Here is a 60,948-nt window from a genome sequence, read left to right as displayed (position 1 = left end):
TGTTGGTTTGTCTGCTTGCCAGTCTGAATGTCATTTCGTTACAGGTTTTGTTGGTCGTACTGTCGTCGATCAGTTCGTTGGTCGGTCCTGTTCCATACTTCAGACAGCAAAAATGCTTTCTCAGGTTCGACGAATCCTTCCGGAGCCTCCCTTTGTTCCGAACGGGTAGAAGAAGTTTGGTGCGTCGTCCTCTGAACGGCGCTTCGCCGCACACTATAGCACGTTGACCGGATAATTCTCTCTACGGTTTTCAGGATATTCGTCCATGTACGGATCGCGATCACACCAATCGTCTTGCTCCATTGCGTAGCCCCGGCTAGGCGCCGGAGGGTAACCGCGAGAGTCCCTCTGGTGCGAGCTGTGACCGTGCCCTCTGGGAGGCGGTTCTCGTTCTGGGGGGCTCATCGGAGGACTGTCGTATCCCTGCGAGTGATAGGTCGGAATCGGCGGAGGTGGTCCTCGCTGTTCGTGTTGACTTCGTCCTGTAGAATGTGGTTGCTGTTGTTGGGAGTAGTATTGATTATAATCGTCACTTCCCGGCGATGAAATCTGCGAAAGGTACGGCAAGGGTTAGAGACTGCAGCCCGGTCGAGACCGTGAGGCTCCGTGTCGAACAATGGCGGGAAGTCTGGCAAATGCACGATGATTCGTTATCTCTCTCGTTCGTTCCATGGTTTCGGGTAGGATCCAAGGAAGGTATTCTAGCTAAGTTCTCGAGGAAGGTTCGTTGCTGAGGAAGGAGGAACTCCAGGGTAATTACCTCAAGGCGTGGGGCGTGTCTTTGGTTGAGGTGGTGGTGGGAATGGTGGTTTGGGTGGTTAGGGGGACTTTGAGGCCTTACCATGTGCGCCCCGGAGCTTGTGTGGTGGTCTATCGGAGATTGAATCGTCGTATGGCGAGTTGGTACGTGACTACTGCTGGCTTGAGGCTGTTGAAGCGATTGCACGATGATGGGCGGATGCGTGGCTCGCCAGTACGCATCAAGGAATTCGGCCAAGTGCTCACATGCCTCGTCTAATTGATTTTCGTCTAATATCACGTCGAAAAGCTCCTGCAACAACAATACCTCGCTTTAGCCTCTCCCGAGAGCATCTCACCGTCGGGGCGATGATAAACACTTGTGTGATGAATGGACGGCGATTTGCCAATTCTGATCACGACGGCTCTCCGAGCTCATAGTCGAAGTCTCGTACCGGAGTGCACTGTGCTAACTTCTCAGCGGCGACCATCTGTACGTTTAGATTGCGACTTTGTGACTTTCCTCGAGACTTGATTAATCGTTGAAGCACTTTTGGCGAGGAGATTTTGACATAAACCATGATAGGCGCCAACGATGTTTTCGCGAGTTGAGATGGGTGGTTAATGGTGTCGCAGTCTAAGACCTGGTGAACGAGAGGAACCGCGTTAGGAATCTGTTGTCTCTCCTTCGGAAACGTCGGCAAAGTCATCTACGAATGCCTCGGTCAATGTCAAGGGTACATCGACAGAAATTCTCAGGTAGATCATCATGATGGATACTGAGGGGATCGTAGAGTCATATCCGGGGGCTGTAGTCCAGAGGAGCCATCGCGAGTCGCTTCGCAACTTACCACAAGCTGCAAGGTTCTGGATAGTTCGAATATACGTTCAATCTCGCTCTGCACTTCAGCTAGACATGAAGATCTGGAGTTGGATCTTTCCATAATGGCTCGTTTGCTAGGGTTATTCAGTAATGACCGCTTCGCCAACGAGATGTCCGCTGTTACTCGAGTAATGATAATTCTGGAATGAGTCAGAGCTCGTGAGGGGAATCGTTTCTCAAGAATAACTGGAAGGAAGAGACGCTCGAGTCTACGGACGTGATCGAATGAAGATTTTGAAGGCTTAGAGCGCGCGAACTCCACGTTACGTACTTCCCTTCGAAGCGGTGCTTGAGGAAATCGAAAAGCGCTTTTTGCATCATATCGGTGACTTCGTAGCCTTTGAGAGATGGCCCAACCAACACGACGGGTCGCATCGATGGAACGACGTCGTACGGAGGAATGTTTTCAGCTTTCTTGAAGAAAGGTTTTCTCTTCTCCTTATTCGGCGGTGGCGTCGTAAGCGACGCACCGACTTTCCCTCCGCCGCGTGCACTATCGCTGTCATCCGCTCCCATCTGGTTGTCAAGGCCATTCTGGTCGGGTGTCGGAGGTGTTGAACCTCTGCAATCATCGAACATTCAGTCGTCGTCTTCATGGAACTCGATGCGGCAGTTCCGGTGCGGGACATATATATTGCATATCGCATATCGAACCCTTGTCCCTCATGTCGTGCACGAATATATTTCGTTGCCCTACGAACCTAGAATAGAGCTTAGTGTTTCTCGTTTGGGTTTGTTGCAGTCGAAGATTTTCTAATTTAACTGGGCTAGGTATAAAACCTATATCACACCCTTCTTTAACTAGACGTCCGATCCACCATTCATTATTGTACTTTTCCTTGATGTGGAGGAAGTCCTTGACGCCTGAAAGACAAGATCGCTAACCTTGAAGGCGTACGACGTCGATTCTCATCGGCGTACATTGGCTCAATCCGATCGTTCGATCCCGATCCATGGTCGCTTCTCAGGCCCACTCGGCTTACCGAAAGAGATGGCGCATCCGTGCACTGGTGAGTCGTCGTCGGCGTTCCCATCATAAGCGACGTTGGTTCTAACCGCAAATGCTACCGCCTTACTTTTGGCTTTCTCGAGTTGCTGTAACGCTTGCCTTTCAGTCTCCCGCCTCAGCGCCTCCCGTTCTTCGTCGAGACTCAAATCTGACGACGGCTGACTGTAATTCGATTCTGCAGAGCCCTGTGGTTCGGGGGAACGATTGTACTCATTAGCGAATCCCCCTCTCATCGAGTTTGGCTATAGGACCGATAATTTATGAACAACCTCATCGTCGAAGGAAACGGAAACGCATGCAAACATTCTTCAGAAGACGGAAGGCAGTGGAAGAAACAGTGAGGAAGGGACGAAGAGCGAATGCAGGTCTAGAAGCGTAAGACACCACAGCTAGACTACTTATAATATACGGGATATCTAAGACATCGAGCACGTTCTCTCGGGTCACAGCAATGCGAAGCGGAACTTTCGAACCTAATCGTGAGTACATAGCTTGAGGATCAACAACCCGACAAGCAGCTGCTGATTCCGCTGCCATAGAGCATGAACGTCGGTCGAAGTGTGTGTGGTGAGTTTTTCGATCCGCTCATGATTTCGAGTTCATTCCTAAATGAAGCCGATTTCATGCGATGATGCACGGTGTTCCCTCGAAACCAGGCTGCCATCCTACGATGGTAGGTGTCCGAACGGCGCCGACCGCCGGATCAGCGCTCAGTAAAGACTCTTCTCGAGCTACTCTTCGACCGAATTTTTGCGAGGGCATCATTCCGTGTCCATTCTGAAGCTTCCAAGTCCGCGGTCACTACCGATCCACTAAACACTCAGCGTGTCGATCAAATTCCTCTCGAGCCGTTTTCTCGTACGGTCGAACGAGTCCGTCAGCGTTCTCCTCAAGTTTATCTCCTCTCTCTCTCGCTCTCGTTTCCGTATTAGTCACAATTCGCATGTCATCACGCAAAACAACAAACAACCCTCGGCCTTCGTTTAGATTTTCCTTCTCGAGTGTTGGGCCGTGTCTCACCTTTGTAAGCAGAGGTGCCCGGTGGCTCCTGTCGTAGGGTTCCCGTCGCATTCTGGCTTCTGAATTGACTTGAGTTGGTCTCAATGTGCGTGCTCGATTCTCGTGGATTCCTTGATTTACTTATTGCTTGATTCGCGCAGATACTAAATAGGAATATCGTCGATAGGATCGCTGATGATGATGGATGGTCGTTTGTTCGGATGCTTTCGAGAGTTTTCGAGAGTAGGCGATTTTCGAGCAAGTCCGCCAGAACGGTCGGGATCCAGCAGGGCGCACCTGCACAACCGGCTCGAGTCTACGTTGAGTTCAAGATTTTTGAGCCGGAGTAGATGATCGACTCGCTGCCGGTTGTCCACTTGCGTCGCGTGCGACAGTGATTCGCTGTCGCTCGATCGAACGATCCAATCGGTGTTCAATGAATTGATTCGATTCAGACGTCGGGGAGGGCACAGGCGAAAGGAATGCAAAGCAAGTTTTATGCTGCTGAGGCTGCCGCTAAGGATTGGGTAGTGTCCTGATGAAATGAGTTCCGGTGTTTTATGAGGGATTTTTGTCCAGGTTAACTTAAACCGTATACCAGCAACTGCAAAAGTCAACAAAGAAATCCCTCACTCAACCTACGAAACTGACAGATAGACAGGTGTATAGACAGAACGCTCTTTTAAACGATACGTCGATACGCGCCGGCCTTCGCGAGTAGGTGATTCGTCGTAGGGAAACATCGAGCGCTTCCTCACCAGCGCCAGCGCTCCTCTATACCGGTGAAAAAGACGGTTTTCCGAGCTTTCGGGCTAACGAACTATGATAGGATAGTCTCATCGACAACACGAGGAGGACACCGTGAACTTAACGGACGTAACGGACACGTCGACGGAACCCAGTACGCTGAAGAGTGTGACGCCGGTGAGGAAACGTGCATATCGTGCGACACAGTCTAGCGAGACGTAGAATCGTCATCACAACTTTCGGACTCGATCGAGCTCCGAGCTGTGATTGGTTCGAGCACGAGCTTTCAACATTCAGTACCGCTACACAAAACGCTGGTACCCGACACCGATTCGAAATGATCAATCATCCCGATTCGGTCTCGAGTTCCCTTTACCTAGAAACTTCGACTCGGGAGGAACCGCGGATCACATAAGCGATGTGAACACTGAAATCCCACTCAAGAACTGACTGCCGCAGCCGTAACGGAAACCGCGCGCTCTCTCATCAATTCATTCCACTACCATCAGGGCATGACGGCGGTTTCGACCGTCGGCATTGTCGAGGAATAATAATGTGAAGAAACATTTTCTCTATAATAATAATGATAATTATCATCATCCTCCTGACCGAGAGTATCGGAACGAGAGTACAATAGCCGGCCGCATTAGTAGGGGGAAAAGAGACAAACGGGGGGCATCCCGAAAAAGAGTGGGGATCAGAGACTGGGTCGGTGAGTAGGTGGCTTGAAAATTTCTAGGATGGATAGCTGATCGGTCGATCGATCGGAAGATTGGATGATAGATACATCGATAGATTGATCGCTCGAACGTCTCATCAGAGGATGGATGACAGTGATAGAGAGAAAGATTTAAGAAAGGAGAAGCATCCCTTATCCGATGTTGTTCATTCGAATGACGATGATCACAGCTGAAGGGTAGGTACTCACCTGCCTAACGAAACTGCTTGAACTATCGGATAGGTTCCCATCCAGCCTTCTTGAACGTTCTCGTCGCCTCGGTGGTAGGTGCGAATACTGTGAATTCAAAACGAATCAGCACTGTTCGGCAACCTTCTCAAGTTCATCCACGATCCGGTGTCTGCCACATTCATTTTCCACGAGGAGCCCTCAATTTTTTCTCTGTCTAAATCAGGCACATCTATCACAGGTCTCGAATGCGAGGAGCCTCGCTTCCCTCGAGCCGCGGATGTCGTCGAACGCTTTCTTCTCAGTCAATGGAAACGAGCTGGTGGCCGAGAGGGAGAACAGGCTTCGGAGACACACAGCTTGCGGGTTCCGACGAGGAGGAAACAAACCAGCCAGCCATCTATCCGGCGGGCTCACGGGCAGGCCGACCAGCCAGATTCTATGAGAAAAAGAAGAGCAACTCACAGCCCAACTGAGAGTGTGGTAGCAGCGCGCACGAGATTCGGGCGCACAGTGAATGCGAATCGCCGCGGTGGTCCGCGGCTGCTTGACTGCTACTCGCAGCTCATAATAATCTTCCCACATGTGCAATGGGACGACGGCAGCGGTTTTTGCTGCACAATTGCGTTCGGTTCTCCGGCAATGCGGAGTGGACAGAGGGATCATGTGGAATCGCCTGTCCCATATTCAGTTTCATTCCGCTCGCTCGTGGTTCTCGCGCACTAGCTGCTGATCACGGTTTTTGTCAGGGAGCTGTCCAGGACACGCCTGGCTCCAGGAAGCTTCAGCCTGGAGTCGAATTTTTCGACTTCGTAGATGCGTCATTGGTGGTCTCCCCGGAAAAAAATCACCGTCGCGCCCATCTCAGATCCAGAGACGTCGAAACCGCACTGGATGACTGACCCGAGCCTCCTCGTCTCGGCCGGTAGCTCACGCGCATTGGGTATGGATTACTGTGAAAATCATCTTCCCCGGGCCCGCGTCGAAAGGATTCCTCAGCGCGCGTAAGAAGCGTGGTCGTTTGATGCAATTTCTCCCCAATCGCACCCCCTCGAGAACTCACCTGCGGTCGGTTCCGAAATGTTCCCGCCTGCGGAATTTCGTCAAGGGGAAGATTCTGTTCGCCAAAAGCGTCGGTGGCCATTCAGACGGGCCGTGACTGGGTGTTGTTAGGCTGAGTGCGGCAAATGGTGCCGAAGTTGACGGGTGCTCAATGTGCCCCCGGGCTCATCGTGTGTGCTCAGGCGATTCCGCCCGTCTGTCAGTCTGCCAGTCTGTCTACCGGTCCTTCGGAGACTCCGGCCACCAGAGTAGCCTGAGTCGGGTCCGAAAACGACAGATCGGAAGCCTCTGTTCGATGTGAAGAGGACGACGACGCCGGTCGACACGTTCTGAGGGCTCGGGGGCCGAGCTCGTTGTCTATTCACTCTGGAACACTCATGCGGACCCACCTCACTTCGGTGGGTTGGGTGTCTCAGCTCGCACTTGACGGCGGCCCGTCCGCAGCGATCACGGGCCACGGGGCCCTAGGGCCTCGCCGGGGGCTGAGTCTGCCGTGCGATCGCCTGCTTGGGCACGGCCAGCCTGGCGAAATGACGGGGTGGTGAGTTCCTGACGCAATGATGCAGTCCGCTGTCGCGAAGTCCTCGGCTGGCTTCCGTTCTTGTGTTCGTTAGGGGGGGTTTCGCTCCGATTCGTAGCAGAAGAACTAAGCACCCGATGGGCTCGCGAGCCACGAGCTCGACGGCTCCCTTCCTCTCTGGCTCGCTCGCTCGTTCTCGCTTTCTATTTTCCGAGCTCACTTCTCGTTGTTGTTGTCATACGTTTTGCTATTCGCTGGCAGCGCTGGATCCTTGTTGGCTTCCAGCTCGGCTCTGGGACACTTTACCAGGGGTGTGTGTGTGTTCAAGTAGCTGAGTGGCACATGGTGTTGCTCTCGGAGACACACTCTGCTCTTTACAGTTCTCATCTGACAACCGAGCACACTGAAAAGCCTGGTAGCGTTATCGCAAGAGAAATGCTGTAGTAATGGCGGTATGTGGTTGAATGGTTCGCAGTCTACACTAACGGGGTCACGGAGGACCCCGATTCCGGTCGCCTTTCGGGCTCTCGTCGCACTTGAACAACATTTGATTTCGAAACGCAAGGCAACAGAGCGACCGATTGTGGAATAAAATTTCAATATGGCGTCCTAGTGGTTTCCTGATGGCCGAACTCTGCTCCTGGCCTGAGCCATCTCTCCTCCACGGCCCTTGCCTGTTCTGCCTCGAGTGTGACGCATGCGCATGCGGCGGCGACGGCACGACCACCGCCACAAGCAGCGATGAGGGCCCGAGACTCGAAAACGGCTGTAGAATGGGGCGAAAGGCCATTCGAGTATTCGAAGCCTGTCAGAGCGAGCACCGACTCCGTGGGCCACTCCGTCCATCTGACCGAACGACGGACCCGAGGATGAGCGGACGACCGCCCGACTGCCTGACTCCTTCGCCTGCTCGCTTGGCCGCTTGCTTGCAGGCACGCATGCATGCATCCGAGCGTTCGGTCCACCGCTCGCTCAATTCGTCTCCCCCTTCACCTAAACAAGTTTGCCAGGACAAATCAATTAGGTCCTCAGGGTTGCGACATTCCAACAACTCTCGCGGGCTGACTTTCGGTCTCTGGTGGGAGCTCCTGTTTTGCGAGCGAAACCTCTCAGGGCTTCTGCTACGCGAAACGCTGTACAAGATTCTTCATCGAACAATCATACCCACCACGATTTAGTCGATCAACTCATCGTGGAACTTCACCTCCACCACAAGGAGCCAGGACGCGACTTCGATGGATTCGACGGTGTCACTAGCAACAGAGATCGTCATTTCTCACTCAGATCGAAATCATGTCAGGGAGAAATCATTCGCGGAACATTCATGTGATGGTCACGAGGCAGGGAATCATGCTGGGACCATCTAATGGACCCTCCGGAGATCAGAGCGCTCCGCGTCCCTCTGAAAAAAAGCAAAGACTCATGTTGCTCCACTCGGTACCCGCTTCTGCTGCACAGGGAGGGCGAACAACATCTAGCGTGCACGCTGGCTCTCGGTGTGCAATACGAAGACCGATCGAGACGCATTGAAGTTTCGCCGTAGAGCGAGAGCTGGGTCTCCTTTATTGCAAGCCGAGCTTATCAAAATTATTCTTCAGATCGAGCATCCCATCGTAAACGTAGACTTCATGTCTTCGTTCTGCTTTAGTATGGTGTGTCTATTGCATTGCAGCCATACGCTCTTTGGGCACGCTCGGAGTGTGAGGACCACCAGCCGATAGGCGCGAAAAGTAATGTGGTCCAACTCCCCCACAGCTCACGGCCTCCATTACGCTCGTCGGTTCTATGCGATTTTATCCGGAGAAGTCACTTGTGGTAGTCGGCGATCGTTAGAGCTCTGCTGCATCCTGGGGGAATTCCCCTTATGAATAAAAGTCTCATGGAAGTATCCAGAGCTTCGGAGCTCCAGCGAATCGATCATCTGCTGTATCGCATAGTAGTATAGCACCTACGCTCCTTCAAACGGGAGGCGCAGCCTGATGCCTTAACCTGCTCACGAGATCGAGGGGGAAATCCAGATGAGTCACAGTCCTCGTCGATATCTAGCTCCGAGAAAAAGTCTCTCCGATCTTTTTCGAATGGTGCAATAAGATCGTTGATGGGCTGATGGGAGCTTGTTCGAAGTCTGGAGAAGGTGCTACATGTATTGATCCGAGGGGAGCCGATCCGGCAGTACTAAGGATCTCGGAGCTAAGAATATCGTCGACCTAAGTATATCTTACGGTAGACCAAACCATTTCAGAGCAAGTAAGGCATTTAACCTTCCGCTTCCAAATCGTGGATAATTCAGGCATGGTAATTCAAACGGTGAAGTGCCGGCAATGAGAGATCAAGTTTCTATCACAAAAGTTCTTTATTTTGTCGTAGATACATCTGATGTTTACAAAGTTAATGCAACTCAGCACTGGCCATGCGGGGTCCGATTCATTTCGGAATGAGGGGCTTCGGAAACGCTGTGCAGCCAATTCAAGTTTCACCCTTTTTTCTTTCACTCCCAAACGAGCTCGAGTCGGAGAGTTCCAGCAACACTGACGTGATCGGCCCTCATTTCCCGGAGGATGGATTCACCCGTCATGTTTCCGAAAACCTCGATACACTCTCAGGTGCCAAGCTTCCTCTTGCAAGCCTCGCCGTTTCCGCTCTACATGGTCGTTCTCCGTCAGAGCTCTGAGTGATCGATATTAGAGGGGAATATTCGGAGTAAAATAGGATAAGGAGAGTTATAATATCTATAATACTGCCCTCGCAGCGCAAATCTGCGCTACATAATTTTAGGAATCTTTCAAACCAAGTCTCGCTATTCAGAATCATCAAACAGGGTCTAAACATAAATCGTTTATATTAGAAACACACTCTCCTCTCTGTGAATACGTTTCGTCGATCAGGCTACAAACTTCCGAAACTGAAACTCCGTGCTTACGCATGTCGTTCGGTCTCTCGAAAGGAAGCGACTCGACCCTCCATTCAAATCATGCTGCGAGTACTCATGCCGGAACGCATTCGATTGGTAGAAAATCCTCAATAAATTATTTACAATATCATTATTGAACCTTATCGGCTTTAGGCACTTCAGCTCCTCGTTTCTCCCGAGAGGATATAAGAAGAGAATCACGCTATATATTCGAGGGGTGCAGAAAAAAAAATGAGGAACAGCGTAAAGGTCCGGTGACAGTGCGTACTTCCGAGGCGTACATTCGAGGAGCGGTATCCGGCAGCCAAACATGCAAAAGTGTCGTGTGTATTCTTCATCTACTCCCTGAGATTGGGAACGATCTCAAGTTCTCAACGACGTGCAGCAACAGACTCGGTGAAAAACAGAATCGGATCTCGTCGCGAATCCTGCACGAGGATATTCAAGTTCAATTTGAAAATAATTCACGAAGGATTGGACCTCGATTCATTCTAAACAGCCAACTTCTCTAAAGTTATAATTACTAATCACGGTACTTATGATAAAATTGAAAAAAATCTTAATAGAGGATAGGTGCCACGTGCTAACGGGTGGCGAACCCGACCAGCAATCGCGATCGTCGATGGCGGTCACAATGATTGGATCGTCGTTGATACATTGTATTTTACACTTGTATGTACAACTAATTGATAGATTCCAAGAAGAGAGAAACGCTTCATCGACCGTGTGGACATCAACCTGTGAGTGCTTGAGATAAATCTTGATAGCGACAGCTACGGCAAAATCTATGCAGTGCGGATGATCGACGTGTACGGAGCGATTCCGATCTGTGCTCAAAATGTACAGTCGACCAGGGACCGGGTGGAAGGTTTGACAATGATCTCTGTCGTCTATAGAATTCTCTTTCGATCTCTTCTCTCCTTCCCGACCGTCTCTCCTCCAATCCGGTGCTTTGGTATTTTTGCTTCAGATTGTCCTCCGAAATTAGCGCTTTCCTTCTGAGTGCGCTCCAGCTGACGGGCAGGGACCCTCGCTCACACAAGACCCCGCTGTTGGCTACGAATAAATAACACTAGGAACGTCATGTGACTCATAACAACGACCGGGCGAGTCGGGGAAAATCAGAGAGAGGCGGACTCTCGATTCCCCTTCCAGAGAGGATAATCCAGACATAAGATCTAATTACTCTTGATAGGCCCAGTCAGATCAAGCGGAGTGGACGGTACGATCGTTTCCTGCGTCATCGTAGCGCAATCTGATGCTTCTTCAGAAGTCGGAGTCAGAACTCCGCTATTCGATTTACGCTCGTCGTCGACATCGATGTCGCTCTCGCAGCTGGATGCGTTGTCCATCGAGGTGTTGTCTTTCTTCAGACTCAGGTCGATCGGGGTGTCCTGTTCCGGGACATCTCCTGCGAACTCTTCATCAGAGCTATTCATCATCAAAGGCTGCGAGGGCACGCCGAATAAAGGATAAATGTCCGACGGTCTCGGCTGTTTCAGACCGCCGGCCGCTTGAGGGAATACCGAGGGCAGATGCAGGAGACCGTTGGCGGCAGCAGCCGCGGCAGCCGCTGCGGCGGCTGCTTGATAACGGGAGGCCAGGGAGTAGGGAAAATCCGAGATTTTGTGCTTTCCACCGAGAAGCGCGGCCGATTGGAAGAGGAATTTCGAAGGAGTCATGGCGGACACGGGCGATACTGGCGAGCTGGGATGAAAAAGAAGGTTCTCTGGAGTCTGTTGCAATTTTTTTGAGACTGGAGACGCTTCCGAAGGGGTTGGACTCCGAGCGGCGTTCGATGTCGTTGTTCCAGCCGAGGAGCTCGGTGGAGGATAAGTCACCGGTGAGAGACTGGGACGCTCGAAGTTCGGTGACGATGGCGATTGTCGACGAGTGAGAGCGTCCACTTGTTGTTCGTATAGAGCTTGCTGCTCGCCGAGCCTGGAGCTCATTTCGGCCTGGTCCTGGATCAGACAATGGATCTTGAACCAGTTCGATCTTCGTCCGTAGCGGGAGCCTGGAAAATAGAAATTTGAGACTTGAGCACTGTGTAAAGAGGAGCTGTCAAGTCTGAAGCATCAAGGTCAATTTATTGAAAAGCGGCCACGAAAAGCAGACACGACACAGAAATAAAGCACCGACGATCGCCGATCCGTCGGTCGGCCGGTCGGGCGTCCGTCCGTCCGAGAGATGGAAACTCGACCTCGGCGAATCAAATGGGATGACTTTTCTCTCGAAGTTCTGCTCACTGCTGCCACGGATTCGCGGATGCCAAAGCTGCTTGCGCGAACCGGCTCAGTCAGACGGTACGCCCAACGCGTACATTACGCGATCGTCGGTTCCGGGATGACCTCACAGTTCGTGACTACCATCCAACCAGACGATGTTCGCCGAACACAGCCAAAATCGCTGACGAATATTCTGTCCATCGAATCACTGATTCATAGTCACTTGCTGGCTGGCTGCTCTGGCGGCCAGCCGTCAGTCTTGCTCTCCAGCATGATTTACCCGAGATTCTGATATGCCATATCTAATTGCGCTGTCCACTCACCACTCTTCGACATTCCGACCAGAAGACATTTCTTCAGTCGACAACTTTTACAGGACGTCCGATTTTTCTTATTGATGATGCACTGACCATTGTTTTTGCATTCGCCTAGTGCCGAGAGGTTGTTGTAGGTCCGACCGAAGAATGACTGAAATAGACGAAAGAAGGGGTCATTCAGAGTGCCGCGGGGAAAGCGAGAGAAACCAGCGGAGACCCGCAGATCCTCCCCTTAATGGAATCTGTCGCCTCGTCGCGGACTTCCTCATTCACAGGGTATTCCAGGCGGGACTGTGTCATCTGGGAGCCTCGGAAGCGATATGGATATCAAAGGGGAGGAGGTGGGAGGATAGTCGACGCTCTCTTTTCTGAGGAGAGTGTCATCCCGATTTCATCCATATTCTTAATGCATGGCTCTGAAACACGAGCTTAATGCCTTCGAACAGGAAGCCTCCGTGGAACGCTCTTGCGCTTCTGAAAGTTGTTCGAGTACTTCCACCTCATTCTTAAGAGCATCAACGGTGGTGAGAGGAGCCATCGACGTGCCAAGTCAGGCCCTCATTTCATCACTGAACGATGATCACCACAGCCGACGCAAAGGTAGATGAATTAAGGGGAAGGCACCTATGACGAAACTTTTCGGAGGGGAGTCTGGTTTTGACTGGTACGGAATTAATCTTTGGCGTTCGACTCGATCTAGTCATCGGCAGTTGCTCGCCGGAGACAATCAAACGAACAGGGATTGCGGCGAAATTTTCTTCTCTTGATCGACAAAGCGAGCTTATGACGTAAACATTCAAAAAAGCCTGCGCGCAGTCGCACGAAGACGATTCTGTAAAAGTGCACTCACAACTCCCACCAGAGCAGAAGCAGAAAATTTGAGCAAACGACATCGAGATGGTTTCGTGGCGGGCGAATCGGCTTCTGCCTCATTCTATGCCTACCTGCCTGCCAGCCAGCCACACGTCCATCTGTCGGTCCTGTGGAGCGATCGCCCGCCCGCCCGCTCGCTTTCTCTTCGCCCGGAGTTGGAAAAAAGAAGCGGCAGACAAAAAGTATTCCGGACGACTTTCTCCCACTCCCTCCGCGACGCGTAATCCAAGGCCGTCATAGCAGCCGATTCTTCATCGACGTAAAACGGCAGATTTGCGGGGTTCGCAATGATTCTGTTTGACAAGTCGCCAACACACAGCATTGTTCCACAGACGGCAGCGGTCACAGTCGTACAAGTGGCGAATCAAGCAACGGATGACGAACGGATGACTGCTCGGACGAATTCCAGAACAGCCTTAGAACCACAGCGGGGACCATAGTTTTATTTCAATTGTAGACTTCCTCTGCCAAAACTCAGCTGCGTGGGCACTCCTCTCCGTCTACGTGCGTTAACTATCAGAGTTTTGAGTCGGATCAAAATTCAGAGAGCAGCGGAGAAGAGTTCCGCTCCGAGCTTTACACTCAGCTTGGTGTCATCATCCGCGTTGGGCTTTTAGTGATTCAGTCATTTCTTACAAAGGTACTGAATGGGTGAAATCATCGGGAATTCCATTTCACTGCTCGAGGACCCTCAAAGGCATTAGAAATCTGTTCGAGTCGAGCACTTAATAGTTTTGCATTTAATAATGCTAAAATGAGTCGTCATATAGGGAGGCTCCGGCGGTGGCCTTCCCTAGTCCACACATTCGTTCCGGTTGCTCTCTGGAAAGGCTATCATGAACTTCCACGATTCGGGAAACACGGCGGGGTGAGCGGGGGCCAGGCCATCGAGGGCAGTTTTTGGAATTTGGGGCTCGGCTGAGAGAGGTCGCGCGCTTCCGCCATTGGGACTCCCATCGAGAGAATCGAGAATCCGGAGCTTCGAGTCGCCTAGCTCTCAGTGGGTCTCACAGTTCGCCTAGTGGGCGCATTCGCCGACGAGGAAGCAAGGAAACTCGGTTTCCGAGCCTGGAACGCTAAACCGATCAAGTACCTAATTCTCGTTGGCACGCCGCAGCGCTACCCCAGTCCTCAGCAACCCTCGGACACCAGGAAGGCACATCTAATGTAAGAGACTTCCCTGAGGTATAGCATCTGCTCGGACCAGTAGAGAATGGAGCCGCCTGCCCGCGACGTGGTCAGTGCTGGCGGTAGCCCATCGGCAAAGACCAAAAGGTCCGCTCAAGAACAAACGGTCCAACGGACTTTGATTCCGCCCGGTTCCGAATCATTATGGTCAGTCTCCACTTCAGAAACTTTCGAACATTGAATGGGAATTCCGTAGGCTGACTTCGACGTTGAGGCGGCGACAACCGCTAGTGGGACTGCTGATGTCATCACGATTCCAGGACTCTGCCCCAAAGAGTTCTGTTTTCAGCATCGCGCGGAGTGTCGCGCCCATCTCGAAGGTCACCCGGCGACGGCGATTCATCGCTGCGTTCCAGCTCCTCTGCTCGCTTAGCGACTCATCGGCCGGCAAGTTGTCCGATCCGTCGACGGTCGCTCTGACTGACTGACTGACTGACTCGCTAACACAATACAGGGTGGATCTTCACTCTGATGACCTTGTCGTTCCCCCGCATCTAACCGCTGGAAGCGCAGAATCAACGGAACCAGTCAAATGGACACAGAGACGTACGTGGACACACATCGAGAATAGTTCTCTGGCGTACGCAATGATCTGATCGCTCATTGAAGTTAGTTCATTTCGATCTTCCGCCGCTCCGCCGTCATATCTCGCCCGCCGTTGTCCCCTCACGACAGAATCGGGAAGCTCGAGGACTTTAGCCATCTGTGGTTCACCAGACGCAGTCTTAAATCGCCGTGTCTTCCATCGAAGGCTGATCTCGGGGTCGGAAACCATCAGAGACTTTCGTTTCCAGGTGTCAGTATGATCATCGCTAATGATCAGCTGATCGGCCGTATCAGCTGATTGAAACGCAAACCCTCGGCTTTGAAAGAGGGACCCTTGCGACTATTCGTGATCACGGGGCTGCGTAAGTGTGGTGCTCATTGAGAGCGATCAAAAACGTCATACGACACCGAGCAGGAGAAAGACTTCCAAAAAACATTCCCAATAGACCTTCATATCAAGTGTCGACGGGAGCTCGCGCGAGAACTTGAAGTAAAGTACGGAAGAAAATCAAACTGATGATGCAGAGAGGGTGGCAACGAACAAATGTAGATTGGGTAAAGAAAGCTAAGAGGAAAACTGTCGACATTTTTTCGTTTTTCTCCCTCGACGGTTTTGTGCGAGATAGTGAGTGTGTGTGGGTAAATATATCTGACCCCGTTGGCTCCCGCTCCCGCTGGCTGAAATGAAGATGTTAGCGTATGAGAAAGTTTCGCGAATATCAGGCAGATATCCGCTCGGTGGAAGGATGCCGCATGCGCAACACACAAAACTCCCCCAACCACCAACCGTCCGAATGTTGATCTTTGCTCCCCGACTGCAGAGTTGACATTTTTGTCTGTTGTCATCAGGATCTGCGCTAGGAAATGTCATCGACAAAATATTTGGCTCCTTCTGGCTCGACTGATCGATGCAAGGGTAAGGATAGAGCCGAGGAAAATTCGGTCGAAGGACCTAAATCTTCGAATCGGATCATTGAGAAGCCTCGATTGAGGATTGATGAATACTGAAGAACCGATGAATGGATTTCAAATTTCGTCGGTGTCCAACATGACCATTCAGCGAAACTGATCCGGGGCCGTGACAGGATTGTGGGATCGTAGGCTCCCGCTTACGGATTAACTCAGCGATTAGCTAGGATCCCGACCGCGGTTGCACATTGGGGCTCGCTCGCTCATCGCAATCGAATCAGAAGTGTTTCAGGTTCGTGATGACTCTTCGGAACGGGAAATATGATCGAGCAGAGCACCAATAACAGCAACATCAACGGCGATACGGCCCTGAAATCGTCATCAACGCACGGCGGTTTTTCCCTCCAAGGATGTGATGCCGCTAAGTGCTTTGTGAACCCAATGAGTTGCGGAAGTAAGTGAAAACTCGCTTCTCTGTTACCCAGACTTTCGGTGATTTTGTCGGTGCTTCTTGACGTCAAGCGGATCAGCAATGAACGAGTGTTTACACCCCCATCAAGGGGCATGACGGATCGTCAGGAACTCTGGATGAGTTTTCCATCGACCTGTCACTCAGCCTGTAATTTGTTCCTTCAATCGATTATGAGTCTTCGTGATTCACACGCGGAATCAGAAGACGAGCCCCTTCGAGATCATCGAACGCCATATCTGCTCGCAGAGGAAAATCGCCCTACTGTGGCGAACGGCTTCTTTTCGCCGAAATATAAGTAACAATAAATTGTTGTTGTGTTCCGTGGCCCTGACATCGCAGCCAGTTCGACCTCTCCGTGTCTGCGCATAACAAACGATCGGCGCGTCACGATCTGCTTTTGAGCGGAAAAAAATCAGTATCAATCCCGTCTGCCTATTTCCCTTCCTCTTGAACTCCTCCATTTTCATTATTGTCGTCTCTGTTTCCGCTCGTCTGCGGGCTCGTATTCCGTTTCAGCCTAGTTCAGAGAAGACGAGCCGCCACGCTTCACTCGTCTCGTGACGCCGCCGTCTGGAATCCTCGCGCTTGACGCTCGAAATCGCCGGCACGATGTTGAGATCGGAGGAAGCTCCTTCTCGTTTCCTCCTTGAACCCCTTGAAGGAAGTCGAGCGGTAGATCAGTCGCGCATCTTCGGCGAATGTTACGAATCATCCTCTGGCGCGAACTAGATGTACCCAACGGTCAAAAAGAAAAGCCGGAGCTGGATGACACCAAGGTTTTCTGATCAAGCAGAAGCCAGCGTGCCCAGCCACCGCGATCGCCACGTGATCGAATGAAGCGCAACAAATGCCAAATCATAGTTCTTGTATCAGGCTTTTGAATGCAAAAAATATTGTGGCCAGATCTTTCGACTTGGAACGACCTTCGTGCCACTTCGTCAATTCGGATATTGCGGTTGCTTCGGACTGATCTTCTCTTTTTTTCTGAAAGGGCCCACTCTTCCTCTTTTCGTGGCTCCTCGTAGTCCTGATATATTTCTCGTTCCATCCACATTATTTAGCCTCGTCGCGGAAAATTCTCACCGACGGCTTCAGTTCCCTGTCCGTTTTTTGATAATTCTCGACTCCCTTGAAGTAATCAGACACTCTCAAAGGGAATCGAGCCTCGAGCCACAGTCGATGCGCCTTCCTAAGCGATTCCTAGATGTCATTCCAAAAAACCCTTCTTCAATAAATGAATAGCACCGATGATGATCACAACGATGGTAACCTTCTGCCCCCGTTGGTCCGTGACAGCTTTCGTTGAGCAGGAACGAGTTGCGTTTTCGAACCGGATGAGCACCTAATCACACACAATCGTTTTGTTCGTCGGAATCAGAAATCTGCGATCGAAGATTCAGCACAATTCATGCGAACCATAGCTGCCCCTTCGCAGTTCCGGCGACCTTGCCTCAGTCGCTAGCGTCGTTTTCGGCGGCGCAGCGGCGGCAAGAACGGCCGCGAATCGCAGTCGGGGGAGGTTTTGGCGGAGTGCATTTGACCAAATCTGTTTTCGTCCAGGCATGGGATCTCCGGCCGGCCGCTCGCGCGAACTTCACCGAAACCAACACGCGAACCTTTCACTGTCGAGGTCTAGCTTAGTCAGACAGTCCGTCCGTCCGTCTGTATCTGTCTATCTATCTATCAAGCCTCTGCTCCAGAAACACCGAATCCCAGCTCGGAAACGCAGGTTTCCATTGGAACTTCTCGCCCAGAATCCATACGTCAGATTACGGACTAGAACTGAGCCTGATGCGTCTCGTCCTCTTACGACGGGGACGACAAGGGCCACGTCGCAGCATTTCCCCGAGCTCCTTCTCCCACTCTGGCTCTCTTCCCGGGATTCACCTCGAGTCTGAATTCTTCAAGGAGCACTGATGCTGATAAGTGATCGGTTCAGAGTTCGGAGTCACCCAATCGGCCACGGATCACGGGCTGATCTGAGAGTATCGAATCGAAGAGGAGTTGCCCCTCAACGAAATGGCCGTCCGCCGAGGTCGCCTCTGTGCCGAAAATTCTCTCTGACTCGAATTCCTCAGGAGGTCAAATATGCGGTCGGCCAGGAGTATCACGCAGCAGATCGAGTCGATTTGGCTGAAGCGATCGTTCATTAAAACATCACTGGCTTAAATGAAAACATGGCACCATGTATTCGGCAATTGCGGTGGCGAAAAAGGCAGAAGCAGCGGCGACTTCGGCGGTGGCGGACGCAGCAGATTCTGGGCCCGATTTCTTCTGGACGAAGGTATCCATCCATCGAAGCATAATCAACTTAATCAGTTACGTGTTCCCAGTTCGTTCCAGAAGTGCTGGCCCCCGATCCGGTCTACCTTGACCGATGCCCTGTACAATTGGGCAGCCACGTCGGATGTTGGCCATCCGCAATACGCGTCTCGTACGAGCACAGAAACATTGAAATTTTGAGGAGAACCACCAACGGCATGAACAATATTCTCGCGTATGGAACACTGGGAACATCGCTATCGATCCTGTTGTACGTCAATCATGCGATTTCTGGAAGTGAGCGAGCGAGTGACTTTCGGAACAATCTCACGGAAATTGCGTCGCGAATGGTTATGAAGCTTCCGAATCCTCGACGGAGAATCAGCGATCGCGTTCGTTCCAATAGTCTCCATGACGCGAGAGAATTTCCAGAGTATGGCGAGAAAAATTTGTACCACGACGAGTTCGGTGAATCATTTCAATTGATGGACGGGAGATGACTTCACCCGCTCCCCATCTGCCCGACCAGAAGCCCTTTTGTTTTGTCGCCTTTTGACTATGTGTCGGCAACGGGAAGCGTTTAACCATCATTGGACATTGTATCGGCGACAGAGGCAGCGACTGCCGAGCACAATATGTCGGCGAGTTTGGGTTGCCAGAAAAAATCCAACAGTCATCGTTCTCTTGGTGAACATTCCTATTCTCATCATTCTATTACTTAAGAAGTGTAACAAAGACCGCGAAGGACCTTGGAGTCTCCAAGGCGCGTAGACACCCTCCTTTATGTCAGTCAGGTCCGGATGATACGAATGGAACTACTGCACACTCGCAGCACACCCGAACCGACTTTTAGTGAAAGGTATCGGCTGGGCTGGCCGGCCGGCCGACCGACTGGCTGGCTGGCTGGCCGACTGCCTGCCTAGAAACACCCAAGGCGAGATTTTCCCCGGGCTTTATTATTTCACCCTACACAATGCGAAGTTCGGGTGACACCTAACAACAATAAGCGGAACTTACACATCAAGTTATGCTTGTCACTCTCCGTTTTTCTTCATGTCGCTCTCCTGCTCGTTTGCTCACTTCGTCGGCCGCTGCCGTTTGTCCCCAATAGAAGCAAGGTAGCGGCGATGCTACGGCGGCGGCTATGCCGTCGCTCTGCTGGGACGACCTTGCGAGCGACGGAAACGCGCGAATTATGGTTTCTCAAAAAGGAAATCTTTTTTAAACGACAATGGAACCAAAGCACCCCGACGAAATTTCTCAAAAAGCACACACGATTCACTTCTGAAATCGACAAGAGCACGTCTGCAGTGGTGTTGGTGGCGGCGGCGACGCGACAGGCGTCTCGAATCGCCCGGAATCCAGAGAACAGCGTTCGTTCCCTGTCGGAGGAGGTCGCCCCTCCACACCCGTGTCGGAATCGAAACCTCACTCAGACAAGTCGCTGCAGCCGCTTATCAGGACCTCGTGGCGGTATCGAGTCCCGGGGCAGAGGTCCTGCCGCCCGGAAGAAATAAAGCGGTGACAAATAAGAAACGGTATGAATAACCGATCTTCCTACGCCGACCGTTCGGTGGAAAAACTGGGCTCGCTCCAAGTGATAGACTTTCTCATTCGCGGCCGATGTGATTTATTTGCCTGTTCTGGGAGTTTGCTGCTCGCTCTCCCGCTCCAGCTGGGGAACAATCAGTGGGTTTCGTCGTTCATGATTTGGATTTTCGTGCCGCGGAATGTTCGAACACGAAAGGATCCTGACTTCCGCCGTTTCAGAAAATTCTACGTCTAAAAATATAACCGAATAATCTCTGGTTTGCTGAGGTTTGTTGATGTTGATGCCGGTGTTGTTGGCGTCGCGGCCGCTGTGCTGTGGCTCCGTTTCAATGGACGCACGGCCTTACTCTATCGTTGGAGTCACGCACATCACGCTCGGTTGGATATTGAAGATCGCACCCATATTTCCCCACCGCACCAGGAACCAAGTCCAAGGCCGCGCGTTCAATGGGCGCTCACAACTACAAAACGATTCGCTATGTGATGCCTGATTTTCCGACTTCTGAGACATAGGGTCTTTCTTCGCCGCAGAATTCGGCTCGCTCCGATTTGTTCCTTTCTCGGGAGAGCTCTGGAAAGCATTCGAGAATTTCCTCAGACTGAGACCAGACCGGCCGCTTCGTCTGCGGCAATCAACGTCGCCTTGCGGGAACAAACGTCTTAAAAGACTTTGTTCGGCGGGTAGTCTCCGTCGAGCGTGGGCGTTTTCGTGCAGCGGAACTTCTCACGATCGATAAAGGCGATAATTTGGCATATCGACACGTTTCAAACCTCGCGAAAATCCAGCTGACTCGGCCTGATTCAAATCTGAACCAGAAATGAATGAATCGAGACCGACGGAATCGAAAGAGATATTCGGGATGTACCTCGTCCTCAAGAATGGAGACACCGACGCAACGCAATGACAATTGCGAGGATGTCAACGTCCGGAATCAATAGACGTCCCGAGAATCAGGGAACTCCTCGACCATCGGGACCAAGATGTGGTGACTATTCACAGATCCTACGGTTCCAGCAGATCCTACGATTGGGTCGGGATAATATCGTGTTACTCTGGGATTTCGAAGAGCGTAAGATGGACCCGACTAAACACGGCTTGTGACTTGTGAGTCTCTACGCTGAATCATTCGGCCTGCGTCCATGATGGACGAGAGCTGTCTAAATGAGCTGGATTTCTGACTGTGTGACTGCTCACTTTGCTCGACGTCGCCGTCTTGTAGCTTTTGCCTCCATTGCACTTGAATGGATAGACTTCATTGTTACAGAAGTTGACCCGATGCCGGGTTATATAAGCAGTTGTGTCCGCAGACACATACGGACACACACAGGACATTCGGGTGACTTCCGGCCCAGAAACTGAAGAAACGTTTTGCTGACCGCTAGAATAGGATATGCTGTACATCCATCCATCGCAAACGAGCGAATGCCGTTGCTTTCTGATGACGTTGCCTGCTCGCTGGTCCGTCCGCGGCTCGGTCGGCTGCCTTGCTCTATCGCCCGCTCTTCGGCTCGAACGAGTAAGGAAGCAATGTTGAGTGACTGGAAATCGTCGTTTTTGAACTAGGAAGAAGTAGATGGTGTGCAAGGGAAACCGAATGTCATAACGACCGACCGTTCGTGCCTCTTGCGGTGGTCCGCGATTCTGATGACTCTGATTGCGTAAAGCGAGGGTGGATTCTCAAAGGCCGCGCACTGTCTCGGGGGCAAGCGAAAGCAAGAGATTTTTCTTCCGATGGACGCACGTACTTCACTCTGATTCTGTCCAAACTTTATTGAGCTCCTCAACGGTTTCTGGGCCGACGCGCTAGCAGTCAGTCGACAACGAGGTGGACGACGAGTACTTGCGGATGGAATCTATGGCGGCAGTGATGACGAAGACGACGACGACCGTGAATATCAAAAAAAAAAGTCATTGCTAGACTCCCACTTGGCTCGTCAATACCGCGCTGCCGCTACTGTTGCTGCCGCTAGTAGTAGACGATATATCGCTCGCCACGAATCGAAAGTTTCAACCCGTTCCCCGAGCGGGAACAGCCGGTTGTACGGACAGCGCGATTCTCGATCCGACGGTCGGAGTTCATCTCGAACGCGTCCGAGATCATTCGATGAGGCCGCAGCCGTCTCTGCGGATCGCCGAGAAGATCTCCCAACGCAATGCCCCGGTCAGTTTCGGCCGAACGCAGGGACGATCTCTCGAAAGTGAACCGACGAGATCGCGGAACTGCTCTCTCCTGGCAAAATGGTGCTGTTGCCGAATGTGGTGCTGGAGCCGCCGCCGACGACGTCGACGAACGAAATACGACGGAAACCATAACACTCGGTACGGACGCTAAGTAAAAGCAAGCCGCTTCTGACACCACCATGACGGATTTCGAGAATTCGCCGAATACCACGTCTTTGAATTTTCCGAACAAAACAGCGGTTGGTGCTGCTGTTTGAGACAGCGTTCATCAGGGTGAAGTTGTCGTCAAACCGATGCTGGTTGCCACCACCGCCGTTGCTGTCTCCGGGTTTGTGCTTCGGGTCTACGTTCGTAAACGGGCGTCGCCAGCGGGGCGAATTCATGTCAATAACGCGAGTGCCGCGGCAGAAGAAGTTTCGCAAGTTGCCGATGACACCCGACTGCCGCCGCTGCTGCCGAAGACGAAGTCGGTGGCATCCGCGGCGACATTTGCGGTGGCATTTGCGGTAGAATTTACGGTGGCATTTGCGGCAGCAAAGGAGATCCGCCGAAGAATGATTCGTCCCGATCAGCTGAGTGAGTCGAATACTTTCGCGAGGATAAGTTCCGTCTAGATGGTCTTCTTCTTGCATTCACTAACACCGCGATCGCCGACGACAAAGACAAAGACGACAACGCAGTCGTTCGCTGTTGCGGGGACCGTTACTGTCGCTGCTGCCGACGTCGTCGCTGCCGCCGCATCGGCCAGACAGCTCGGAATTTGAGCAGAGCTGTTCCTTATTCTGCCTCCCACAATAAGGGGCAAGGTCGCTTTTTTCCGACTCAACAAGATTTCTTTGTCACTGCGATGATATCGAATCCTCGTCGACGCGGACGGCGACGCGGTAGATGTGAGCACGTTTTTCTGAGGGTCAGCCGAAGGGTGACCGCGAAAACCGTTGTGAATTCTCCCCCACGTCGCGCGTCATGTCCTCACGCCCTCCGATCCCTCGGATCTTCGGATTTTCTGCGCTGAGCTTTCATCCGTCTGAACTCTCACGCAATCGTTCCCTTGAGGAATTAATTCGGACATTCGCCGACCGCGAAAGCGACTCCGGAGAATCGCGGAAAATATCCCGTACGGGTCAAGATCGGCGGTATCGGCAGCAGAAGGTGCTCATCGCCCGATGTGTGAAGTGCTATTCGGATGTTTTCGGTGTTTTTTCCTCTTCTTCTGTTGCTATTAGTTTCTGAAGTCTTTTCTGCGGCCGAAGTTGCGGAGGAGGGTTGTGGCCGATGAACAAAATCGTGACTCCAGCAAAAAGTAGATTACCACCGTCGAACAAACCGGCTGTTAGATAATACATTATCTCCACTCGGTCGTTTTTGTCTTGATAAGCGTTGCCGCTGCCTCGGATGTTATGCGGTGCACGACGCATTCATCCATTTTAATTTCGCGCCGCGCAGGACGACTGCCAAGCGCTGACCAACGAGGGCCAACGGTCGATCGCCGGAGTCGACAGACGGAAGGTGCTCGGAGAAGGTTTCCGAAACTCCAGAGGGGCCGCGTGAGCAGACTCGAAAGTTAAACTTGGAATAAAAATCATGGAACGCCCTCGAATTGATCGACTGATTGATTCATACTTCTGATCCCTCGCTCAACAGATACTCTGGAGTTTTTGAAGATTCGGTGCTGTGTGCCTCTGCTCGAAGCCATTGAGAACTCATCGGAGAAAATTCTCTGAGCGCTTGATTCCGCTTGCGGCGACATGCGGAGACTTGAGTATCGCCAGACCGAAGTGAGGACTTGAAGACGCGGAAAGCGAACGACAGAAAGACCTTGGATTGATTGCTTCTCCGTTAGTGGGTGACTACCGACTCTCAACATCCGGTTGACAAAGCTTTCTTTGACTTCTCCCCTCTCTTCTCTCCTCTTCTATTTCCCTGGTGGTATTTGTGTTCCGACAGCACCGGCAGCGATGATCTGAAGTGTCACTCGCTCACCGAGAAATGTGGAAGTCTTGATTCGCTCTTCCTCCGATCTTGAGTTTTCTTCCCCCGGTTTTCCTGCTACTTCGATTCGGCCTGAACTCCCCGAAGAGAGGAATAGGGAAAATTCGCTATACAGTAAAATAGTATCATGTGGTTCCTCGCCGAAAGAACGAGAGCGATAAAAATTATCCTCCTAAACATTCAACATGATCGATGCACGGGAGATACGTTGTCGGGAAACGTATCAAAAATATTGACAGTGGTCAACGCTTTATCCGTCGCTCTTTCCGCTGATGACCGACGTTCATTTTGGTCAGCGGCGAGTTCGTTACTTCGATATTTTTTTGCTCGCTTCAAAATGAAGTTAGACCGTGTTGTGGGCAGGGAGAGCACCTTTGACCTCTCCGTTGCTGCTGCTGCTGCTGCCCATAGAGCTCCGCGGTTTCTTCGACGTCGTCGTCGACGTCGTCGGTGGAGCCGGTCGCCATTACAGAAATACAGCACTTCACGCTTCTCTTCAAGTCGCTGTGCTGACCTCTCGATCGCTGCCTGCCTGCCTGCCCGTCTGCCTGGCTGACTGACTGACTGGGCCTACTAGCAAGTGAGCGAACGAGCGAGCGAGTCGGCGGGCGAACCGACCGACCAGCAACCAGTCAGGATTCTAGACAGCATCCAATGAAGAGCACACGAGGTGGCAAACCGAACAAAGTGACACCGGCGGCAAGCTCAGCTGCTGAAAAACTGTTCACAGAACAGATTCATCGCTCGCTCGCTCAATCATTCGAAGTTCAGTTCCGCAGAAGACGTTGCAAGCGACATGAGCTCTCCTGTTGGCTCAAAGGACCCGACCCCGGTCATCTCGGTGTTTTTCTCCAAAGAGTTTACGGACGACCCGACCCGAGTACAGTGAGGCAGGGAGGCTGTACCGATGGCTTAGAACGGAACTGGAGTCTGGGATGATTACCCAAACATCTATCGATTTTCCCAGATTTGACCTCTCGCGATACAAGATCTCGATCTGGTTCTGATAGGTAGCCGGGACGGGGTCTCCGTATCGGAGTTCGTCCTGCCGTCGTAAGGATGAAGACGATTTCAATTTCACGTTCACCCACTGAATGCGGGTGTTTCCCTCCACTCCCACGACTTGTCCCCTGCGCTTGTGTGCGTATGTGACTGGCTTCCTCCAAATTTGCCACTTGACGTCGCGTTGTCGTCTTCTCTGCCGTTGTCGTTGTTGTTGTCCTTGTGCTTGTTCTTTATTTGTCGTGCTGGAATGACTTCTCACATTGCTCAATCACAGGGCGTTCCTCTAACCCACAACGGATCACTCAGCCCACAGAGAAGCCCAGACTTGATTTCAGTCGATCTGTAGGTCTGTACTTGTAGTAGGATGTTGGAAACAATGAATCCACCTCGCGTTGCCCCCCTCTCGGATCGACGATCATCCGTTTCCGCCGAACAAGGCTTCAACCAGATACTGAAGGGCGTGCGCAACAATCCTCTTGGTCGCGTGGCTTGGGTCGACTTGATCCATTCAAACTTCGCGAATTTCTCGCGAAGCTCAATCGAAAGCAAAGATTGATAAATAAAATGTTCGATGAAAACATCGAGACTCGCTAATGACCGCAAAGCGTTCAGCGAGCAAGCCCGACATCGCTCATGTTGAAAATACTGTCCATAAAGTCAGCGGTGGCGGCGGCGGCAGAATATACATGAGGACAAAGGTCAAACAAACAGTGAGAAAAGCTCGATTCTTCATATTTTCCTCTGAATTAATCGAAACGCCAGCTAAACGCTTCCAATAAAATCATTCCGTATCTGAGCTTTTTCCCGCTTTGCTCGATCGGGAAGGTGACCGAATGTACAGCCGTAAGAAAGTAATATTTTCGGCAAACATTAGGAAGACCTTTTTGTACCGATCGCGGAGCCCTCCCGCCCGGCTTGTACGTCGGCGGCGCTTGATGCTTCGCCCAGTCGGACTTAAGGCAAACACAGCGCTCTAAAATGTCTGCCAGTCAGTCAGTCAGAAACAGAGAGGTTGGTCGAAAAACAATTCATATTTCTTTGTTCAGAGACGTTCCGCTTGTTACAGTGTACCTCAGCGGGTGTCACCACGGCTTCGGCATCGCTGTCAGCCCCGAGTGGCTCTTCTACCTTTACGAGGAGGAATCCTGTCGCTCCTCGATCGTCGTCGTCATCTTTGCTTTATTTTTCTCCGCGACTCGTTTTGAACCGCTGGCAGGCAGCTCCTAATCCTGCTAGGTGACACCCAAGTGGATGTCCGCAACGAGACTTGTCCTCTTCTGTCGAGTCGCGCGGCTCATCGATGCAGACAATCGATCGCGCGCGCGCACATGGGTCGTCTCGGATCAACAAGATCGAGCAGATAACAACACGGAGCCAACGAGGATAAAGTCGATGCGATAAAGCCGACAAACCGCGGAAGAGGAGCAGGAGAGCTCTGTTTGTGGAGGAAGGAAAGTATATCAGCCGTCTTGACCTTTCCATTCGCCTTAGTCGTCGTCGTCGGCGGCGGCGGCGACTCATCGCGACTTTTGACAACAACGACGACGACGACAACCTCTACTACTACCACCGCCACTACTACTACCAAAGGGGAAGCAAATGAAGCAAAAGGTGAGAGCTGACATATTCGTTGACCGAATGGTAGCCGAAGACCGCCATCAAAGTTGAACCGAAGTTGTTCCTTACTTGGTCTGACCGACCGTAATTTCGGTTCTCGCATTGACTTGCATACTTGCTTGCTCGCTCGCTTGCCCGTCCGTCCGCCAACTTGCTAATATAGAGACATTTCTACCTAAGAATAAAAAGAAGGTTAACGATACAAAAACACATTATGGCGACGACGACCAGCGACGATGACATGGCCATCCGTTCACTTCTGCGTTTGTCGCATGCTACCGAAACCACGGAACTCGACTTGATCACCGGCTGGTGATCGCCGATTTTTTGTCGACAATCTTCATCGTTCAGTCTGTCGTTGCGTCCTCGCATTCGTTCGCAACTCACTCGAGCCGGCATTGAGGATAAGAAGAATTCTCGTGGTCATTTGACAATAGTTAATAAAACCGAGGCACTGCGACCGAAAGTACAGATGGTAGGCGCTCGCGGTGGACATCGCCGCTGTGCGTGGGTGTTTGTGTGCCTTGCTGCATGACTCTTGCTGACTATCCGGCAGCAATTTGACTCTGCGGCTTTCTTCCACTCGGCGCGGCTGACGGCCTGCCAGACGTTGTCGAGCGGCCACCCTCCTATCGAAGAGCCTTCGACACAGCGAAGCGCTGCTGTCCGTGATTTAAGCATAGCTGTAGTAATTGTATCAGTCAACAGCTGATCACGGCTCGAGGGATCCCCGATGATGGATACAGAAACCAATCAATGTGATGTTGCCGGCGTTGTTGGAGCCATCTATGAACAATAGCGTGCGTAGAGCGCACTTTAACCAGCCAACCAATGGGTTTTCTGGCCCAGTCGATGAATGGGTGCTGCTCACACGTCAACACACCGTAAACATGATAGACATGGCGGAGGATTGCTCTTCGCCGTCGGCTCGCCACGTACCATTTACTCAACACTTGCTCAGCCTCGGAAATCTTCTGCTTTTTATCTCTGTCAGAGTTCGACGAATATCGAGGATCGAGCGACTAATTTCATTTTCCCTTTCGTTTCCCCTTGCTCTCGTCTGATGTGCATCCATTCCCGTTGCTGGGAGCCTGGTCGGTGCTCGGATTGAATTTTGGACGTTTTTTGACCCTCAGAGAGAAAGGTTGAATTCACAGTGCCATCGCAGGGAGAGTCAGTCACAGAGAGCGGGATGCGTTCTCTTGGAAATGACCGCGAATTGTTTTCAATTTTCGTTGCCTCTCGTTTGTGAGCCGTCTCTTTCGGTGATTAGGCCACCCGGAAAGTCGACGCTCCGAGTCAATCGATACCTCTGGGTCAAATGTCCACTTTTTGTCCGATGCAAAGAAAAAGTCAAAGCGAGCAGGTAGACCGACGCGCAGACAGACGGACGCTCAAACGCGGAAAACGGATTGAAGGTTTTTCGTATTCCAACAAAAGTGAAGAAAATACTTCGTTCAAATATGTGATTACATTTACCCCGAATTATTCTCGTCTATATCGAGCCGTTGTACATTCACGAAGGGAACTAGCCGGCTGCAGCGACCGAACGAACCTTTCGAACAAATCCCTCTCATCTCTGTCGTCGACAACATCGACGACAATGATGATGATCGCCCGACGGGAAAGTCTCGTCACCGTTCTTTGAGTAGTCCGCCATTCAGACGGAAAGACGGATCGATTGTTGATTCATTCAGCAATAGCTCAATCGACTTAAATCCGCGGAGATATCTGCTCAGGATGTCTGATTTCTTGAGAATCGTCAATGATCTGAAGTTTCACACTTGATGCCGCATGGATTGATCGAGTCCTTCGATGTATCGGAGTGATACAAATTCATTACTTTCTGCCTAAGACCCGAGATTCTGATGTTGTTCTCGGAGGTATCGACTTCATGAAACCTACCTTGCATCCTTCGCAGGTGAAAGCGCCGAAATGATAGCCCGCCGCCGGTTCCCCGCACACTTTGCACAACTGGGATACCTGAAATGTGAGTACGCTCTATTCTTATGAATTTCTTTCTCCGATACCTACGGAATCAATGGGAAGATTTCAGTTCCAAGTTCCGACCCCCAGCATGTCGGGTAACCTCGGGAAAAGTAATCGACTTGAGGGCAGTTACTCTGAATTTCTCAGAGCTACCCCAAGGATCCTGGACAGTGAACGATGGCATTCAGCGACGCAATTCATCGAGCATCCCATGAGGAGACTCTTGCGGTATGATCCAGAAGAAAAATAATACAGGAGAGCCGCTTCAGAATAGCGAAAGCGGAATCTCTATCGAACTCTTGATCAAGGATGTCGCCGCGGGACGACTATGACAGAGCCGATGAAACCTCCGGCTCATTTGTAACCATCAGCTCCGAGCAGGTAGGCGAGCGGCGAGATGTTCGAGTCTTCCAGTGTAATCTGGAGCGAGCGGCGCGCGGTGGTTTTCATTGAGAACTTCGATAATCCGCGAGCACAGCGCATTTTCGTACGATTTGGTCTTTGAAGAGAAGAAAAAAACGCCAGACGAGCGCTCTAAACACTCAGCGAGCGAAATCTCCCATTCACGACTCGCCTATGGACAGGGCCGACCGATCGTTTGTCCATCGGTCCGTCGGTCCATCAGTACGGATAGACGGACCACCGCATCGGCGTCGTTTGGGCTTTGCCCGAAATAAGTCGTCGCGCGGCTAGCTTCACGGGTAAGCACCGGCAGCGGTAGGCAACTCGATTCGTCGGTGGCAGCGGCAGCGAAGACGGCTCGGCGGCAGCACCACCACCGAGATCCTGTACCTCTTGTTGAAGTTCAAGACGTCCTCCCGCTGCGTCTCGGACGACATCCGCAGGTCAGAAATCCCGGCCACGGGAGGAAAAACGGAGAAGACCACAGCCCTTCGTCGGCGTCGGCTGGGGTCAGCCGACGACGTACACCCGTGGGTTCGATGGGTCCACGCGCGAGCCTTCCGCCTGCCTCAATGAGGTCCGAATCGAGTCATTCCGAGCTATTCCGAAATAATCTCGATATGGCCGCACACAATCCGTCGAGTGGAAGTCATGCTGATTGAATAGAATACGTCCGCGCGTCGTTGGACGCGCTGTGGGTGGTAAGTACGCGAGTTATGAGTCAAATTTCTAGAATAAGACGATTTCTTTTCTGGCTCTATGAGACTAGGTCGTATCATTACGGTGGTCTAGCCGAGCCAAGAAATCGCTCGAGCTCGCCCACCATCCGGAACAATACATTCGAGTCCTTTATGCTTGCGAATCGAAGACCGAAGTAACCGTCATCGATCGAGCCGATCGCTTCTCAATAATTCCAATAGAACGTACAATCGCCCCAGCTCGTCGGGATCTCAAAGCTCTGGGTGAGCCGTGATCGGCTGGAACTCTGCATGCGGAAACTGCTGGCTCCTGACGCGATTAGCTCAAGGTACGAAGGGAAATAGTCTCAAAACGCAAAGGAAGTTCCGTTCGTGAGATTTTGTCTCGGGCCCGAGGACGGTCCTAACAATCAAAGACCAGAATCCTTGCGCTGCTAACAACATTGAAATTTATGGCCAGCGGTTCACAAAGATCGCGTAAGGCGCTCGGGGGAGGGGGTTACACGGCTGAATCGAAATCCGCGAGTCAGCGACAGCATCCACAGTTTCGGGCTCGACGGTAAACATTTTTCCTTCTTTTTTTCCCCAGAAAATCTGACGAACGAACGACACAAAACAATGAAAATCATAAAGATCTGCGGCAACCTTGAAATCATTCGGGACTGATTCGTGCGGCGGAACTTCCTTCACTGGCGGCTCGCGCGCGCGGGCGCACATCGAAGCCGCCGCCGTCGTCATAGATCGCAAGTCGCAAGTATAGCACCGCATTCGAAACCACTCAAACACGATTCCATTCAATGATTTTATTTTGGCTTACGGACCTATATCGTGATTAGAAATGAGAAAACAGCCAGAAACGCTCCAAAAAAATTCGCTTCCTGAGCTCCGGCGATTCGAGGATATTTTCCATTGGCTCATGTTTCGGAACTCCTGTTAGACTCGGAGGAGGGCCCGGGGCACTGGATCGGAGTCGGCCGTTTCCGGTCTACTCAGAGGGCTGTCCCTTAGCGAAGTTTTCCGTTCTGCGAGCCCCGCATTCTATCGGGAACCGCATTGAGAACCGTTCTTTGAAACCGGTGTCGGCTCAGAGCTTGAAGAGCATTCTCCAAGAATCAGTCGGCCGAGCACGCGTTGTTGCTCTGTTAGTGTACTTGACATTCTTTCTCTGAAGCCTACCAAATATTTTGCCTCCCTGTTTCCCTCCTCCGTTTAACAGTTTTCCGCGTTTGGCTGACGAATATCTGTCCGGCTTCGGAGGGCTCAAAGGCCAATGGGATCTTCTTTCTTGCTGGTCGCGATTGTTTACGAACCGTTTGACAACAAAATAACGAAATCATTGAAATGAAGATAATAATCATAATATGAGAAGAAGAAGAACATCATCATTTTCCTCATGTAGGAGAAGACATGTTGAAGAATGTTGAGGCGGGGGAAGCAAACAGTCGACGACGACATTGAAGACTACGTCAAAGGGAACTTTTTGAAGAAGTCGGATGCTTTCAAGGAGCGATGAATGAGTGAGTGAGTGAGTCAATGAATGAGGAAAAGCGCTCTTTTTAACCTTCGAATATTTTGGTTGTCGCTATTTGCCGAGAAGATCAAGCCGTCATCAACGCACACATACGCGACCTGCAGACGTACTGTGAACTAGCGAGCGTCTCATTTGGTGCAAACCCTCTTCCTGCTGCTCGGGAGCAGACGGGAAATTCGCAGGGGAACGGCTCGAGCACTGATCCGAGTCAAGACTCGAGAAGTGGTCGGAGCGCTGAGCTATGGGTCGACGGATCAATCGACGGGTCTTCCCGTCTGAAGGAGCTCGAAATCGATGGGAGCGGGGCTCGTGGAGACGAGTGGCTCCCGGCGCCCCAGTTCGGAGTCGACTGATGCTATCCGCCCTGGCGAAATTATTACCAGCTGCGAACTCTGAGAAAACTCCGCGGACGACATCCGCGAGCTCGCCAGGCCTCTGGAACAATCTCTGCACATGACGAATTCCCGTTCCGACTTATCTTAATGCGAAAACGAACCATTCCCGGTCTCTCGATCCAGTCATAGACCCCCGATGGAGCTTCCCATGGACGTTCGAATTCGTCTGAAACCAAGATTGATTCTCCATCTTCTGAGCGAAATTGAAGAAAAAAAACTTGGGACGAGAAACCTGTCGATGAAGGAAGTATTCTCAGAGACGGAATGCGGCAGGCTCTAGTTTTTTGTTTTGCTCCCTTTCCCTTCAACTTTTGCTAAATCTTTAATTTTAGACTTTCGCCTCGACCCTTCCGTTATTTTCCTTCGATCTCATAGGTTCTATTTGTGTTCCTTATTCGGAAGATTCTCCTTCACTAGCGGGCTCGCTTGTGAGGTCTCCCTCGACTGTTTATTTTTGCTTTGCAAAGGTTCGTCTCGTCTTGAAGTTTTCATTCCGAATGTTTTTTTTCTCGAGTTTTTTTTGCCTCTTTCTTAGTAGTAGTCGTAGCTTCGTTAATTCGACCCTTGTTCGATGACCTTTCTTTAACCTTTCGCACTCTTCTTCCTATATAGATTTTACGAATCGTTGGGGCTGTTGGTCGTTTGCCGCTGGTTTGTGGAAGCCAGTCGGCGAAATCTCTGAAAATAAAAAACAAAAATAGAAAGGAAAACCGAGCGAAAAAAAAGGATGGCGGTGGCGGCGACAGCGAAGACGACTGTCGGAGAACAAGTAGTCGAAATGATCAGCGGCATCGAATTGTTTAACGTCGCTGCTCTGCGTTTGAACGTTTTACTCGATCTTTACGAGCTGTACGTCACCAGCGTACGCTGTCGTCGTCGTCGTCGCGTCCCTTTCGCATCGTGTCCCGTCCGTCGCCTTCGGCGCAACCTCCGTCCATTTACAGAGCAAACATTTATGGTTCACTCGATTTTTACGGCACTTCTGCCCATAATAATAATCTGCATAAGTTGTTCTTCGCCATGCATTGCCGTAAACGAATGCTCTTCGCTTGCTCGTCCGTCAGCCCGCCCGCTCATTCCTAAGTCTCTTTGATGGCAACTGCTGTGGCCTACTCGCCGCCGGCTAACCGGTAGTAGTATAACAACAGGGCTCTGACTTCTTGCTTTGCTTTTCGTGGAGGCGACCCGAGATTCGTCCGTACTAAGGTTAAAGCAATCACTGCGTCTTCTCCCGCCGTCGTCTTGAGCCGATCGATTGCCTGTTCGTTCCACCGCTCGGTCAGTCCACCGGTCACTCGCTTGGTCTATTGGTTTGACTGCCGTTCACTAAACGTTACAGGAACCACCAAAAAAAAAGCTGGCACCCATATAGCGCTCGCTCACAGTCATTAGGCTCGTGAACGGCAGAAGTTTTCGATGAAAACAAATTCGATTAGGCGGCTTATTTATCTGGGAGCTGGCTGGTGGGCTGGACGGTGGGTTCGACCTTCTTCCCCTCTTCACAGTTGTTCCCGGTATCGAACATTCCCCAGACGCAGGGTTCGCTCAGATTTCTGCCGTGTCCCTAATCTTGTCTTTGACAAACCGCCGGTGCTTGACCGAGCGACTTACTTGACGACTTGCACAGCGGTCCTGACAGTGCTAGTCGGGGTGGAAGCGAGCAAACGGCTTAGGAATCGATTTTGACTCTTGCCGGCCAGAAGTTATCCGCTCTGATCTCCCAAACCGATTCTCGAGGGCCACGACCGCGAGGGAGCGACCGACCGAAAGAGCGAGGAATCGACCAAGAGCGAGTGGGGTCTTCCCGAGAGCTTACTTCTACTATTCCAAAGCAAATATGACCGTTTTGCGTCAAAATGGCCATATGGATCCGAAACGGGGAACTTATCCTTTTTCTTCTCCGGTTTACCCCGTGGAGCTCGTCGAGTGACTGGGCGAGCATAGGATCGGTGGGCTAATGGAGGAATGGATGGACGCAACGCACAAGAATAGCAACGAGGAAGACCAGAAGCAGCATCAGGCCAGGAAGAAAACAATGCAATCGGATCGGCATTGAGATGTCTGTCTGATTACCTTCTGTCTCTGAAGGGACGGCGCAGCGCAAATATTGACCACAGAACAAGAGGCTTCCAGATCATCAGCAAGCTGGCAGTCAGTCAGTCAGTCAGTCCGTCTGCTCGTCGGGCAAGCGTCGCTCGGTCAAGCATCGAGCAATTGATCTGAAATTTGCTTTTACGATCGCGTTCGCTCGGTGATCGCGAAGCGGCTACCTGACTCGCTCCTCGACGATGATGCTCGACTCGATTCTTCAAAAATTTTATTGGCCGAGAAAAAACTCGGAGAATTCCTCTACTACAAGAACAGCAACCACAAGAGCGATACATCGCTTGCCACTGTCTTGAAGTGACCGTCGGCCAGCCGGCCGGCCGGCCGGCCTTCTGGTACTGTAGATTTGAGCGCTTCGAGAGGCGAGCGCAGTGATCGGGAGGAAAGTTCACAGCGACTAATTCGGAATCGGCTAACCCGTGCCGATTCCGTCGCGAGCGAAAACCGGATCAAGTCTGCAGCACTAGCCGGACAGGAGATGCTTGGAATCGCTTGAAGATCCATCGCGTGCTCTCCGCTGCTAACCCTGGTGAGAGTTAGCACGACTCCGCGCGCACAAGTGAAGCACCGATCTTTGGAATGCTTCCTCGACATTTCACGAACTCTCGGGGAAAAACCTATATGCGAGCGTCGTCTCAACTTCTGCCTTCCGCCATCTCTCCCTTCGCGCGCATTTCCCGCGAAATAGGCATGGGGCTGGAATGATACGCGCCTTATCGGCCTCTACTTTTCCATTCATGGTCTGCTGGCCCATTCAATACTCCTATCTCCGGATGTCAGAATGGGCTAAAAACAGAGGTCTCTCGACGTCACCCGCTTCTGCCGGTGCTCGACGACGCGTCGTTCGCCGCCGCCGCCGCCTTATCATTGACATCGATCGCTTTACAGAAACTGTTTTTGGCGTGAGTCGTGTGATACCAAGAGTCCGACAATTATTCGCTACTGGAGGCTTCGAATTTTCTCCCGCTAATTTTCACGGGGAATCCCACAAAAACTGATGTAAGGAAAAATATCGAACGTTTTCATCGGAGAGTTTTTCCTCCAGGGAAAGTCCGAAAATCGAAGTTTATAGCGACGCCGCACCGGCAGTTTATCACATTTAAAGCGAGGGAGGCTATCCTTGTGATCAAATCGAACAGATTCAATTACTCGGACTCCCAAAACTGCTCTTTCGGAAGGATGATTGCTTCGATTCTGTTCCGGAAGACCATACAAGTGCTTGATGTCACCCTGAGCTTTCTGAAAGTGCATTCTGCGGCTCAGGCTGAAGAATTTCTGCGTTTTTTTTCTGCAGCAGCTGCTTCTGCTGATGTTGATCATCGTTCTGTGTGAAGTTAGGAAAGAAAGAACTGATTGTGAGCAAACATTGGATGCAGCGCTAACGGCACAGCCTGAGTGGAGTGACAGACGGGAATCAAGCCGAATTCTGTGAGTATTCGATGATGGCCGGGAAGCCACCGCTCGCGTGCTTGCTTGCGTGCTTGTCTTTCCGACTGCCGGGATAGCTCGCTCCTCGGCTGTCTTTCTGTCCGTATTGCTGGCTGGCTGGCTGACTCTCATTTGGAGCAAGGCTGCTCCAACCGCACAAGATGTCGGCGTTGTGGAGGAGTACTTCGAATGTCAACAAAAAAGAAACTCAAGGTTCCGCGCAAAGTCATGGATCACCACTATGCGGAGACAAGCGTAGAAGTCTAGCTCCCAGCCACCCTGTCGATGCGTCTCTGCTACGGTTCGCCTTCCTGCTCGGCTGCTGGCTCCCGGTGATATTAATGGGCGGATCTCGCAACAACACCCCGAAGACAACAGTGTTCGTCGATGACTTGTGCTTTTGACAACCACAACAACAACAATATAACGATCATCATCAGCTCGATGCCATCACAGCAATGATCATCATCATAACGGAGTCGTCGCTTTGCGATTTTCCAGAGGGGCATCTGGGAGTCGGCAAGCCTCTTGATCTGTCGCCCCGCGAATCCGAGACGCGGGTGAGCAATGGCCGGGCTCGTTGACTGAAAGCTCATCCAGTGATACTGATTGAGTGAAAGTGCTTCGTCCCTGATCATCATTAATTCAGGAGCTCTTCTTCAGAAAAACGTCATTTGTCTCCCTTCTGCCTTCTGCGACCAACGCTGAGAACAAGCGAATCATCAGAAAAAAATCATCAAATGAGCCCTCCGAGGTGGTCTTCGCGAGGCTACGACAACAGCCCCGACAGAGTAAGAGGATGGAGGAGACGCAAGGACAGGCGCGAGCATGCGAATCCGAAAGGGAGCTCTTCACACCAAACATCACACTCTACACAATGAGAATCGAATATTACATAGAGAAGCTCTATGCAGCTTCGAAGCAGCGGCTCATTGAATGAGTCCTCGACCGGCGGGCGATAAGTAGACTTCTCTTTCTTCGGTTTAGTTTTTTGTTCGTTCGAGATGCTTTCGACCCGCGCGGCTTTTGAGGCGTAGTTGACACCCTGGGTGGTTCTCAAGTGCGGTCTTGCCCGGTATTACATGCGAACGTACAAGGTCCAGCAGAGAGTCACGACTCGGCATTTAGGCCAAGTTTCGCCCGCGGCAGTGGCGGCGGCCTCTCTCGCAGGCGTGAAATGAGTTCAACTAGTAATTGAACGAGATCCCGATTCTCGACCTGCGGCTCCAATAACGACGCTATGAGCGTTGAGTTACAAAATCAGAGTTGGGGTGAAACTCGAAGGATTTGAGCATTGCGGTAATCCCCACGAAAGACTTCCCAAAGCGCCTCGGACACGGACGAGACCGAAACTTCGCCGCTCTTGAGCCCCAGAGCCATTCCTTCTCGACGGTATGAGGTCGATAGCTTGCTCTGCGTTGCCTTCGATAAATGCGAAAGCAGTTTCGTCCGAGTTATCGGGATGCGGGGGTCGCTGTCGGAGACGGACGGAACACGTAATCTAACACGTAATGCAAATTAGTCGTACATCGTCGTAGTCATCACCGTTTAGTCATCGCTGGTGGTAATCGTTAGCGTCGCAGTCAATGGCGCGGCGTCGACATGGATCCGAACAGCATTGTCTCAAGTGGTCGGCGGTGCTCGAGTGCTTACGCGCGTTCTGTCGTCCTACGGTATTAAAAAGGCGTCTTCGGAAGAGAGAAAATGCTGGTTGGCGTTCGAATTGGAAACGACGCATTCCTCGATGCAGGATAGCCGCTACTTGCGAATTGATTATAATTGCATCGTTCGTTAACGCCGATGCCGGAGCTCGAATGGCGAGACTGATTCGGGTCATGGTGCACGCTGGACCCACGCAGGAATTTCCACCAGGCTCTCTTCGTGTCTACAATGAGCCCTACGAAAATCGACGGATTGGGATTAGTATCCGAGAGGATCAAGGTTCCTTCCACCCTTTCGAATGTTGAGGATCGGTTTGAAGATGAAGGCTCCAGTGCGACAAGAAACTTTGTACGAGACCTGAAGCGAAATCTGGTCTTCCGCCGCGCTCATTTCCTCTTACCGTTTTTTTGCGCCCAGTCCGAGAGGAAAAATCGATTCATCAGAATATCCGCGCTAATTTAGCGAAGAATTCGCCTTCGAGAAGTAGGAAAATATAGATTGGCCATTCTTTCCGAAGTTGTGTGCAACGCAGTAACCAGATCTGTCTGCGGCGGAAACTCCCAGAGCTGAATTAACTCTTCGAGGAAAACATTCCGGACAATACGGAGCACTTCATGCGAGTGGTGAGCTCTGCACGTTTGAGATGACAACAAATTAAAACATTCGCAGTATTTTTCTTCCAGAATTCGACGACTTATGAGAAGTGTTGATATGACCGACAGGTGGGCGTCGCCCGAACCCACCGTTGCGTGAATCCACGACAAGCAAGCGTTCAAGTGAGGAAGCGAGCACCGGCGGTGTTTAAAACATGTCAATTTTCTGTCGCTGCGTACTTCACAGTGGATTTCCGCCCATTCTACTCGTACCCGCTCCTATGATAATTACGTCGAGAAAAATGAAGATAGACCACACGAGCCGTTATCATAACGGTGACTTGAGCGGCTCGGTTTCCTCCATTTTTTCTCAGGAAGCGGATCTCCTCGCGAGATGTCCTTAGCCTTTGGAGCAGGGAACAAGTCAGCCACAAGTCGGTGAGGACTTCCCGAAATAAAACGGTTCCACCTTGAATCGGTGCTCATCGGAGGAAAGCGTTTTGGATGATCGCGCACAGAGGTCGAAAATCAGCCGAAACCGCTCGCAATGCTCATGCAAATTCTATAATCGACCAATTTTTTTCTGGCTTGTCAACACTGCACAACAGAACCAGTACCGGACCGACAACGGGGGAGCCGCGACTCGAGTAGGAAAACGCCTCTGACGCGAACCGATGTTTCTCCAGGGAGTCACCAGGGCTACTGATCAGCTCGAGAATATTCCCGTTCCTCGTCCCTCAGAGTCGAACAATCGAATCCAGCAAGCATCGGGTTTTAGGAGAAATGCTCCAGACGCCAGATTGATATTTTTCCTCGTTCCTATCGAACAACACTCGAGATGAAAATGAGGAGAAACAACAAGGCTGAATGAGGATTGGTCACACATCAGTGGGTAAAATGACATGGCCAAGGAAACTGCTTGGATGCGACGAACGCATTCGAGTCTCAGCGGAGGGAAAGCGAATTCCTTGCTTCTGATTTCTGTTGAACGCAAGGCGATCGACGAGTGTTCACTGAGCGGGGAGAATGCAGAAACGTCTACGAGAGAGCAAATTTCAGGCGTGAAGGTAAGTCGAGTTATTTTTCGAGTTCACCTGCATCTCAAGTCTGAGACGAAGGAGTTTCCGCCGTACAAGTCAGAATATTATCGGTGTCGTAGTAGTCCGCTCCTCGGGGAAACACCTCTTCTGTCAAAAACATCCAGTGGAGGCGTACGAAGAACAAGAGAGAGGCGAAGTTAATGGAACAGAAACGATATTTTACGACCATTCGACACACTTGATGGAGGTAGCACCTTTTCACGCCTTTATGCAATACTTGAACTGCATCGAGCGCTGAGGGAGTAGAAGTGTCTCACATGATATGCGACTTAATTCCAGGCGGCCGTGGAGTCGTGGAGACTTGGGAAGTCGAGCATGGCTGCACAAACGGGGCTTCGATCTTGAACCATGGCTCGTGGATCTCAGTATTGAGCTGCTCGGACCAAAGAAGGAGCCCCATCGATCCCGAGTACCGAGAGACCTTCAGGAGAATCCGTGATGATCGCTCAAGACATTTACGGCTGGAGCACACTGAGCCCAGACAAGATACAAACATCTTGCAAGCAATTTAGGGTGAAGCTCGCAGTGCTTCGTAAGTTTTTTGACCCCTTTGCCTCTCGCTTCGACTGTGGGTGCAGAGAAGGTTCGAGATAGGGCTCGTGCTTCTTATTTGAAGGAAATTTTCCGTACATAAATTAACACCAGTGAAGCGATGAAATCAATGAGCACCGGCTCTTGATTTCCCTTCCGAGTCTCCTTCAAGCCGAATATCTCATCAATCGATCTATGGCGAACAAATCTTGGCACAATCCAGAGCCGTGCACGTAAAGATTTACGGGGGGCGTTGAAATCGGTCAGATTGATTAAGAGCTGTCATTAAATGAATGTTCTTATTCCATTGAAATGAATACACCAGCACCAATAGGTCGATCGAGGTGCTCTGACCCCGTCGCGTCGGACAACCAGTTTCGGTCAAACGAAACCAAATAGATGTATGAGAACCGCGACGTTTGAACCAACGGTATCGTGAGTCACCCACTGATTGAATTGACCATTCCGTGCTCGTCGCAGATGTATCCCGAGCCCCAGCTCCTGCGTAGCCCCCGTCGCACGACACACTCACCATTCCGAGAGTCATTGTGCTGTCTTGACTTGAAGTCAAGGAAGTGTGAGGATAGGAGATCAGTGAAGTCTGCAGCTTGACGATTTAAAATTCCGCGTGTCAACAATGATAACACTTCGAGTCTTCAGGAAGGGAGAAACCAACAACAAGAACAACAAGAATCCGTTTCGACTTCGAAAAGTATCCGATGATCTTGAGACCGAATCACTGGATGTCACATAGTCCGGGTGGGAAGCGCGCACTTAACGATGCTGCTCTAAGCAACTTCAGACGAACTCGAGCTGTCGTCGGTCCCCGAAGACGTCTAGACGCAAACTGAAGTGCGCCAGAACACGGGAAAACAGCAGCACGTGATCAAGGATGAAGTCTGAAGCGCCGCCCGCCGGTATCTCTCGCCCGGACTTCAGCCAATTGAGCGCCAGAAGGGCAAGAGACTTCGTACAGGTGGGAGGGCCTGACTAGCCCGTTGGCTGACTGGCCCGTGAAAATCGGCACTTAACCGACCATTAGAACCGAAAAAAACGTCCACCAGGGACAACAAATGGTCGAAGAAGATCTGGAACTAATTGCGGAAAAATAAAAAAGAGAAGGAGCGCTCAGAACTTTCACACCTCCCGATCTTATTCGGGAATATTCAGACAGAGATCGTAGAAGCTGTAGCATGAAATCTCGTCTTCTTCCCTCATCTGAACCGAATCTGGAGGATCGGAGGGCGAAGAAACTAGCCCAGATCGGGCAGAAGGTTAACGATTCCGGGGAACCAAGACCAAGGCGTCTAGATGATGAGAATCCGCGACCATCGGAATCGATAAGGCTCGAGAGGAATCATGATTGTATGTCGAGAACCTTCTCTCTAGATGGCGACAGGAGTAGGTTCTGTGGAATGATCTAGGCGGGATAGAATTTTTTCCCCTCGCGTCCAGAGTCAGGGAAATGCGGAAGGTCTGACCGAGGACCGACGAGGGGACCCCGGAAAGTTATTAAGAGCAATTTCCATACTCCTAATGGGGAATCCACGGAGACTTCACTCCGCTTTGATTCGACGCGCCTGACGAGTTTGCATCGGCAAAGCACAAAAAGTCAGAAAAAAATTTAAACGAGGAACTGAGCGGGATAAAGGGCTGCGTCAACGTGGGAACCGTTGTGACCAGACCGCAGAATGAACAGCTGAAATTAATGCGATTGTTGGTCATTGTTGAAGTTTATCGCTGTGGCTCTTGACAAGCGCTCCGAACGAAGACGGGACAGAGACCGTCGCGGGAGACAATTCGAGAAGTCAGGCACGTAGCCGTTCGTATTTGAAATTGTAGCCCAAAATCCGACTTGGGTGGCCGCTAGTTGAGGCAACTCTTTACCGTTGACCGGCGTCCAGCCGGAGCACCACCAACGACCACGGCGACGATCACAACCCCGATGGAAAGGTCGCAAAACGCCTCCGACGTCTTCCTACGACGACGCACGGGAGACAGGATTTTTTTTACATAACTGTTTATCCATCATGTTGTGTGTATGCTCTTCAGTTCCACATCTGATGATCCGCTCGCTAACGACGTGAGAACAACCGAACGGTTGGACGTTGCAATTCAAGAGCGTCTAGTAGACGGCGACGTGAGAGAGCGCGATACAAGGCGGGTCAACGAAGAACCATTAATATACATAGGCATTCGCAACAACTCGCCTGGAACAAGAAGTGGAGAATATGCATACCTTTGAAAGACAAGAATCAAGACGAAGCAAGGTAGATACAGATTCATCGCGAAAAGTTGTACGTCCGGTCACTCTTCCTCGTCGATAACCAGACTGAAGATTTGCCTGCGATCAAGACACCATTCCAGTTTCCCTCAGACAAGCGGACTAATCATCTTAGCAGTGCATGCCCATCGAAGGTACCGAGAAGTGTTCGTGGCTATTGACCCGTGGCTCAGTTCCTCCGGCTGAAGAGAGTGATTTGCGGGACCGATCTACTGCTTTGTCCGGATGCTCTCGAGTTTTCGAGCCAACAGCTCTGCGAGCTTCATCCAAAGAAACCCGGAGCTCAAACTCTCACTCTCGGTTTAGCTCTTCCAGGCCCTTCCTGGGGCGGCCGGGGCAGCGCAACGAAGTCAGGCTGAATCACGGAGATCAACCGTCCGTGCGTCGGCCCGAAAGAACGCTCTGTTTGCACAAGGCGAGTGTGGCGAAGATCAATCCGGTCCGCTCGCTCCTGATGGAGCCGCTGATTTTCTTCCTTACATCGTTCATCTAAGCGTTCGCTAAGCAATCAAGTTGTTCAAAATCAATGAGCAGTCGCCGTGATGTGCTCGCGCTATTAAAATGTAATTGACTCGTGTCGGCTTCGGACTTCTACTCGGACGGCCGAGCGAGCATCGATCCTAACAACACGTGAGACACGGTCTCCAGTTTTCGATGGTCCCGCCATTGGACGTGAAGTTCTAACTCCCGCCCGGATGGAATCGGAGCAGAGCTCGATTCGATAGGTCCTGATTGAGGAAATCCTAGATCCAAGAGGGTCAGCATCCGAATAGTTCATTCAGGGAAGGAGTCCGTCGAGTCCGTCTTCCGGACTCGTTGGAGCGGACTCGCCTCGATCGGGATCGAAACTTCAGCACCCCGAAAATAAATCCGGAGCCAGAGCGCGATTCCGATGACCAGTCGAGGGTCAGTCGGTCCGAGTGTCTTGTGTGTGTCCGTTTCGAAGTCCGTGGCTAATTTCACTGTCTGTGTGAGTTTGTGTCGCCAGCTACTGTGAGCTTGTCCAGATGTCGTATGCGTGCACGTTTGTTGTTGTCGTTGTTGCGGCTGATGTGTTCCGCCGCCGAATCCCGTAAGCGCTCGAGGAAGTGGTGCTGCCGCTGCCTGCCTGCTCGCCTGCCGAAGAGGCTTCGACGAGAATCGAAGGCAGAGCAGATGCAGACCATCTTCAATTGTCTTCTCTCATTCTCTCCTCTCAATGAATCTGAACTTAACGCGCTGCACGCGAGGCACTTCCGCCAGAAGGCTTCCAGACGACTTGCTGACAGGAATCAGGGTTGTTCTCCTTCTCTTTCCGTTTATCCAACTTGACTCTGAACCTCTGACGAACCCTCCGACGATGCTCCGGCTAGAAGGGACGGCGTCCGCAGCTCTCGGTTCGTGCTCTTCGACAACGGCTGGACGTGCAGCACCTACGATTCATCGAATTTCACTTTCGATTGTCCGTTTAATATCGAGAGTCTCGGATCAAAAGATTCACAAGGGGTCTTCTTTGTTCGAGCGAGGTACGGTGTTGTTTTGGATCCTTGGCGCCACCGATCGCAGGAAAAAAGGGCCCATGTACTTGAGGGAACTATAAATTCCGAATTTCTCGTCCGCCTGCATGGGGCTGCGTCGTTCTTTGTAAAACGATGACCGTTAGATGAGGAGGAGGAGTTCATAACGGGTCGATTCTCGAAAACTGCGAGCGAGATCAAGAACATGACAGCACTTCGCAGTAGAGCTCCTACGATGCTCCCACGGATTTCTGGACTCAGCCAGGACTCGTACACTATATTCCCGGATTATGTCACGCAAATACGTGCGGAAACTCTAAAAAGGACCGATCCGATGATTAGAGCCAAGTTCAAGGTTAGTCAAACAGAAGCTGCCCGATGACGAGCTAATTGTATCAGGGAAACACAACAATCACGAATGGTCAACTCCGTGCCGTTTCCGAGAACGTTCGAGGGCTACCCCCGAAACCGCTCGCCCGCATGCTGCTTTCGGTGTTTTTCTTCAATCTCTCATCGTTCTGCGTGGTCGTCTTAGTCGCCGACGCGCCGCCGGTCCTACAATCATAGCTGTTGTCGCTCTCTTAGCCGCGGTGAAGAACCCGATCCAGTTCCTAGCGGTGACGCACCTGCCTCTTTTTTTTATGGGAACTTCGGAGGCGTTGAACTCGTAGACTTTTTCTCTCCACGCTCGTTCATTCTGTCCGATGACAGCCCGAGAGCACGGCGGAAGTAGCGCAGTACGGCGACAAAGCAGAAAAACACATTGAATACATTAGTGATCGTGATCATTTTGTGACACGGTGCGCTGCAGCTGAACAACATCCCGGCAAACAAAGGGGAATAATTCAACCAAGATCGGCTACAGGAATCACCGATCCGGTCTGATTTCTGATTGGGTAGAATCCGATGTTTCTCCTTCCCGCAATCGATGCCGTCGAAAGAACTGATCACCGAATTCCGGCCGACACCGCTACGGATCGCCGTATTCTTTGTTAGAAATCGAACGTGATTAAGACAGAAAAAAATTACAAGCTCTGCATAACGCCTTTCGAGAAAAACACGTGTGTATGTATGTTCGGATAGCTAATATCGTTTGTTAATGAATTGCTTTGAATGGTACATCCACAGAATCGGAGTAACGAACACGCGTACGCCATCGGCTTCGCGTCGTCTCGGAGAACCTGTTTGCAGCGATTTTCTTTAACATCGAAGTAAATTAGTCTCGACCACGGAACGACCACGAGGAAGCCGCGGAAACTCCCCGGCATGTGCTGAAGGATCGAGGACCATAAAGCTCCAGAGATGACGTTCGTCTCACGTCAGTATACTTTTGTAGATACGTAGATCTCACTCAGATCCCTTCCTGATCTAGGGCTTTCAATCTCATGCGGATCTCGCCCGGGACTGATTAGAATAATATGTGGCCGTCTGAGAGTAGGAAATATGCCTCCGTTTCCTCACGACTTGCGAGCGAAGCGTCAGCAGACGACAGGTGGACCAGGTCCGTCTTGGAGTCTGTCCTTTCAATGGCCATAACTACAAGAGCAACAAGAGCTTCGATAATCAGTTCAAGTCACGAGAGTCGAAATGAAAAATTGTGGGAGCCGCCCGATTCTCCAACAGGATCAACAACACACAAACGAATGGATGAGTGAGTGAATGAATGAATGAATGGAAGAGAATAGAGCAGAATTCGATGCGGACGACGAGAATCGCGAGCAAGCATCTCGGCGGACGATGTCGTCTTCGAATAATAATCGGCGTCGAGTCACAACAGGATTCGATCGAGAGGACTTCGGAAAAATTATCTCAACGGTCATTCTTTGAACACACGAGTCGTGGGAGACACGAATCCCCGGCTCAACTGAGACAGATCTGGCCGGGAGTTTTCTGAGAATCTAGCGTGAATGAAAGTTGGTGTTTCTGTTTGGAACTCCCAATCGTAATTTTCGGCACTCGATCCTTGTTCGGATTTTTCGCCGGAGAAGATCGGGTCCTTTCAGAGTAGCGGTCGCAGAAATCCGACGCACGCTTTCTACTGTTTATGTAATTCTGCGCGAACGAGAGCCGTGGAACGCAGAGCATCGCATACCTCGCGGTAAGCGGATAGAAAATTCGGCGGGTTCTGAAATATGTCGGTCCAATTCAGACAGATCGGAAGACGTGGATCACTGTGATTCTCAGCGGGACTTTTGATCTGTTCACGAACTGTTGGACTCATGCACAGCTCGTCGAGGAGGCGCCCTGTCAGACGCGAGTGACGAGCGAGAAAACGTCATACATGCAGTGCCCTCACTGACTCGTCTTCAGTCATTGACACTTGTCGCACGCCCTTGACGGGGGTCCGAGGGCATCTCGGTGGGGAGCGCGCAAAACTCGACGCGGGTTTGGGGGTTCGCTGCGGTGTCTTCACGGGATCCTACCGTAGTTGATCGCCGTATCGAATCCTGAAGCTGTTTCGAAACTTATGCCGTCTAGATGGAAGGGTATGTCGAGGTAAGCTCAGCGAGTTAATAAATGTGAGAATCCAACTCATGGAAATCAGGAGGGGCACGGGGAAAAAACTGAAGTCTCGGGAATCGTGGATTCCCCACCTCGAGCCTCGTGTGCATTCACCGAAAATCGGCGCTAGCTGGTACGTCCCATTGAGCTGCCCGTGGAGCGAGTCGGACACCAGTCGGAATTATGGAGGCATGTATGTACTTCACGCTGCGAAGGTCCAGAGTCTGGCGTCTCTCTGACGTGGATGACACGATGGAGACCCTCGACCGTTCGTTTCGCTCATGAAACAAGCGAAACAGAAATCGATGCCGTCCACTGCTGCCGTCCAACAACCTTTCTGGTTGTTTGGTCGGATGTCAACCGGCTGACGAACGAAGGGACTGACTGACTGACTAGCAGCACGGTCGGGCATGCGGCCGCGAATGAGGCGATACCCGAGCAGAGTTCTTCAGTCGACTTTTGGTAAGAGATGAGGGTGTCTCTGAACAAGTTCATGTTTGCTTACCACCGAAAGACAATCCCCATCACGGTGGTCTGATAAACACTTCGAACGATCCCGCTCTCAACTTGTCAAAGTCGGAAGATGAGAGCGTCTCTCCACATCGGGTCGAAACGGCAGTCAGCGAAGATCTGATTCCATCGAACTTCCTGATAATAATTCAAAAATGACTGGTATACATATATGAAATATGTTTGAGAGCCCGAGATTCGCGGAAATGACAAGTTCACTCGAGATTCCCCGAAAAATCACGCGTTTTCATTCCTCTTTTTGCATGGAGTGCGCTTGCCGAAGATTGACTCATTGACGATCTACTGGCCGACGGAAAGACGCCTCGCGACCAGCCCGAAAGCCGGCGTGAAGCATCTCTATTCGTAAATGAGCCGGGCGGCATTTTCGCTAGATTACACTGATTCTAGTCGTGCACCCAGAGACGCCCCGAGTACCGCCCGATAGATGGATCGACAACAAGGCAAGATCATTAACAACGAACTCTTTTACGGCAAAAAACGCGTACGCAAAAAATCTTCAACGAAGTCGTGAACTTCGACGGATACTGTGTTGTGGCCCGATTCTGTTTCATTTCGGCGGCTTCTTCATCTCGTGCAGCTTGATGTTGTTGTTTTTGTAAGGCATTTCAACGCAGTCTTCTTAATGAGTTGATCCGATGGGAAAGCCTCGCGTCCAGACATTTCCAAGGCGAGGTAATCTTCCGAAGTAGGAAAATCGGAAACCCATGATTGGCCTTCTTGAACTCATTGGAATTAATACATGAGCCTTTCGTAGCCTCCTGGGGAATACGGGTACCCGAAATTCTCCGATATGTCAGGAAATCACTCTATCAAAACTACCGATCCCTGGGGAATTATTGAAGAGTTACAAGGTAAATCTTTCGAATCGAAGCTCCTCAATCTGAATCTATTGAGGAAACCCGCAGATCCTCGAATAGCGCTTCGGCCGGATCCGCAAACTCAAGGGAAGGAACCTTTACGAAGCAGCTCTTTCACGTGGAAGTCGACGATCTTCACGTGCACTCAAAGTTTTGCACACTGTCTTCGGAATCCGGATGATTTTTTCTCTGCTTCACTTGTCGGGTCTTCAATTAGGTGAACTGTCATCCGATGGCTAGCGGGTCGGCCGGCGATGAAAAAGTGGATGGAGCACCGTCGAAAGTTCACCGTTGCACCGACAAAGGTCGAACAATTTGCTAGCGTATTACTATTTCATAAATGCCAGAGATGAATCGCTGAACTCATCACTGGTGCGCGCCGGCTTGGGCGTAAACTCCCATTTCGCTTTATCACCGATCAATTTTCGCTGCCCTCTTAGTCCACGAGCATCGATTCTCGACCCGCTGTCAATATAGGGCACGGACGTTCCGATTCTAGTCTTCGGACGAAGGCTCAAGTTCTGAGGGTTCTTCGTTCCATTTCCACGGGACTCCGTGTTCCGTTCCCAGGCCGGACGAAACGCTTGCTCACCCTGTTTTCGAGGATTTTTTCCTCGATCCTCAAAAATTTATTCGTCGTTGAGGTAACCGACGAGTATCGAGTGTCAACTCGATTCATATGCTGCTGAGAGTCATCACTCTCGCTCAACACCTCGGACATTTGAGACGAGTGTTTTACGATGCAGCACATGCGACGATTTGTGCGGTTACCTCCCACTTACCGATACGAATTATTCTCCCATCTCCATATGATTTCCTTGGAAAGCAGATGAGCCCAGCGTTCGCAAGTACGTAGACCACCCAACCCGGCGACGATAAACGTACAGATTCCGCTAACTGACCGCTTGGCATCTTGTCGTAAAGTACGCGACCCTGTCGTCGACAGCATTTTTGGCGTTTGAATCACCACCGCTTTTGTGGCTGCTGCTTACTAATATAATTGAGTGAACGTGTCCCGGCTCAGGAGACTTCGCGTTCCTTCAATGTGAAGTGCATCAACCGCTCTGCTGGGATCGACGCCTTACGCAACGTTCGCGGACAACAAACTAGGCGTTGCTTCCGGAATCAGGACCTATCGCTTAAACGCTCACTCACTCACACACACACAGTTGAACGCCCACTCAAGAAGCGTCCGGCATTCACACCATCAAGGAGACGCTTGAAGATACAGCGATCGATGAATCCGCGCGGGAAATAATAGCCGCCACTTCTCGGTCCCCCGAAAGTTTCTCGGTAGGAAATCCCGGATTTTTCCACGAACACCTTACGGTCATGCAAAAGTTCCGCGGCCGAGTCCTCTGCGTTCTCGGGCCCGGACACCGAGAGCTTCGAATGGAAGATTCAATGCTCTTCGGAAATGTCGAGGGGATTGCTGAATTCTCACCGAGGACTTCGAAAAGACTGGGTTCTAGTGTCACAGCGGGTTGACCTAGATGTGAGCCAAGGTGCCGGAGACGACACACTGCTCGAACGAAATCGAAAGCGGACCGCGACAGCAATTTACTCAGGTGTGCAATTTCTAATCGAATCGTTTACTACATATGTGAATGCCCCTTCAAGTTCCGCCATAGAATGCAAAGCATGGTTAGAGGTCCCGTGAACCTTATCGATGACTGCGCCTTCAGCAAGCTGCCTTCAATTGTTGCGTAATTAGTGACTTTCGCAAAGTCGAAAAGGGTCGCTGGACCGATCAGCGGTCGACAATCGCTGCTGCATGATCGCTTCATTTGTTCCGAACGCTCTCATGCGACCTGGAGCTCGCCCCCCCCTCCAGAATCGCGACCACGGAGGGGAAGTTCTTGGGAGATTCACGGGTGCAACACTGCTTGGTACACCGGGAAATAGCGACCTCCCAGCTGGCCGCTCAGGTTCAGCCGAAAACCTACTCTTGCATGCTGAGCTCATCTTACAGGCCGGCTGTTCTGGTCCACACGCTCACATCGCCTTGTGTTGAATAAATGTTGCAATCAGAATATATATACCACTTGAGATCGAATCTGCGGATTCTATTTTTCCGTGTTTCTTCGGAAGAATATCCCGGACGGATGCCAGGAACAAATCAGAGGTATTCAGCTCTGGAGTCGATACCATTAATAACAGCTTGATGATCATCGCCGCGGTATTCTCAAGGGCGGCGCAAGCTCATCTTCGGGTCTTCGGTATCACATGTGGTGTTGAAAACGAACGATGAGAAAAGTCGATTCTATGCGATCAGAGTCCCTAAGTTAAGTTTCGAGGGTTATCCCACGAGAGATTACGGAAGAGGTCCTGCACAGACGAGGTACTTCACAATTCTGTTTTATTGAAAAGGCGAGCGACGAAGGTGTCGCCAAGGGAGAGTCGAAATCAGCGGACGACAAGCCGCATGGAGGTTTGGACAACGAAGACTAGGCCTCTAGCAATATCACAAAAAATTCGACATGTGGAATAATTAATAATAATTCATGAATATTGAATTTAGTCCCGATCGTCAGTCGATGGTGAGATCTCATAAACGGTGACAGGACAATTTCGTGCAAGCTGGAAGTCTGGGGTGCGAACCAAATCAAATCATCGACGAACAGGCAGAATGATACATTGGCCGAGGTGCGAGGAAATTTCAGAATTTTCTGAATATGAATGCTCGACCATCGGCTGAACCTCCGCGGTTACCCTTTGCTCTTTCGAAGCTGAGAACAAATCGGAATGAATCAGAAATATGACCGATATCATCCACGTCTTCCCTCCATGAATTAACTTTTATCTCCACCGAAAATTTTTGCTTTCCTCCGAATGCACGTAGCCTGGCCGACTGTATCTGGCCGAGTCAGTTGAGCTACGTCGAATACAGTGAAGGAGGAGACTTTCCTCGAATCTGACGCTAGGAACTTCGAAGATCCCTCCGATCGATCGGAATTTCGCAACTTATCCCCCGTATTGAATTCATCCACCGGTCAGGCAAAGACGCGGTCAACAGATCTCCAGTACAGAATTCTTCTCCAACTCCAGCCGGCTATTGGCTTGTCGTCAGACAGCTGCCGGGACTTCAGATCTGGATCGCGGTTTTTTGAGTAGTCGACCGACCCGGAAAGATCTCTCGTACTCATATAAGTCACTTCGACCCCGCAGGATCCGCTGCGGCACTTGAGCGGCAGGTCACGCTCAAATACGACGAATCACATCAGATTCGTTCGATTTGATTTCGAGTTTTTTTCTCTTCACATCGTTTCATCCCGGTTCCTCCTCCAAACTTCTCCGCTACGGTATCGCGACTGTCTTTAATGCAAGAGCTCAACCAGCCCGAGCCTATAGTATTGTCTGATAGCTTCAATTTGTGTGTGACCGTCGACCGATGGGCATCGCAGCGACAAGAAAAAGAACGGAAACACCAAACAACTAGCTTCTCTTGCTCGACTCGATGTTCTGAATGAAGAGACGGCGCGGCGTCCTCGTGTACCCTGTTATTTCCCCGTCAAATTTCCGACAAAACGCACCGCTCTTTATGAAGTTGTCTCTTCTAGGGGCTGGATTTTCACGCTCAACCCGGCGCGGTCATTGAAATTTCAATATATTCCGGCAGATCTCTAAAATGGTCCCAGTTACGGAACAGCTGATTCTTCAAATAAACAACAAGGCGGCATTCATTGTCCTCGATTTCGAGCTCGAATTCCCCCCAGAGCCGCGGGGGCGGGGTGCGCAAAAGTTTTCCGCTTGTTTCCCCGGATTTTTTTCAAAAGGAGGAGCTTCGAAGGACTCGAATCGGACGAGCCTCCCTGCTTGAGGTCGTTTCGGATCGAGGGAGGAACGGAGAGAGATCCGGATGCCTCCCTTACAATCGGGTAGCAAGTCCCGTACCGAGCAACGAACGAGCGCTTATTAAAACAACCACCGCGCTGCGATCGTACGGAACGGAAAAGCGTGAGCTCGAAAATTGATCGCTGTATGGCCTATGGACGGCGGGCACTTTGAAATGGCTTTGCTCTTTTTCCTCTTTTTTTCTTCTCTATCGCTGCTCACCTCGATCGTCGAAGGAGTCGTCTGCTTCGTTGTCCGCTCGCTTGCCCGCTCGCCCAATTACGAGATGCAGAGTTCCTCTAGTGGTGCACGACGAGCGGGCCACATCAAAAGCTGTTTCGGCCACGAAACGCGTGCTCCACATCGACTCATACGCCCGACGTCGCTCTTTGAACGATTTGTTAGTATTTTTGTTTATCGCTCACAGCAGCAGCGGCGACGATCATTCATTGATGGATCCCCGGAATTTCCAAAAAACAGTCTCCCAACCGACACCTGCACGAGCGTAACTCTTCCGATCGCCACGTTCTCTTCACGAACGAGTTCCCGGGCGATGCTGGAAGTGTTGTGATTTTGATGAATACGCGAGAACCACAATCGCTTCCAATAATGAATGCTTCGGTTGCTCTGATCCCCCCGGGACCTACGCTGCAGGAAGAAGAAACGACCGCGACACATGATACTTGATCCTTCTAAATCGTTTATCAGCCGCAGCGGCGGCGGCAAGGCAAGTTCACTGCGTTCTGCAGAGGGATGCTCGTTGTATTATTTTATCTGGTCGTGAGAGGATCTGCCCATCCAGGGTCATGACTCGCAGGCACCTGTGAGGGTGGACCAGAGAAGCAACATCGAACGACACCACACTGAGAAACGAGATGACTCGGATTGGATGATCCGAACCGTCTGACTGACTGACTGACCGACCTGCCACTCGATTGCTTCGTCGGGCCGAAAGTTGGCAGCCAACATCCAACCGGCGGCGGAAAATAAAATCAATTCTCATCGTATAGCACAGACGAGCGGAGGCAACATCGTCTCGGTGGAAACTCTTGCTTGTCGCGCCAGCTGAGCCAGATGAGCACAATCGACCCGAACCGCGAGACGAACATGAATTCCGGAGCGAGACCTTCGCTCTCTCCGATTGAGACGTCGGACGGTATGTTGGACAGAAACTCGCCCGAAAGCTCATCGTGAGTCGGTGCGATGTGCTGACCGAACCGGGTCGGGAAAATCTCTGATTGCTCACCGAACAGTTTTCTCCGAGAATGGATCAATCACTCAATTTCTCAGCGAGTCGAGCCTGAGGTTTCCAATCGATTTGCTCATTCAATTACGGCGGCGATCGTAAAGCAGCATCGCGAAGCACTTTTAATTTTGCGCAGACCCGCGGTCCGGTAAATCGTTGTCATTCCCATAATGGCGATAGCCTTTCGAATCACATAACACACGCGGTCGTGTTCAGAATCGTTTCCATTTCTCACAGCTGATCGTATGGGCTTTATCTCGTCAATCGTTTTGTATACGATCGTACGGAGTGGCAATTATTCGCTGTGGAATTTACGGAGCCGAAGGTTTTGAATAGTCGTATATTTCCTGGGTGAATGCTGATTGAATGGGGTGGCGATTCCGATTCTTGTTTCGAGTGATTCGTGTAACTTTGTGTTCATCGCAAAATTGAATCACGTAAATCAAGTCCAGCATCTCACATACCTAAAATTGGGATATCGCGGGGCAAGAATAGTCGAAAGTAGAATAGTTTCAATCCCATTGGCTTCTAAATCCTTGTTAATCGATTTGATCTGCTCCGGGCTGTCGAGGTGTATATACTCACCCTGTGTTGCCACAAGAGCTCTGAGTCGATTGGGACGGCGGTGGACGTCGAATCTGACATCGTACTCTCCGACGATAGGGAAACGTTCATCTGGAATAGAAATAAGAAAATGAAAGAGATCGCCCCCGAGAGTTGCGTGACATGAAACATTGACCTCCGACGCAGAGGAATCACGCCTCAGTTTCTTCCCCTCGCCCCGTGGGCGCCTCCCCTTCTTCTCCCCCGAGTTCGCGACTTTCTGGAGCTACCCTGTGGAAAGCCATCAAGATTTTGGAATCCCCGACGGCTCCACGATGCGAAGCCTGGGATGATGAGCTCGAGGAATCTGTCTTATGAGGAATCATCTCATAGAATCATTCAATTAGCGTCACCCGCAGCCGAGTCGGGTGACCTCCGCAAAAGGTCTCGTGCATGGGGGAGATGCACGAGACCCTTTGCGATCGGAACAACGATTAGTCGACGGCCGCATGAAGTACTCGAATCACGGGCGAGGGAGGAGGTCCACTCAAAGCTGCGGCAGCTTTTCTTCCGCTCGCTTTGAGACCCGTTACCATATGTCTCAGCCCCCGTTGACTCATCTGAGTCAAGTGGGCTAGATTGTGAAGATTATTTCTCACTTTCCTTATTCGCATCGACCGAGCCGCTCTCGTCGGAATATTGGGCAGCTTCGGGAGGTCTAGTTGAACGTCTTTTAGGAGACGGAGAGATTCTCTAAAGAGTTAATGTTATTCCGTCGGTCCGCGGGCGATGCCAATCTCGTTCAACGATGATAACAACTTAGATTAGACCCTCAAGCGCTCACATCTAAAAATCGACGATAGCAGCAGCCACGACAGGTTGTTCCGTCTATACCGTGGGTCGTGCTTAGCTTCTATTTTGCATACGCTAGGCATGCTTCATGATCATCGTCATGGAGTTCATCATGAGCTTCGGCGTACATGACGCCGCTCACTGCGTTCCACTTTCTCCCCACCATATGCCGCCGGAGTCTTCTCTCGAGCAGTGGATTCCATATGTTGTTGTACATGAACAGACGAAAATTATCTGATCTTGCTATCTTGTTCAGCTACGGTACGACGTCTCCGAAGTTGTCGTCGCCGTTTTCGGAGACGATGATGACCAGGAAGAAAAAGAAGAGGCGATCGATTGCGCACACGTACATGCTACCGATCCGCGAGATAAGAGCGGAGTGGAAGCACCCTTCGTTACTCCTGGCTGCTTTCACCCACCCGGCAATCACTGTCAAACGGATCCAATTGAACTCGCTAGTATGCATATGCGTTTGTAGGTACGACCGCTGACTTACAAGACACCGAACAAGTATTTGTGTGTCGTCAGATCGATCACGAGTAAATATAGACCGGGATTCCGTCGGACGCGACAAGGCGCGGGTTTTCACGTTAGATTCCGTTACGAGTTCATCTATCGTGCGTTCGCATCAATCGGGAACGCCCACAAGCTCGTCCGGTGCTCCTCGAGACACTGAGACGCGCCCGATGAGGAACCAATCGAATTCACCCCGAAAACAAGCTAGCCCGAAGCTGCATCTGACTTCAGTACTCCGAGAAGTCTCCTCTCGGTGAGCGAGAATTCTCATTGAGATCCCTTCGGTGCACGGAGGCGTGAGGCGTCTTCCAAAGTCGCCGACGTGTCGAAAAGTGAATGCGTTCTCTTCGTCATTACGGAGAGTTCACAGCAGAGCATCGGAATCGAGCTGCTAGCCGTCTCGTTCCGTGCGTTCTGTTGGGCTTGAAATATCGGTTGCGGTAGAAATGTAAACATGGAAAGCCAACCAATTTGACTTCCAAACGCCGGGGGTATCTTTTTCATTCTCGCGCAGGCTCATCCATTCACCACGCCGTGAGACGGAATCTCGATGCCGTGGAGAGAGGAATGGAAGCGTCTTGGACGCGAACCGAGCAGCGCATCGATGACTCTCTATCGAGCCAGTAAGGTCCTGCGAGGAAGATCCATAATTAACGAAAGCTTTCGAATTGCTGGATGATGGATCATCATCGATGAAATTTCTCGGATCCCCGCTATCCAGCGAAAATATTAATGTAGCTTGATTGCTCTAAACGGAATGTTTTTTTTCTATCTATGATTGATATTTTCAAGCGCATATCGAACATTGCAGGCAGTCTTTGCTCATAAATATAAATGCTCTGTCGATTCCTCAGCCAAATCCGTAATCGACGGCGCAGCGCTTCGAGAAACGGGATCATCCCATGCTTTTCGGAAGTTCGTGAACACGAGCTCTAGATTATTGTTTCAACGTTTCCGATGATTCCTTCAGAACTCTATCTCGATCGATCCTCAACGCTGGGCCAGCGTTTGCAGAATCTCGCGCGTACTGACCATACCAGGACGGCTCTTCCCGTGGTAGGTATACATACAAATCGCCTTCCTTATCGTCGGACAAAAAGTCGGGCGGGCAGTAAGCTGACCGGCCTGTTCGCCGAGCAGAAGCTCCAACCGCCGCGATTTGCCTACTGTGCGACGACCTCAATGTCCTTCGGTGGCAGTTTTCAATCAAGCTTTACGCGGACTTGTTCAAAATATTTGTCGACATCGCTTCGATCATCCGAGTCGAAGTCGAGATCGACGAATGCTTAGATCCGGGGAGATATCGATTTTTTGGATCGGGCGCTTGGATCACGGCGTCTTATCACCGGGAGCAGAATGTACCGATACATGTTGGAGAGTTGATTGAATTAAGGAATGAATACCCAAGCTGCTCGTTGTTCTAAAGGAGATTTTCCCCGAATGGATCTATTGTGGTAGGTGTTTGCGTTGTAAGAGCGGTTCGACGGGTTTTCCGCTGGTGCAGGTAGTTTATGTATATCAATTATTAATTCGTCTCGTGTGCGATATAACGCATCCGATCCGAGGCTCCGAGGGAAAGCATCCGGGCAAGCAGTCCCGTGCGAACAAATACGACGTTTTCCTGCCAGTGCAATACGCTGGTATGGCATCATTCGGTTCCTCGATCTCTCTGCGATTGATTTTTCCAGCCCCGCGTAAGAAGACAATCGTCGGTGCGTTAAAGCATCATGATCAGACGGTGTTGTCGTATTCAACTGGGAAAGCGCTTAAGCTTCGAATCACCACAGAATGAACAGCTCAGCTGGCGACGAAATCAGCGGACTTCGCGTAAATTGCGTTTCATTGTCTGAAAGGATCGCGCCTTGAACTTGATTCCGAGGGTCCTTGAGCACGGTGCCCGTCCATCTGCCCGCCGATCCGCCCGCTGAACGTCTTTGCGCAGCCGACCGATCCGTGCGCTGGTCTTGCACGTCTTGGATATCCTGCATGTCTCGGTGCGGGTCGCTGTGTATATCGTAATTCGCACGGAGCACTCCGTTGTGAATTATACGCTTCGGTCGAAGCCCCCAGAAAATCACCTGAGGTATAACTCGTTGAAAGAACGGTGGTCATCGCTTGTTTCGAGGCATTGTTTCAGAATCGCCCCTTCGGTAATTGGAAACTCTGGGATTGTATATAGCTGCCCAATTGACGAAGGGACATTCGGGATTTTCCGGTTGACGGTATTGGTGTGTATCAGCCCCGGCTTCGCAATGCCTTTCGGACGGCTCATTGAAGTCCACATCGAACACGGTGCGACAATCTAATGTTCATCAATCATTATAACCGTCGATGGTGGTGTAGGGCTTATTCTGTGGGGAAAATGTTTCAGATCTGGTTCACGCGAAACTTCGGAAGGAAGAATTTGGATTCGCTCGAGGTATCTACGTATGAACATGTTTGTGGATCTCATCTCTGATGGGGAAGGCTTGATGAAGACATGATCTGGAGTCGACTCTGAGCAACGGATGCAAGAAACGTTATTAGATCGACATCAACGGTCATCGTAAATTGCCGATGGTGATTTCACTCCGGTGATGACGATGAGCATGGTGACGCCTGAACTCCACCTGCTCGGAATCACGGGATTTAAACCGTCATCGAAGCGAGAGGTCGAGCGTATCCCCGACTCGGCTTAGATTCATTTTTCTGTCTGCCCGTGAACCGTCATTCATTGTCGTTGGCTATTTGTTTTCGAACTCTCCACCTCGACGATGCGTGTTCGCGCTGCGCTCACTTCCGGTCAGAGTTGTTCTGCTACCGGTTTTCGTGGACACGCATCATCAGTGTTCTGCTGCCCTCTTATCGAATCGCCCGACCCACATTGAACTATTACAAGTCTGCGCTGACGTCATCAATATCCTTGACGATGCGTAAGGCCTGAAGCATTCAATGGCCAAAAATGTTGATTCAAACTATGCTCGCTCGGACAACATCGTTTTCCTTTCGGAGCAAGAAAACACCGTGGAACGATGTTCTAATGAGCGACTTCTACTCGCAGAATCTTTCGCCTTTTCCGTCTTCTGTCCTCGCGATGATATGCTACAATAAACACGTGAGGAGATTCACCGCATTCGCATCCGGGTACAATTCACAAGCCAATAATCTTCAGATTCAGCTCCCGAAATATTTTCCTGGAAGTCCGGATAAAATTGGGGAATCGCCATGAAGGAAACTCGTCCCACGAATCCGTAAATACTCCTGGTCGAGGCTCGATCGTTCAATGACGACGTCATTTGAGCTGAGACGTCCTTCGAGATTGTCCTCCATCATTCATGGCTGGGAATGATTTCCGGATCTTACACGTCCTCGACTCGCTGAAATACATTTTCGTTGATGCCACCGCAGAACCTCATGAAGGGACAGAGATCGCGGGTCGGGAGAACGAGCCTCCTCTCTCTCTGCCTGGGCCAAACCCCATACACACAGGTCGCTCCCGGAATCGATAGATGTATATGAGGTCAGGATCCGATAGGCTGACGCCGTCTAAACCAGTGCTCCCCAAACTGGGTTCCGCGTTCTACCAGCCTGCCGATTTCTGATTTCTCCCGGACCGAACTTCATCCTTGTGTTCCAAGGCATCCTCTGTACCTTCATCGATGGGAATCGATGGTTTTGGAGACTCAATCTTCTGAAGGTCTGCACGAGATCTCTCAGCGATCGACCACGTATAATGACTGAGTGCTTCTTCGGTCACCGAGTACGTACGGATGCTCGGAGTGAAGTACTCGGAAACGGCTCCGTGATCGAGAAATCTGCTCCGACACGACAAAGTTCACACAGGTTTCGTATTGTGTGGCGAAGGTCTGCGCATGACTCCTGACGAATCATCATCCACCGACTCCAGACTTAATAATGAGAGCGGGAGAAGTTGCGCATGAAAATCCTTGGTAGCGACACTCAGAAGTCGAATCTCTAGTGTTTGTCCCTCCAGAATTCAGAATACAGGAGAATGGCCACCCACCACGCACCCATCGCGGCATTTCGATCTTTCACCGCGCTGTGGCTCGGAAAATCTTCGCAGAGGAGCTTTTTGCTTCTTCGTGCCTGCACTTCTCCTTTCTTGTGACCCGCGGTGCGGATCCCGTGTCCATATAGAGATTCCCGTCTCTCCGAAGCTGCTGTCCTTCGGGGTAAAAATCAAATACTGTTTCCCTTGAGTTTTTCCGAAATCATTCGGTCCCTGAGCTTCCTCAAGATGAGGGTTACGTACTAGAATGATCGGCGATCCAGGAGCCAAGGGGCTACACAAAACGAGAATCTTTCGATAGCATCTTGACAAGTTCTTCCGGCGCTCGAATAACAATTCAGCTCTTCCGTTGCCGTTACTATGGTCGATGACGGAAGTAGCTCGTTTCTCTCTCACTCCGACGCTCCGAAGAGTCTCCGTCGTTGTTCAGCGCAGCTAACTTCAGGTGCAATCGTGCGTCCGACCTTAGGCCCGACGTCTCCACACGAGGCCACTGTTGAGGCTCTCATTACATTCCCTCGATTAGAGTCCTCTGGGAGATGTTCGCCCGATCTCCACCAACATGAATATCCTGTCAGCTGTTTCTGGACCTGGTGCAGTGTGGCCAGTCGTTCATTCTCATAATCGGGAATTCAGAAGAGACTCGATCACCGAACGGCTGCCTTCGACGGTGTTTGCTAGAATGTTCATGTCAGTGGAGTGGGTCTACGGGAAATACGATCATTGAAAGTGTTCGTACACCGCCGTACTTTCCCTGAGAGAAGTTTCGAACGGTCGGGACAGGTATTCGCGATCAGGTCGCATCCGTTGCTCCGAGGGTTCTAATCTTTATCTGAACGGCTCACGCGAGCCGTAGTCTGGGAACGCACGACGTCAACTGAAGAAGCCGCCCTGTTAGGCAGGTTGGCCGACGGAGCCAGACGACCCCTGCTCGATGAACATTCAACCCTTCGATAGCTCCAGGTGGCCGAGTTTTCGCCCAACGACAAGTTTATGATTTGCTCGGGTCTGCTGCCGTTCGACTCCACAACAGCTTTGAATCTTCACAGGTAGCTTTACTAAAATCGAACGGACAACATTTAGGAATCGCGACGGCGGCAACGTCGCCTAAACCGAAAAACCAACGGACGCCCCTCTGAGTGAGACCCAGAATCCGGGATTCGGGAATAGCCGAATCGTCGTGTTTCCGTGGATTCACCGGATCGGTGAACATCGTCGCCGGTCGTCACGATGAGCAGCAACATCTATAATTCAAAAATAGAAATCATCGGAGAAAATTAAATAAATATATCACAAAATCCATCAAATCTATCATCGCGTTCTCGGCATGGAACAAAATTAATTGACGAGTTCGTGTATTGGCGTGGAATTCCCTCAGTCTGGAGGCAAACTACCCGATGAGCTAGTCGCGGCTCCGGCCACGGTAATTCCCCCGAGCTCCCCCTTCGTCCTGGACGGAAGACGATTTTTCAACGGGTGACTCAAACCCGACGTAACGGGGAGGAAAAAATTAATAAACTAGGTAATCAGCCTGGCGACGCGTCCCAGGAAGAAACCCACGAGCGAATGGGTCCGACTCGGTCGCTTCAGTGTCGTCAGCGCTGGCGATGAATGGCGTCTTATGAACGCCCGGTGCAATCGATAATTTTCTTCAACAAGTGTCATACTTGTTGGCGTTTGGTGTTCTCACGTTTTGCCATCAGTTTTTTTCGCGTCTCCCTCCCCGGCTTGCCAACTGTTCGCCTTCTCGGTTTTCGTTCGAAACAGCAGCGCTTCGAAAGATTTTCACCTCTTTACGTCCTGCTGAGTGTTCGCCAATCAATATTATCAGAGACATTTTGTACATCGTGTGTGACTGTGCGCGTGTGTTTGTGTGTGCTCAAAGAAACGGCACGGCTGAAGTCTCGCTCAACACGAGTTTGTCGGACCGGCCGGCCCATTCCGGCTCGACATAGCTCAGACATGCTTGCCGTAGTACCTAGCTGCAAGCAACGGGGTTTTCATGGAAAGGCAACCTCGTTTTTTTACTGCTTTCATCACCGGGGTCTTCCTGGCACGGGAACGTCGCCGAATAAATTAAATACACCATTACGGACGACTCCAATATTGATTCAGTGTCTTTCGAAGTGACTCGGGGCACGCGCCTTGCCGTTGACGAAAGCCGTGGATTGCGGTTATGCACCACGAAGGACTTGCAACTCGTCGAGACGTCTATGTGTATGCCAGATTGACTGCGAATTCGGAGGATCATGTCGATAGGGATCGTTTAATGGAAAACGAATCAGACCCAGAATCAGATCCCGACGTGGCGCCGCGCCGGTCAGACCCTGGGTGAACGATAGCTTGATGAAATTTCTCGCAGACAGGCTTTCCCGCGCACATAATCGGATTCGAGAGATTTCGTTTTCGGGATTTCATCTAATCGTCGGCATAATTATCTTACTGAGGCACAAAATAAAATGCCCGAGAAATGTATGAAGGAGGAAATGAGCAATGGCTCCAACGGAGACTCGCGTGCCGCCTCCGTGCTACCTGTAGGACGCCGAACAGCGAAGGTTAGTGACATCGGCACGCGACCTTTTTCCTTTTTTCTTTTGATAATTGCTCGTTGGCTGAGATGACAGATCGGAGACGGCTCTCGGCTAGGCCGACGAACCAACAAGCCAGTCTGTCAGCCAGCCAGCCTGCCCGCCTGCCCGCAAGCCAAGTTACGGCAGTTCATTGCTCATAAGACGCTCAACATCTGGCTCACGATTGACAGCAGTCAAGACACAGCATCCTGATCCGAGTGTCCTGTCCTGGGGTTATGCGCGCTTTTTTTGAGACGTGTTGCGTCACGCAGTGGACGGTGTAGCAGAACACCCGGAAATTCGTTGAATGAATCTTAAGTCTCCGATACATACTCTCGCTGCTGCTATGAGGGTC

The 60,948-nt window shown here is 51.1% G+C and overlaps 2 protein-coding genes across 2 annotated transcripts; both read right to left on the bottom strand.

Annotated features, from left to right (window-relative positions):
• Positions 1 to 213: 213 nt before the first annotated feature.
• On the bottom strand, positions 214 to 6,427 carry Ca-beta (Calcium channel protein beta subunit). The gene is made up of 9 exons (XM_029111564.1): positions 6,347 to 6,427; positions 5,305 to 5,391; positions 2,605 to 2,815; positions 2,323 to 2,485; positions 1,893 to 2,183; positions 1,590 to 1,761; positions 1,194 to 1,382; positions 761 to 1,051; positions 214 to 549 (listed from the first exon to the last, which is right to left on the bottom strand). The coding sequence occupies exons 1-9, from the start codon at positions 6,425 to 6,427 to the stop codon at positions 214 to 216; spliced, it is 1,821 nt and encodes a 606-aa protein (XP_028967397.1).
• Positions 6,428 to 10,954: 4,527 nt separating this feature from the next.
• On the bottom strand, positions 10,955 to 31,670 carry LOC100907031 (protein embryonic gonad-like). The gene is made up of 5 exons (XM_018639656.1): positions 31,649 to 31,670; positions 31,458 to 31,468; positions 28,824 to 28,901; positions 12,328 to 12,472; positions 10,955 to 11,793 (listed from the first exon to the last, which is right to left on the bottom strand). Exons 1-5 carry the CDS (start codon positions 31,668 to 31,670, stop codon positions 10,955 to 10,957), a joined length of 1,095 nt encoding a protein of 364 aa, XP_018495172.1.
• Positions 31,671 to 60,948: the final 29,278 nt, after the last annotated feature.

This window comes from Galendromus occidentalis, unplaced genomic scaffold, assembly GCF_000255335.2.
Source record: "Galendromus occidentalis unplaced genomic scaffold, Mocc_1.1 scf7180000077450, whole genome shotgun sequence".
NCBI lineage: Eukaryota > Metazoa > Arthropoda > Arachnida > Mesostigmata > Phytoseiidae > Galendromus > Galendromus occidentalis.
The sequence above is the reverse complement of the archived record's forward strand: the minus strand, read 5'-3'. Positions and strand labels throughout refer to the sequence as shown.

Excerpts from the sequence above, each read along its gene's own strand:
- LOC100907031 (XM_018639656.1), bottom strand. The coding sequence starts at position 31,670 with ATGAGACGCTCGCTAGTTCACA. Across the intron at positions 12,473-28,823 it reads TCACCTGCGAAGGATGCAAG|TCATTCTTCGGTCGGACCTA; the intron begins GTAGGTTTCATG and ends CGTCTATTTCAG. Across the intron at positions 11,794-12,327 it reads GGTCGGAATGTCGAAGAGTG|GCTCCCGCTACGGACGAAGA; the intron begins GTGAGTGGACAG and ends TCTATTTTCCAG.
- Ca-beta (XM_029111564.1), bottom strand. The coding sequence starts at position 6,427 with ATGGCCACCGACGCTTTTGGCGAACAGAATCTTCCCCTTGACGAAATT. Across the intron at positions 5,392-6,346 it reads CATTTCGGAACCGACCGCAG|TATTCGCACCTACCACCGAG; the intron begins GTGAGTTCTCGA and ends TTGAATTCACAG. Across the intron at positions 1,383-1,589 it reads CCAGAACCTTGCAGCTTGTG|GTCTTAGACTGCGACACCAT; the intron begins GTAAGTTGCGAA and ends CTCGTTCACCAG.